Source organism: Chenopodium album, chromosome 3 (genome assembly GCF_948465745.1).
Source record: "Chenopodium album chromosome 3, dcCheAlbu1.1, whole genome shotgun sequence".
Lineage (NCBI taxonomy): Eukaryota > Viridiplantae > Streptophyta > Magnoliopsida > Caryophyllales > Amaranthaceae > Chenopodium > Chenopodium album.
In genome coordinates this window covers 62,049,779-62,121,867 of record NC_137836.1, presented here as the reverse complement: position 1 = coordinate 62,121,867, position 72,089 = coordinate 62,049,779, and the positions used below count along the sequence as shown (strand labels likewise).

General features: G+C 34.9%; 3 protein-coding genes, 1 non-coding gene and 1 pseudogene across 5 annotated transcripts; 3 read left to right on the top strand and 2 right to left on the bottom strand.

The window, feature by feature from the left end:
- Positions 1-11,984: 11,984 nt before the first annotated feature.
- Positions 11,985-17,447, bottom strand: LOC145614473 (uncharacterized; annotated as a pseudogene). Its single transcript, XR_014107108.1, has 11 exons — positions 17,173-17,447; positions 16,918-17,026; positions 14,778-14,866; positions 14,585-14,641; positions 14,338-14,446; positions 14,150-14,251; positions 13,533-13,597; positions 13,013-13,116; positions 12,857-12,921; positions 12,538-12,592; positions 11,985-12,340 (listed from the first exon to the last, which is right to left on the bottom strand). The product of XR_014107108.1 is annotated as an uncharacterized LOC145614473 (transcript).
- Positions 17,448-17,471: 24 nt separating this feature from the next.
- On the bottom strand, positions 17,472-17,544 carry TRNAA-UGC (transfer RNA alanine (anticodon UGC)). The gene has a single exon. It is a non-coding gene; the product is annotated as a tRNA-Ala (tRNA).
- Positions 17,545-51,659: 34,115 nt separating this feature from the next.
- Positions 51,660-52,803, top strand: LOC145614462 (histone H2A-like). Its single transcript, XM_081669521.1, has 2 exons — positions 51,660-51,923; positions 52,409-52,803. The coding sequence occupies exons 1-2, from the start codon at positions 51,711-51,713 to the stop codon at positions 52,637-52,639; spliced, it is 444 nt and encodes a 147-aa protein (XP_081525647.1). The 5' UTR covers positions 51,660-51,710; the 3' UTR covers positions 52,640-52,803.
- Positions 52,804-53,173: 370 nt separating this feature from the next.
- Positions 53,174-54,627, top strand: LOC145614452 (histone H2A-like). Its single transcript, XM_081669510.1, has 2 exons — positions 53,174-53,830; positions 54,342-54,627. The coding sequence occupies exons 1-2, from the start codon at positions 53,615-53,617 to the stop codon at positions 54,546-54,548; spliced, it is 423 nt and encodes a 140-aa protein (XP_081525636.1). The 5' UTR covers positions 53,174-53,614; the 3' UTR covers positions 54,549-54,627.
- A 2,532-nt stretch (positions 54,628-57,159) lies between these two features.
- Positions 57,160-62,555, top strand: LOC145625176 (sugar transporter ERD6-like 16). The gene is made up of 17 exons (XM_081678252.1): positions 57,160-57,357; positions 57,445-57,507; positions 59,284-59,373; positions 59,500-59,559; positions 59,669-59,734; positions 59,925-59,990; positions 60,078-60,153; positions 60,283-60,347; positions 60,424-60,516; positions 60,627-60,707; positions 60,915-60,999; positions 61,115-61,161; positions 61,250-61,312; positions 61,382-61,441; positions 61,548-61,601; positions 61,681-61,740; positions 62,275-62,555. Exons 1-17 carry the CDS (start codon positions 57,160-57,162, stop codon positions 62,458-62,460), a joined length of 1,413 nt encoding a protein of 470 aa, XP_081534378.1. The 3' UTR covers positions 62,461-62,555.
- Positions 62,556-72,089: the final 9,534 nt, after the last annotated feature.

Below are 72,089 nucleotides of genomic sequence, written 5' to 3'. Positions count from 1 at the left end.
ATTTTTGGTACAATTTCTTCCCTTTTAATTTCAGCTATTTTAATTGTTTTCTTGATTATGCTTTTATTTATTTACTTGATTGGCTTAGTTATGATGATTAGTGAGTAGTTCCATTCTAGGGTTTATGGGGATCCATAATTAATATGAAGGGATAGTTTGTTATTATTGATATTTGATATTGCATTATAATTTCCTATTGAATTGTTTTAATTCTTTGCAATTAGATTATGAATCGAGCAGATGTAATTTGATTGTGAATGTTTAGCAATATTGAATTGATGAATCGAGCAGATGTTAATTTAATATTAAAGGTTATTTTTAATAGGAACTTAGGTCTAGTAAATTGCGAGAGTCTGTTAGATCTATGTTGATTAATAAATTGCGAGAGCCTGTTAATCATGTTATCTGTGCATTGTTAATTATTAATTACTTCGTTTGTTCCCGGAATATTAATTATTGGTGAACCTGTGACCCTAGGCTTCCTTATTATTGTTTCTTTTCTCCCTAAACTTATTCTTCGTAGTATAGAATTCATACCTAAAATTATTGGTTACTTAGATAATTTAGATTATAATAATTAATTAGATTTAAAAAGACCTGTTTCCCTGTGGAGTTCGACCCTACTTCCCTATCTACTTTAGTTAGAGGATTTAGGTATTTACTTTTGATTAGGGGATACGACTTTACCCTGTCACCCACTTTTATTAAATACTGTAAAAAAGTGGGTTACAAATATAAAGAAACGAGAAAGCATTTTTTTTTTATTTTAGCAATATGTTGTATTGTTGTTACATACTTTGTATGTTATAAAATTTAAATGGATTATTACCTAATATCAACATATAACTAAAAAAATGCAAGGTATTTCAGATTAAAATGTTGGATATTTTTTCCATACAATAGCATAGGGACCCCAAAAAGTTTACGACAGTTTTAGTTTAAGGGTTTGTTCTCATTTACTGAGTTGAGCTGAACTAACTGAACTGATTGGAGCTGAACTGAGCTGAAATGAACTGAACTGATTGGAGCTGAACTGAGCTGAAATGAATATTTTATGAGAGAGGAACATTAGAAGCTGAAATGAACTAATTGGAGCTGAACTGAACTGAACTGAAATTAAGTAAATGTGAATAGACCCTTACTCTCTCTTCTTTTCTCAATGTGGGACATTTACTGATTTACATGTGCTGTTTGGGAAACCTATATCAACACTCCTCACATGTAAAACCCCTTTAATTCTGTCACATGTGAATATGAAATATTTTATGAGGCTAGAGTGCAATTTTATTTTTTTTTTAGCATTTGTGATCCTCACGCTCCACCTTGAGGGGATGTTAAAAATCGGGGGTTGTTATTCGTCGCTCCTATTTTATCGGGTAACGCTCCCATTTTGACTTGAAGTTCCAATTTTACCCCTAACATTTAAATACGATTTTTTTCACTATACGACTCACATTTCTCACTCTCTTACCTCATTCACTATCTATCTAACTCTCTAAATAAACTCTAAATCTGAAAAAAAAAATTGTTCCAAAAAAAAAACAACAATCATCAAAAACACAAAAAAGGATGGGTGATTCAAGGCGAATAAGGCTTACATTCGGAGGGAGGAATTTGGGCGGCAGTAGAGGCGGCGGAGGCGGCTTTGACGGCGAGCAGGTGAATTTTTTTTTTTTAAAACGGAACCTCCAGCTTCCGCCCAAAATTTCCGGAAGTTCCAAGGAGGTTCCGCCTGGAATTTCCGGATCCTCCTTGGAACTTCCGGAAATTTTGTAGTGTTATTAGTAGTACTATTATTATTTTTTAAAATATGATTAGTATTATTATTATTATTGTTGATATTAGGGTTTTTATTATTATTGTTATTATGGTTATTGTTGTTGTTGTTAATTTTGTAGTGTTATCTTTTTTTTTTTGAAGCATATTTTGTAGTGTTATTAGTAGTACTATTATTATTTTTTAAAATATGATTAGTATTATTATTATTATTGTTGATATTAGGGTTTTTATTATTATTGTTATTATGGTTATTGTTGTTATTAAATTTATTTTTTGTTGTTGTCGTTGTTATAATAATATTATTATTATTGTTATTAGTAGTACTATTATTATTATTTTTAATTATGATTAGTATTATTGTTGTTATTATTAGTGTTATTATTGTTGTTATTATTAGTGTTATTATTATTGTTATTATGGTTATTGTTTTTGTTGTTAATTTTATTTGTTGTTGTTGTTGTTATTATTATTGTTATTATGGTCATTGTTGTTGTTGTTAACTTTATTTTTTGTTGTTGTTGTTATTATTATTGTTATTATGGTTATTGTTGTTGTTGTTAATTTTAATTTTTTTTGTTATTGTTATTACGATTATGATTGTTGGTGTTGTTGTTTTGATTATTATTATTATTATTATTATTATTATTATTATTATTATTATTATTATTATTATTATTATTATTATTATTATTATTATTACTACTACTACTAAAATCGGATTTTGTACTTATTTTATGTAGATCGAGGGTTGTGGTGCTCGACACTACTACAAAAATAACCAAAGAAACCTACTAAAAGAGACCTGTTATGTGGGACAACGGGTTTCTTACATTAATAAGACCTGATATTACAAGTAGCAGGTCTCTTATGTCATAATTGATGGCAGGAAAAAAATAAAGAGACCTGCTGTTATCGTCAACAGGTCTCTTTTATATTTTATATTTTTTAATTTAAATATACTAGAATCCAGCCACCTTATTAAGGATAGAAAAATCGACCCACATCTGTCAAAAAAAAAAACAACTCATTCTCACCAGAGCACCTTTCACCCTCAACTCATTGTCCCCTCCGTCGTCGCCCACACCGCCGCCCACATACACTTAACACTACCCTCTGGTTCTCCTCTCTACTGCCGGTACGGTTCTCCCGTCACTTGAAGTTGCTTTCCGGCGTAACCTCGAAGATTAAACTCCAGCGAGTTCCACATCCACGCGACTTTAATCTCCGGAAACTTCCCCATTTATCGCGACCCTAACCTCCGGCGACTGCTGACTCCACCCTTCCCTTCCTACACTCGGAGCTCCCCTCACCCTAAGGTACCATCAATATCCTTTTTCTCCATATTAATTTTTTTTCTAGGGTTTATCGGCTTGACATTTGCACTCCTCTTACAATGTCTGGGCTTCGTTAATTTACAATTAAGGATAAGAAGCAAAATTTTATGTTAAAGATAGCAATCATACACTCAGATTTTGGTATTAGTAATTTTTCAATTTTTATAATCAATTGTTTGTTGTTATTAAATTTTGATTTCTATACAAGTATGTCATTTTAATTTATCTACTACTAAATTTTTTGAATGATCATATTTTTGTGATTTTGTATATGATTTGAAGTTGGGTGCGTGAAATTATAATGGAATGAAGTCTAATTTATGTTGTATTTATGAAAAATTGCCAAATTGAGTGAAAAAGTGAGTAGTTTTATGAATTAGATCTTCAAAGATTAAGACACTTGAGCATTGGCAATCTGACTTGCATTTTTCTAGCTGCAGTTGCTGTTACATTAGTCTTATAATCATATTCATAGGTCAAAGGAACATTGTGTAATGGAATTTGATGAATGACTTCAAATAACAATATCATGTTTTTGAAATTTGGACCTTGTATTTGCATATTATGTGTAGAGAGATTAAAGAGGTTGTGATGAAATCCGAATGAGGTACAAGCAATGAAGACAATTTAATATTTTATCATTGCAAATCCCTATCTCTAATGAGAAGGATGAAGTTAAACTAACCTCCCCTGCTACACCTGTTTGATTGTTGGTCTTTTCGTCTTTTCGAATATCTAACTTGACTAATACATGGAGTAATATGTCCATTTAATGTGTAAGTTTTGCTAACCTTCTTTGCTTATTATAATCACGTCAGTAATTTTCTGTCATGGTTTTGTTATGCTCACTGCCTATATTTCCTTATTTAGGCTGTATACACTCAATTTTATAAACAAAAATGCATATGTGCCATGCTTTTGGGATTAAAAAACAAATCTCATTGATTTTTATAAGTTATAAGTTGAACTTTGTCTTGTTTAAATCTTTATGTTATATTGTTGTGTGTCTAAGTCATCTCTATATTTCTATTTTTTATTTGTTTATCTTTGTCTTATGCCTTCCTTTGTTGTGTTTATATATATCTGATCAGCTCATATTTTGTCTACTAGTTAGGTAAACTTGCTAAGTTATAAGTGGAATTAGATTTTTAGTAATTTACTCATCTAGATAATCATCAATTTAAAGAGGTTTGTAAAAAAAGATTAGAATTTTCTCATTACTCTCTCGTATTGAAATTTAGGCATCTAGAACATTAGAATGAGTCATAATAATACTCCGTATAATATAAGAGCTTATTTATTTGGTAAAATTAAAGTCCTAAAACCCTTAATAGTATAGCATGTCTAAAGCATTAATGTTTTCATCTCTAATTGAAAATCCAACGTCCATGTTGAATCAAACCTTCCACTACTAAGCATTTATTTTTCAAGGTTAGCATAGAGGATAGAAATATGATATAGCTTAGTGAAAGAGCTTGTTTCTACTCTATGTATATCCATTTCTGTCAAATTAAAATGATTAAGATAAATATAATTAATATAACAAAGTTAGTTAAAGAGCATGTTCTCACTCTACTATGCATTAAGTTATTAAATTGTTTGCCTACGACTCAACAAGTATGATAATTGCTAAATTTGTCAACAATAGTTTCATATTTGCTAACTGAATTTTAAACTAATAATGAAAGCTCATTTGATGTCCCAATTTAAAGTATTTATAGGGAACTGAGTCTCTAGTGTCTCCTTGTTCTTACTAACCAAATATTGCTTTGATGTTGAACATACATTGCATAATAATTGGGTTATGCAGTTTCTTCCTTCCTTTGTGTTGCTGCTTAAACTACTGTTACATTAGGCCACATGTCATACTGCATTGAATTAAGCATAGTTTAGATGCAATTGTGGAGCTGCAAAGCTGGTGGAAATACATTTTGGAGTACGAAAGGAGAAAGAAGCAGCAGTTATTCATCATCATATCCATGGATTTATCTGTCGCCAAATAGCAAATAGCAATTAAAGAGAGATAGGATGCCATTACTGTTCAAGTAAGATTAAATCCTTCACGGGTCATCTGTTGCTCTACGAAGAAGCTTTTAACTACTTATAATAGTTTAACGAGTTTAGTTTATATATTTTGGGGGAAATTAGAGTATTTTTAGATATTTTTGTATAGTATTTCTGAAGGTTACATTTGAATTATTATTAATGAATGTTTGTAAAAGTTTTTATCAACTTTTGTTTAATAATATAATTTCATGAACATTATATGATTATGGAGTAAATATTTAGAGTATATAGCATTGCAAATACAAGTACAGAAAACAATACTGTATAGGTACCCTACATAAACAAATACCGTAGGGTATCAAATTTAGGTATTTTTTTAAAAAAAATAAAGAGATAAGAGACCTGGTATCTCTCTTAACAGGTGTCTTAGATGTACTTAAGAAACCTGTTGGAAAAGATAACAGGTCTCTTAGACTTCATCAATTTAAAAACTATTATGGCCAAAGAGACCTGTTATCTCACTTATGAGGTCTCTTAAAAAATGCAAAGAAACCTGATCTGTAGAACAGGTCTCTTTGGCAAAGAGACCTGTGAGCTAGAGACCTCAGCTAATAAGGTCTCTTAGGCCTATTATAACAGGTCTCTTTGGGCTTTTTTGTAGTAGTGCGACATGCAATATCACGACGTCTAAATGCGTCTGTTAGGAGACATTCATCTCGTTCAGCACCTCTTCAGCCCGAGCAGCAATACGGGTCTACTAGTGGTTGGTGGGGAGACCCACAGTCTGGTAGTAGTCGGCCCTTGTACTCTGCAAGTGGAGCACCCATATCTGACGAGGAAGACGAATGCTCGGCTAGTCATGTTGATGGCCGTGATGAAGAACCAGACCCTCGGGATTACCATACGGTATATAGGGGTCAGTTTGGGAGATTTGTTGGTAGTGGATCGAGTCAGCCTACTACCAGCTCTGCAGAGGCATGGTTAGTGCAGGAACCGATGCCGGGTGGTCCTGAGGATGGGATTGTTATCCCTAGTTTTGGCGGTCATGTGGCATGGTATATCTGGATCGAGCAGGACCGTAGTGTTTTGCGCTGTTTGAGTAGGACAATGTTATGTTCTGACTTGTTCACTTGGCAAGGTCGTCAATCTGTGGAGGACCTCGGGGCGATTGATGCTAGTTGGTTGTCTCACTTGCCCGACCTGATGTTTAAAAGACTTGATTGGCCGTTGATTTCTGCTTTTGTTGAGAGATGACAGCCAGATACGAACACCTTTCATATGCCATTTGGGGAGATTACGATCTTGTTGCACGACGTGTACAACATACTTGGGTTACGTGTCGAAGGCAATATGGTCACCACTACTCCTAGCACGGACGTGTTACGGGACGCGTGCTCGATCACCATGGATATGACTCCAGATGATATGTCTGAGATTTGCGGCACAAAGACCATTTGGCAGGGTAGTGGGGTGTTGACTGATAAGATTTTTGAGTCGACATTGGCGATTGACCGGGAGTTTAGTGATCAGCTTAATGGATACTTGTGGTTAGTGCTTGGAGGTACACTGTTTGTAGACAAGAGTGGTAACCGTACGCATCCTTTTTTCCTCCACAAGCTATGTTATATGGATGTCCCTATTAACGAGTATGCTTGGGGAACAGCTGCACTGGCTTACTTGTATCGGCAACTGGGCACGGCAACATCTCCATCCTAAAGTCATTCCGGCAATTGTAAATGTGTCGGATGTTTGGATGATCATCAGGAAATTGCTCGACAATAGTGGACATGATGTTACGGGGCGCAACCTTGGACTTTGTCATGTCCCGCACAACCTGTTTTGCACCCGGACTCAATCCGCTCACTTTACGGTGACCCTCTTGGTACACAATCATTGGGTGGTTATGTGTCCCGGTGTGATCGTTTTTCGCAATGATCTTCCAACTGTCGGTGCTGACTTCATAAAATATCTTAATGTAGAATGGACAACCATTAGCTTTGGTTTTGGTGTCCTTCTGTATCGCGTTCTTCAAATCTCTCGGCTTGCTCCTTCGTGACCGATCACATCGCAAATACCGATACTAGGGGTGAGCGTAGCAGGGTACCCTGTAAAAATATCAGGACCCGGAACTGGAACCTGTTGCAACAGGTTCCTAAAAATAGGAACCGGAACCTGTTGCAACAGGTTCCTAAGAATTGAGAACCGGAACCGGAACCTGCAGGTTCCGGTTCCTAAACAGGGTACCCTGTCTGTCAAAGTAAGTTTAATAGTTACTTGATAAATTGTGACAAATTTATTTTTTTTTTTTTAAATAGATGATCACAATAAAAGCTTACAACTTTAGTATAGTACTTCAAATATAACAAACCAACACTAATTGTCTAGAATTTTTAATACCATATAGGTTTCGGTTTCATGTACCCTATAGGGAACTTGTACTAACAGGGTACCCTACAGGTTCTAGATCCAAAATTTTATTACCCGGAATCGGAACCTGTTGCAACAGGTTCCTAATTTTATTACCCGGAACCGGAACCTGATCAACATGTTCCGGGTTTAGAACCTGCGGTTTCGAACAGGTTCCGATTCCATATCAGGGTACCCTGAATTTTTGCTCACCCCTAACCAATACGGCCGACCATCTCTGGTTTTGTTATAAGACGATTTCACCAAAATAAATCTCAATTTTATGGAAACACCATCAGCCCATGTAACTGCATCGTCAAATGTTGGAAAAAACGTATCCGTGACAAAATTCCCACTATAATTCACACCGTCACCGCCTTCCTCAGATTCCATATCCTATACAAATTAAACAAAACATGGTTTATGTCATAATAATAATAATAATAATAATAATAATAATAATAATAATAATAATAATAATAATAATAATAATAATAATAATAATAAAATAATAATAATAATAATAATAATAACAACAATAATAATAACAATACTAATAATAATAATAATAATAATAATAATAATAATAATAATAATAATAATAATAATAATAATAAAATAATAATAATAATAATAATAATAACAATAATAATAATAACAATACTAATAATAATAATAATAATAATAATAATAATAATAATAATAATAATAATAATAATAATAATAATAATAATAATAATAATAATAACAACAACAACAAATACAAAACAATAACAATATTAATAATAATTATAAAAATAATAATATTAATATTAATAATAATATTAAAAATAATAATAAACAATTATAACAACAAATACAAAACAATGATACCATAACATTAATTACTAAATAATATAATAATAATAATAATATTTATAAAATTATATTTCTACTAATTAATAATAAGAATATTAACAACAACAATAATAACAATAATAATAACAACTACAACAACAACAATAATAATAACAACAACAACAACAACAACTATGATAATAATAATAAAAATAATAATAATAATAATAATAATAATAATATAAATAATAATAATAATAATAATAATAATAATAATAATAATATAAATAATAATAATAATGTTACAAAAAATAATCATATTACTAATAATCATATTAATACAAAACAATAATAATTACATTAATTATCAAATACTTAATCACAACAACAATCACAAGACCACGAAAAAACAAACAAAAAAAAAACTTAATTAACAAAGCCAAAAATAAATTAACGTACTTAACATTTTTTTTTTAAAAAAGAAAAAATTAAAAGGGACATCCGCCTAAAATTACCGGATGTCCTAGGTAGATCCGCCTAAAATTTCCGGATCTACCATGGAACATCCGGATTTTTCAGGCGGAACCCTACTTCCGCTTGAAATTTCCGGATGTTCCATGGTAGATCCGGAAATTTTAGGCGAATCTACCTAGGACATCCGGAAATTTTAGGCGGATGTCCTATTTCCAGAAAAAAAAAAAAAAAAAAAACAGAAAACTTACAGAATGCTCCGATGCATTCTCCGGCGTTCGAATGTTCCACTCGTCGTCCATGACCCAAGACCCGTCGGAAAATTTTACGATTAATTTTTTTTTTAAATAAAAGAAATTAAGGTGGTCGTGGGGACCGATTTGGTTTTAAGGTCGTGGGGACCGATTTAGTGGACTCGGGATAGCAAGGTCGTAATGTTAGGGGACCGTTTCATGTAATGTGTCCAAATGGGGAACAATGTCCTTTTTATAACACAAATTGCATAAAGGGCATATTTTTCCATTCAAGTCAAAATGGGAGCGTTATCCGGTAAAATGGGAGCGACGGATAGCAGTTAAGTAAAAGTCTCAAGATAGAGTTTAGGAAACTTTACGGTCCGGTTTAATTTCAATATTTTCCATAACATTATTTTTAAAAACTTTTTTTTTGAATAATTTTTAAATAACTTTATTGTGATACGTGACTACTTCCAAGTCTAATTATAGATTTATGCGCACTCATTACATACATATCTATAGTAATATAAAGAGAAAGGGCATTTTGGGTGATAATTTCACTATTCCCAAATTACCCCTTTCAATTATAGTAAAATTAAATATTAATTTTTTTAAAAATAAAATAAAAGTTTTTTTTTTTTTGAGGAAAAAATAAAAGAGTAGTTATGATAGAGCAGTTTTTTTATTAAAATAAAATTTAAGTTTTAATATTTAATAGGAGATGTAATTTTTAATATTGAGAAGGGCATTTTGGAAAAACTCAAATTTATCACCCAAGATGCCCTTTCTCTATATATATTACAATATATACAATAGATACAAACTAAGCGGATCACACTACACATATACAGTATAATAATTTTATATTGTACACGCGTGGCGTGTACCTCTTAGCTTGTAAGAATAAAGAGGAGAATATAGCTTAACTAGATGAAGCCCGTGCGATGCATAGTTTGTTTGAATTTTTAAAAATATTTTTTTGTATGTATGTGATAAAATTTGTTATATATTTAGATAAAATTCATAATATCAACGAAAAATTGAAAATAATAATCCCACCTTTCGCTCATGTGCTCAAAATAATCCCACCTTTTCGAATTCCATAAATAATCCCACCTTAACACCCCATCTGCTTAAAATGAACCTTTTTACTTACAACCGTTTAAACAGGTAAATTTTTTGTTTTTTTTTTTTTTTTTAAATAAATAAAAGGAAAAAGACTATTCAAAAAAAAAAAAGGAAAAAGAAAAAATCCCAAACACCCTAACCCAGTCCACTCCACCATTGGCACCGCCCCCACGACCACCCCCTTTATCGCCACCATCACCACCATCACAACCCCCTGCCGCCACCCCTTTATCACCACCATCACAACCCCCTGACGCCGGAAAAGCTAGACCAACCGCCGGTAGAACAGCTGGACCAGCCACCCTCCTTGATTCCATCCTTTTCTCCGATTCCCTCCCCTTCTCCGTTCCCCCTTCCACTTCCCCTTCTCCGATTCCCTCCCCTTCTCCGATTCCCTCCCCTTCTACCTTCCCCTTCCTCGATTCCCTCCTCTTGGTGTGTGAAGTGATTCTTCGTCGGCCCCAGAAACTTCGATTCGAGTTTCGGTCGGACAAATGCCCAGAATCTCCGATCGAGTTTTGGCCGGACAAAAGCCTGAACCCATTCGTCGTCGGGCCCATACACCACACCTGGACGAAGTCTTCCCCGAAAATTTGGGGTGGGGATTTTGGGTCGAAACCTCGGAGCTTGACAAAACGGAATCAATGGCGGTTGAAATCTCGGGTTAGGTGGGCTTGGCTAAGGTGGCGGGGTGAGCGGGGCTGCATTTCAGGTGGGCGTGGCTCAGGTGGATGGGTTGGGCTTGCATCTTAGGTGTCCAGGTTGGTGGTGATGGTGGGAACTGGGAAGGTGGCGGCAGGGGGTTGTGATGGTGGCGATGAAGGGGGTGGTCGTGGGGCTGGGAGTTTTTTTTTTTTTTTAATTGTTTTTTTTTTTTTGAATTATTTAAAATTAGGACCAATTAGAAGGTGACAAGTGTCAAGTCACCTTCTAAAACAGGTTACTAATTTCATAAACCGATAAAAGGTTCATTTTGGGAAGATGGGGTTAAAAGGTGGGATTATTTCTGGAATTCGACGAGGTGGGATTATTTTGAGCAGATGGGTGAAAGGTGGGATTATTCTTTTCAATTTTTCCTAATATCAAAAGACTATATTTTATATTTAATTAATTTAAAGTTAAAAATCTCATTCGCCAATTTTGCTTACATGACATTTAAATTATTTTATTGGCTACAATTAAAATTTATAATCCTACGTGTTTTATATATATATATATATATATATATATATATATATATATATATATATATATATATATATAATATGGTAGATTAGTTTCATATATACTATGTATATATCTATAGTAATACATAAAGTGAAAGGGTTTTTGGGTGATAAAATTTTCTTTCCCAAATTACCCCTCTCATCTTTTATTCTATTTATAAAAATAAAAAAAAAATTAAAAAAAAAAAAACTACCTTCATTTTTTTTTAAAATAACTACCATAAAAAAAATTTAAAAAAAAAAAAAACCTACTATCCTTTATTAAAAAAATTAAAAGCTACCTAATTTTTATGTACTACCTCCGTTAAAATTTACTTGCAACTTAAGAATATTCTATGTTTCTCAAAAGTTGGAAGTAAATGTTAACAGAGGTAATATTTTTTTTAAAAAAATAAGGATATAGTACTTTTTTTTTTAGGGAATTCATATCATTCTATTACCTCCATGATTTCATCAAATTTTAATCTGACTACGATTCGTATAGATTTTTTATAATGCACACACGCTCATAACTTGTATTTTTTAAAACCAAGTTTCTTTATATAGTACACACACGCATTGTGTGTGTGTTTTTTACTTTGTACGAATAATATGACCAGTTACAATTCAAAATATTTTGCCAAACTGAAACAAAACGGCTAGCTTCATGGTTTATCCTATTACAAGTCTTATAAGTTACAAGCAAAGCCATAATTTTAAAGGCCAAAAATAAATAAATTTAAATACAAAAGAAAATTATCTCACACTACCAATCCTAGAGACATGGATTTGGAAATCTTGAATGAACTTTGTTTATCTCAGCAACTACTTCAGCTGATAACTCAATGCGACATGCATTAACAATCTCCTGAAGCTGCCATATCTTGGTTGCTCCAAAAACAGCACTTGCTACAAGGGGGTGCTTCAAAAACAAAAGCTGCCAAACAGAAGTCAATAATCAAAGAGATTAGTACTTCGTAATTGCCAAAAGTAGATAAATCTTAGAACTAAGAATTAAAGTGATGGACTGACTAAAGTTAGTGCATGGCCTGCATGCAATACAAATGCAGACAAATCATATTTTACTAGCACCATAAACGAAAGGAGAGGGTGAAAATGGGAGATATGGCATACCAATTGCCAAAGAAACTGGATGAAGGCCATACTTTTCTGCTATTAGAAGGTACTCCTGCAGTAAGAGTGAATACTTTAACAATTCTAGTTGTCGGCACAAAAATGCCAAGGCTCGATAGCATATCCAAAAAAAATATTAAACATTTGACTGCTTTGTTATCAGCGGAGAGGTAGCTATAGGTTCCAAGAACCACGTCATAATTCACGATCAAACTAGTTGTTGTTGCATGTTGAGTTTAGAAATTTGTGAACAACATAGAGCAAGAACAGGTTATCAACAGGAGTAAGTCCTTCTGAAGCTGGAAAAAAAAATATGTACCCTAGTGGCTAATTCTGTAGCAGCATTGGACAGGCTATATCTGGATTCCCCTTCTGAATATCTTCCTGCTTGCCAAAAGTGCAAAAAACAATATACATATTACAGCGTATAAATCAAGTCGTGTGATGTCACATTTTTAAATTAGAATATGAAAACCTCTGAAAAGATTCAATCGAGCATCTGCAGGACCTCTATCATCTCCAAAGTATTTACCAGACAGTATGCCCATAGCCAAAGGACTGTAAGCTAACAAGAAGATGCTGCAAAGGGTTGAACAGGAATATCACGGTGAATTTCAAGAGAAGCTTTTAAACAGAAAGAACGAAAGGCCACATAGAAGTAGCAAGTTAGCAACCTAATTATATATAACTGACAGATACAGCTTAGTAGCAAAAGTTGAGAGAAATTTTGCAGCAAGACAACATGAAGCAAAGCTTACAAAAGATATTCTAAAAGCAAAAAAGGGGTTTGATGAATAATGCTTGCTTAGATTTTATGACATTACAGAAAAAGAGGCAAACACCTTAATGCTAATAGTAACGATAAGTATTTTAGTACATTATTTCTTACCACAAAATAAATCTATCAAAATTTTATCAGAATATTATCCATCTCGGCATTAACCAACAAGCATCCGTCTACTTCACATGCATAGAATTGATTCAAGATAGCATACCTCTCATGATGACAGCACTCAGCCAATGCAGAATCAAAAGTGCGGCAGAGCAAGCTGTATGAGTTCTGGTAGACCAAGATTCACTGTTAGGACACATCTTCCACAGTTTTAGAGCAGCAGGATAGATTCAAAATATCAACTTTCTTTAGTTTCCTACTTTTTTAGTTTTGTGTATTACAGAGTTTATACTTTATATAAGTAGGAGGAAGGGGAGGGAGGACCACTTGGATATCTTAATTCAAATGACTGTTCGCGGTTGGCTATTGGCTGGTTCACTTGGCTTGTTTGACCAGCTGGAATGTGGTTGTTTATAATGACTTTGAAATTGGATGTTTATAAAAGTGTTTGGTAAATTAATTGTTGGTTGTTGGTTGTTGGTTGTTTATTAGATAATTCGTGGGCCAACAAGCCAAAAGCCAACAAAAAAAGCTACTCAAAAAAGCTTTTTCATTTTGGCTTAAAAGCCAACTTTTTCGCTGACTAAAAAGCCAATCACCAAACACATTTTTTGGCTGTTTCACCACATAAAAAAGCCAAAAGCTAACCAAAAAGCCATTTATCAAACATGGCCATAGTCAAACAAGGATCAAGCCTTCTTTGAGGTAGTAGAATGGAACCTGCAAGGAGACAATTTTTGGACAGCCATCAATTCTATCCGCGACTTGAACGAACTTCATCACACCATATGGTGTTTCATTACTAAGTCCAATATGTCTGACCTACAACAATTAAATACCCCTAACATGTAAGAAGAGCATGCAATGCTGTTAGAAGTTTGACAAATAGCTTAATCTACAATCTCTACCTTGCCAGCATCAACAGCTCTGGTAAGTGCCTGAAGCTGCTCCTCAATAGGGGTTGAAAAGTATTGTCTGCTTGAATCATACTCCGTTTCTCCAAACATGGGGACATACCTATAAAAGGACAACACAAATGTAACTATAACATGCAACCATAATTTGTTTATTATGAAAGCGAATTTCTGCAAGACACCTAGAAAGAGATTATGCCACCAGTTATAACTGAGAGGACAAAGAAGACAACATACAAACCGATCAGGCCAGTGAATTTGATACAGATCAATGTAATCAGTTTGTAGACGCAATAGACTGTGCAATGTTAATAAGAACATTTGTTAGAGCAGATTAGATAAAACAAAAGAAGAAATGAAACACAAGCAGTCACAAACGACCACTGTGGTAGGAAAAAACAAGAAAGGGAAAGTACAAGAGCATGGAAACAAACCTGTTATCTATGGCTTCTGTGATGTTCTTTGCATCTAAACACTCTGGCCCACCTCGAATCCATGTCATCTGCCCAGACGGCCCAGCAACCTGCAGATTAAACAGAGAAGGGGAAAAAAAAAACAAAAAAAAACAAAACAAAATCCATTCAAAAATATGCGACAAAGCTACAAACAGGGTGAAAAGAAAATTCTATCACATTAATAAAATCTCTCTAGGCGGAAGGTGGATTTCAGGATCAATAAATTTGTCAACAATTAAAGTTTTTGGAAGGTGTGTAATGATGGCGTTCTAATGAAGGATTATACAAGTTAAGAAATGCGAAGGAAAACTTTGAAGAACAGTATCTATCAGAAGGCTTAGTCTTTTTTTATAAGAGTTTTGCTTTGAAAAAAAATGATCACCCTTATAAAGACCACTAATAAAGGTTGGTTGTTATAAAGGATTTAGATAAAGACAAACCTTCTCATGTCAATAAAGGTCCTAAGTCAATAACATGCGATTCTTTGATTTAAAGAAAAAAAAAAGTCCGGCAATTAAATTCTTGAAATATATTTACTACTAAAGGGCATTATTAAGAAAATTAGCGCTATAAGCAAAGCTTGTCTTTGGCATGGCAGTGTTGACATTTTTGGAGCAGGTTATCTTAATTAGGAGACCCTCTGTTACCCCAAAAAAGTTAAAGGGCTAAGTTTCAGGCATGAATGGAGGAATGAAGCTGCAGTATGAAAGATTTGAATGTAGCCAGGAAACAGGATTCACTTCAGGTTAGATGTGTCCTTTGTGTGTACAGCAAGGACCAAGTTGGGTGGGCCTGGGGGTATGAGCCTCCAGCAGAAAATGCCAGCTGGGCAAGAAAATGTGTATGCAGGATCAAGAATGTGTTCAAAGATGTGAATCATACGAATAAATAGGCCTGATAACTGGAAATATTCAATGAAAAAAACGCTTATCAGATATTTCTTGGTTCTCACACGACTTGGACCTATCATGTACAGGAAGGCTCCAAACAAAAGGGAAACTCTGTAAGTTTGGAATTTGAGCAGACGATTGATGTTTGATTTGTAATGACTGTTCTGGGACACAAGCATCTACTCTGTGATTGTATTTTCAGTACCATGTGCATAACTAGCGTGTTATCATGACTGCACCTAAGAATAACCAAAGATCCATCGCTCACCTTCTTATCTGTATGAGAAGATCATATAAGTGGTCTACATTTAAGGGGAAACTAGCTGCTGCAGCATTAGTTGCTATAGCTTATACTATACAGCAAGTCAGAAATAAGTACTAACGGGATTCAAAAGATTTTGAACATTAGCACAGCAAAATGTATAAAAGCATAATTGTACAAAAACAACAAATTTTAGAGAGTCAAGTCAGTAATGTGGACAGAGCTTGGCTGGACTGCAAGTAGATGAAGTATAAGTACATGTTTTGGCCCATGAGCTGGAAACACCAGAGAATTTCCTAGAAAGTGCGTCCCTCGCTCCTCCACTACACGATTGATAGGTTGTAATTGAATTTTATGTGGTAATTACGGGGCAAAATATTTACTCACCAAAAGAACAAAAATCTACATTTTAGCATCTCTCTAAGCTTAATTAATGGAGGCAGAAAAAGTGATATTGGTAGCTTCAAAATAACTGGAGGAAGCAACATTAATGGTTTAAACAGTAGCTCTTAGCTAGTGTTTACAAAATAAAAAATTAGCTTAGTGAAGGGGATAATGTGTGAATCATATAACCTAATAAGTAAATTTCACAGCTCCCTTGAGAAACTGCAAACATCATCTTTCATACAGTGATTGATGCAGCGGAGAAAATAAAAAGTCCATCGATTTCAACCATTGCAGCAAGAAACGAAAAAGGCAATAGACTTCCAGAGTTCCAGCTAATGTTTCTTTGCTATCAACCAAAGGATGCTTTACATTGACCTTATCTTTGAGCTAACCTAGCCTTACTTTCCTAATCATGCTACTCCCTTCTTCCCAAAACAAGGCCGCGTTTCTATCCAAGCGTGTCCCGAATTAATTCATAATTCAATTTGTGCAATCGAGCACAAAATCAGACAATTAAGCAAAGACAATCACAATTATGCATAGACAATTCACAGAAATGCCAGAAGCTTAATATATTAACCTTAGTAGCCAAAACAATACGGTCCCTCGGAATGTTTCGGTCTTTAATCCATCGTCCCAAATACTCTTCACTCCTTCCCTGGGTCTCAGCACGCTGCGGCACCGGATACCTAATCAACAGACATTCACACACACCAAATTGAAACACAAACAAAATCACACAGAAAATCTCAAAAACATATACATAAATAACTATAACAATTAGCAATTGAACTATAACTTTCATAAAAATGATGAAAATTCAGAAGATAATTACATTTCAGCAGAATCGAAGAAATTGATGCCGGAATCAAAGGCAGTATCAAGAAGACGAAAGGATTGTTGAAGCGAGTTTTGTTCGCCGAAAGTCATGGTTCCGAAGCATAGCTTAGAGACGGTGAGATTTGGAGCTAGATTGAAGAGAGGAACTGCCATTGTTGGGGGAAATTGGAAACCCTAATTGAAGCAGGCAGCTATGGCGGGAAGTTTAATTGGGAATTTGCATTATCCGTTTTGGTGGTTAGGGAGAAACTGGAAAAAGTGGTTTTACCCAAAAAAAAAACAAAATAAGTAAAATGGAGATGCAGGGTATCGAACCCTGTACCTCCCGCATGCAAAGCGGGCGCTCTACCATTTGAGCTACATCCCCATTTGTGAAGTTTAGTACGTATATGCTGTACATTAATCAATTCCTCTGAAAAAGGTTATACTGCGATTTTTTTTTATTTTTTTTTTTTTGGGTTTTTCTCATCTGTACCCATGTGGTTTGACGTTTTCTCACCTGTATCCAAGTTTTTTGATATTTATCATTCGTACCCATGAGGTTTTTTTTTTTGAGAAGCGCTGGTAGTACCATGTATTAAGTAATAGAGAGTTTATCCATGAGTACATAAGGGGCGATAGTAGGGGGACAAACATTTACCCACACTTGCTCCCTATCAGACGGTACTAACCTAGATAGATGATGGGCCACAGCATTGCCATCTCTACGAATATGAGACCAATTGACAAATTTAAGGTCTTTACAAATGAACATCACATCATCTAAAATCGAATCTAAATCAGAAAAGAAAGAGCAAGCCTTCGAGAGTCTATTGATGACAATCTGACTATCAGACTCAACCATGATCTTGGTGAAGCCAAACCTGCGGGCAAGATTAATTCCGAAGACAATCGCTTTACATTCTGCAATCTCGACAGGCCAGCATCCCCTAGTGCGACGAGTACCTGCACAAAGCACTTCACCCTCTCCATTACGCACCACAGCACCAAGGCCAACCCAATTTTCAACTCGTAGGCACGCATCGCAATTCACTTTGACAAACTCAGCAGGGGGGGAGACCAGATCTTAGGACTCTTTCTCTTCTTCAACCCAATAGACCCATAGATCTTGACAGAGTATTTGCAGCAATCCTCCACCAATTTCAGCACCCTTTCTCGAACCACCAAATGAGGAACATCTTTCCCATTGAAAACTTTGTCGTTTCGCCTGCTCCAAATATACCAGAGTAATGCAACCCCTATGAGGCACTTTTTCGAGTGAGTATCATGCCAGCTCACAAGAATTTCTTTTAAGTCGGAGTTAATATCAGAGGGAATTAAATCCTCACAGTCAAGCTCTCGCCACAAGTCACGAACAGCACTGCAAGAGAAGAACACATGCCCCAAGGATTCGCATTCTGAGGTACACCACGGGCAAGAGTCAAACTCATTCATGTGTCTATAATGTAAAAGCTTCCGAGTAGGGAGAGAGGACGTGCAAGCACGCCAAAGAAATTGCTTAACCTTAGGAATCGTGTCAAGGCTCCAAATTACCACCCACACTTTGTGAAAGTCATCAAGATTGCAACCTTTTCCTAGCATATAAGCAGTTTTGACCGAGTAAACCCCATCATTCGAAAAGGCCCATGTAATCTGATCTTTTGGGGAACGGCAGCTAAGGGGGATCTTCAAGATGCAAGCAACATCACGCTCAACAAAATTCTCAGCAATTAGATCATAATTCCAGTCTTTAGTATCTTCATCAATTAGATCACGCACCAAATTAATTCCATCTTTCCTGTCCGAAACAATAAATCTGCCATCAGCATCAGCCACCCAAGGATCACCATACACATCAATTTTGCACCCATCCCCGACCCTCCAAATTAGCCCCTCTTTGACCAATGCTCGAGCACTCCAGATACTCCTCCAGCAATAGCTACCATTAAGCCCCAAGGAGGCGTTCAAGGCATCAGAATGGGGGTAATATTTACCCTTCATAACTCGTCTAAGCAAGGAATCAGGGGAGGTAATGAGTCTCCAAATCTGCTTACCCAGGAGTGCCTCATTAAAAATTGACATGTCTCGAAAACCAAGCCCACCAAGACATTTAGGATGGCACATTCGGTCCCAACTAAGCCAATGAACCTTCCTTTTCAAATCAGTGTGGCCCCACCAAAACCTGGCCGTCATCGATTTAATCTCATCAATAACACTACTAGGAATTTTGTACACTCCCATGAGATACGAGGGGATTTCTTGAATGACTGACTTTACAAGGACTTCCTTGGCCGCTCTCGATAGTAGCTTCTCTTTCCAACCATTAAGCTTCTTCCAAATTCTGTCCTTAAGTGCTGCAAACACCATTCTCTTCGATCTCCCCAGTATGGAAGGGACTCCCAAATACTTATTGATGAGTCTATTTTATATATATATTTATTCCCCGTCCCACGGTCATATTTGTGCTTATTTGGGCTCTACGGAGCTATTTTTATTACTAATATACGTTTTCTAGCGTTTTTGTAGAGTTGGTATTATTTTGTAGAAATTTGAAGAATTATGACAATTCCCGAGCTTATTGAGCCACTATGAAAATATTAGAGATGATCGTACCTTATGACGAGTTTTTGAAGCCCAAGGTCGAGCTAATTAAATTTGGTTCGGTGATTAAGGGCTCGGTTTGTTTGGAGTATTAATTTTGTTGCAAGTCCAAGATAAATTAAGATAAGAAAAATTCAGCCCAAGTGAAAAAGGCCTGTCGAAGTTATGCCCAGATTATGAAGTCGAGGAAAAAGGCGCGCCCGATCGGGCGGCCCTTTGCCCGATCGGGCGCGTGTTTCCGGAAGTCGGTTTAAGCGTTCGTTTTATTTGCTTTAGCTTAGGTTTCGTAGATTAGTATAAATACTCTTTTGTGGAGCTAGTTTGGGTTGTCTTGGATCATTGTGTGAGACAATTTTCCTTAGATCATCTCTTTTCTCTCTTACTCTCTCTCTACTTTTCTCTCTCTCTCTATTTTCTCTCTCTCTACAACTCTTGGTTTATTCCATACTCTATCTCCTTTACTCTGGTAACTATTCCTCTCTCTTACTTAAATCTCTTTCTATTATGCTTTATTTAATTGCTTTGTTTAGTTTAGTTTTATTATGTTTGAGTAATTTAATTCTAGGGTTTATGGGGATCCATAATTAATATGAAGGGATAATTTGTTATTGTTGATTATTGATATTGCATGATAATTTCTTATTGAATTGTTTTAATTCTTTGCAATTAGATTATGAATCGAGCAGATGTAATTTGATTGTGAATGTTTAGCAATATTGAATTGATGAATCGAGCAGATGTTAATTTAATATTAAAGGCTATTTTCAATAGGAACTTAGATCTAGTAAATTGCGAGAGCCTGTTAGATCTATGTTGGTTAATAAATTGCGAGAGCCTGTTAATCATGTTATTTATGCAATGTCAATGATTGATTACCCTATTTTACCCCGGAGTATTATTTATTGGTGAACCTATGCCCTAGATCCTTTATATATTATTTTCTCCTTTTTCCTACTCTTTTTAGTTTAGTTTCATATTCAACTTTTAATATTGGTTACTTAAATAATTTAGATTATAATATTTAATTAGGAGTAAAAAGACTTGTTTCCCTGTGGAGATCGACCCTACTTCCCTATCTACTTTAGTTAGTGAATTAGGTAATTATTTTTGATTAGGGGATACGACTTTACCCTGTCACTTATCATGCTCGTCAACCAAGCGCATTCCCATTATCCGAATAAGCTCTTCTTCCTTCGACACACACACACCTTTGCTAAAAGAGACCTCCGACTTATCGTAGTTAATTTTCTGTCCGGAAGCTGCTTCATAAATGTTGAGTATATCAACTATCTTAGAGCATTCCACTCGGTTGGCTCTTGCAAAAAGTAAACTGTCGTCAGCAAAGAAAAGATGAGAAATCTTGGGGCCACTCCTGCTAGCCCCAGCCCCAGCCCCATGAACGAGCCTATGGTTCGAGGCCTTTTTAACCAAAGCCGAGAAAGCATCATCAATAATGATAAAGAGGTAAGGAGAGAGAGGGTCCCCTTGCCTAAGTCCCCGGGAAGGGATCACATTGCCACACACGTTCCTGTTAATGATGAAAGAGTAAGAGACGGAGGTTACACAATTCATGACCACCTTCACCCACTGCTCAGCAAAACCCATCTTCTTCAGTAACTTATCAAGGAATGTCCACTCAACTCTATCATATGCCTTGCTCATATCTAACTTCATAGCAATGGTCCCCTTGCGGCCCTTACTTCTCTTCTTCATAGTGTGAAACAATTCCATCGCAATAAGAGCATTATCCGTTATCAACCTGCCCGAAACAAACGCGCTCTGATTTTCGGAGATAATATTTGGCAAAATTGTTTTTAATCTCATCACCATAGCCTTCGAAACAATTTTGTAAAGAACATTACAGAGTGCAATGGGGCGAAATTCGGCAATAGAAGTAGGATTTTTAATCTTCGGAATTAGAGCAATATTTGTGTTGTTAATGGATTCCGGAGATAAAATTCCACTCAAAATGCTATTCACCTTTTCGAAAAATGCATTACCCACCACATGCCAATATTTTTGATAGAAAATGGCATGTAACCCGTCCGGACCCGGAGCCTTACAAGGGTGCATAGCACAAATTGCCGAATAAATTTCCTTTTTGTCAAAAGGACGAAGGAGCAGCTCATTATCTTCAGCAGAAATGCAGGGAACAATAGCCTCAAGAACCTGATTACAGTCAGCAGTAGAAGGACCCGAGGATGAAAAAAGATTGGAGTAGAACTTCTGGACAATGTCTTCAACCACGTCCTCATCAGAGTGCCATACCCCCACTTCATCGAAAAGACCCTTGATCTCATTCCGACGTCTTCTTTGCGATGCTTTATGGTGGAAATATTTCGTATTAAGATCATCGTCCTTAATCTCAGAGGCTCGAGATCTTAAGTACCAATAGGCTTCTTGCTTCTCAAACAAATCATCCAGTTTCTTCTCCAAGGTTGCGCAAAGATCAAAATTGTGAGCTGTTCTAGCGCCAGCTTGGGCTTCATGGAGAGATTTCTCAGTTTCCTTAATCTGCTTATCTAGATCACAAAACCTCTTCCCACCCCACTTTTTTAGCGCTTCCAAAGTGAGGCTAAGTCTGCCTTCAGTGGAGAAACCAGCAGCACTCGACCACGCTTCCTTAACAGCAGCTTCACACGAGGGATCCAACAACCAGGCTGTCTCAAATTTTAAAGTCTTCACACCCTTTCTTTTTTTCTTTTTTTCACGCTCCAATTTTAATAAAATCGGAGAGTGATCGGACTTAAATCTGACCAGATTTTCAACAACAGCTTCAGGATATAAATTGCGCCACACTTCATTGGAACAAAATCGATCCAGTCTTTCCCTCACAAGAGTTTGTTCTGTCAGGCCCCGTTCCCACGTGAACCATTGCCCTTCACAGCCAAGATCATGCAAATTACACTCACTCAACACATTGCGGAAATCATACATAGCTCGTCTCTCATAACTCGCACCCCCTTCCTTCTCATCATAACATAATATCTCATTGAAAACTCCTCCAAAAAGAATCGGACCATCATGGGAATTACAAAGACCTCTCAATAGATCCCAAGTTTTAGCTTTGTTTGTCGTTTCCGGCCAGCCATAAATACCAACTGTAGACACCCATTTGTGTCTCCCCAAAACCAAACCCGGTGATGAGTGCCTTTCACGTCGAATCATAATCGAATGAAACGAAAGTGTGGAAAGGTCTAGTGTTGCGGAAAATTTTATTTCTTTTCTCTTCTCCCTGTTTTTGAAAACTTTATTTTAAGAAAACAGCCAATACAGTTTGGTTGGTCCATGATATGTGTCCAATAGTGGTGTAGTTGGATGGGGCTTGCAAAGACCTTTCCAACAATATATTTGTAGACACCCATTTGTGTCTCCCCAAAACCAAACCCAGTGATGAGTGCCTTTCACGTCGAATCATAATCGAATGAAACGAAAGTGTGGAAAGGTCTAGTGTTGCGGAAAGTTTTATTTCTTTTCTCTTCTTCCTGTTTTTGAAAACTTTATTTTAAGAAAACAGCCAATCCAGTTTGGTTGGTCCATGATATGGGTCCAATAGTGGTGTAGTTGGATGGGGCTTGTAAAGACCTTTCCAACGATATATTATAAGCCCAATTCCGATGAATATTGAGGAAGTTATGGCCAATTTACTAAACTGGGCCCGGTTTGAGCTTTAAGTACGGCCCTATGATCTAGGGGAGGGCCTAATATAATTTATCATTCCTAATGCAATTAGGAATGGTTTTAGTCTTCTAGAACATTCTAGAAGGTCTTGTCATTCTTAATTCAATTAGGACTCTTCAGAGTTTTAATCAAGATCAAATAGCATTTTCGATGAAATTATATTATTTTATCTTCCAGTACGGGAAATTTATCGGATTTTCGAAAACACGTTGAAAACCGCTTTGGCGTCCAACCCCAGGCCTTGGCGCCTGGAATCAGGCTTGGCGCCAGACGCTAACCATTGGCGCCTGGCGCTAGCCACTGGTGCTGGCGCCAACTAGCCAGGGCTGGCGCCAATGTGTTTTTGTGGTCTTCAGACTCTGTTTTGTTAAATTATCTTTTTTGGATGATTTTCTCTATAAATATCCTATCAAAAACTCCGTTTTCATACACGAATTCTCATCAATAATTAGTTTTAATTAGCATTCACCAATTCTCTTCATTCATCAAGCTTTCATCATTCTTTAGCATTCTTTTCTTTTCTTTCTTTTACTTTTTCATACAAAATTCCGCATTCACAAGATCTAGAAACACCTAGCCATATTCGAAGTTGCCTTCGCCCTAGACGTGAAAGGTTTTAATTTCTGAGGGTTTGGTCCCAAATCTCTATTTAAATTATTTAATTTGATTGTTTGTTTTATTATTTTCCTTGAAGTTACTGACGTGTGTATTTTGTTATTAGAAAGAGGTACGAGGCATCCAAGTAAGTGCTTTAATGGTTTAATTGATATTATGATGTAGAAATCATGTTTATATTGTTATTATGATATTCCTAGTATCACGTCTAGGGTAAATTTAATATCAAGTATGATTAAAAGTACGATGCTTCTTATGTTCTTCCTAATATTAATTCATGTTAGTATCATGTTAGGGTTAAAGATTTGATTTTTATTCCTTAGTGACATGCTAGGGTTTGTTATTAATCTTGTTAGGTATCATGCCTAGGATCTTGCTATTTTTATTATGCTTTAATATTAACATGAACATGATTATGATTATAATTCTTGATTATTATTTATTATGTTGCTTGATGCTTATTATTTATTGCTTGATCACCTTTTATTGTATGTTAAAGGGAATTTGTATTTGCAATCACGCTTAATAAGATAATTAATAATCTTGTTAGGGTTAATTGTGATTATAATTCAAGTGATCGCCAATAATAGATTTGTTTGTGCATTAATATTCAACCAACATAGATTAAACAGGTTTAGGGTTAATCCTATTGATTGTATGTTAATCAGAAAGCGCACATGAATACGAGCAGAATAAAGTAGAGGCCTATTATTAGGGCAGGTTCAATCTCTTTTAGGTTGGATTTGTACCATCATCCCCGAACCCTTATTTGGTTCATGACCTTATGGAGTTGACGATCTCTTGGATCGTTAAGGGGTGTAACCTTCACCTCGTGATGGTTTACAAGTTCCTTAAAAACTTGTTGGCGACTCTTTTGCTCTATCTTCTTCCCTTTTGGACGCCACCGTACTTTAGTGTATGATCACAGTGGGGTTCAAGCTAGTGGGATTTAAAGGCTTGAAACTATTCCTTACAGTTTTTGGCGACTCCACTGGGGAGGATTTCTATTTTAATTCCTGAATTTGTTTCGGCAATGATTTAGAATGAGTGGATGAGACTCGAAAAGTTCTAAGTATTTCATGTGCGTAATTTTGATTAACATTATTGTCATATGCATAAAAAGGTTCTCATTGGAAAGACCATCCGTAATGAGTCAAAAACATAGGATTTTACACGTAGGAAATTTGAGAAATGTCTTTCACAACTAGGACTGAAATAACACCGCGCGAAACTGGATGATTTTATTGAGCACAGAAAGCTGCTGAGGCATGTGGGAAGTAGCGTCAGGGGCCAGAGCTTGGCGCCAAACTTTTAGCCGTAGCGCCAGACGCCAGTATTGGCGCCAAGCGCTACAGTTAAAAGTTGGCGCCAGTCTCTGTTTGCTGGCGCCAATTTCCCCCAATACCGAGCCAGAAATATGCGTTCTAATTTCGACCGGTTTTTGTATTGTTTGCTCGATCCTACTTCCTGATTGAATTTTTTCTCATTTTTCTGAAACCCATATGTGTTCTTCATATGGACATAACCCTCTGGGAATTCATGCTCTATCTACCCGATTGAACGCTCCTGGCAACAAAGGGTACATCTGAGAGGTTGAATTCACCAAACCATGGAAGTGAGTTTTTTCTGAAAAAAAACTCGCGGTGTCCTATCCACACGCGTTAACCCTTCACGGTTAGGCTTCTACGCGGTGCATCTGGACAATTAACCATGGACCCTATTTGACTAAACCATATCCCGAACTTTAGAGAACTAGAGCCATGGTTAGGTTGCGAACTCATTGCATCATATTGTGCTTACTTGACTACTTGTGCATTATTTGTTGTGCATATATATTCTATGGTCCTCTTAACCGTTTGTTGATTTGTGTTGAGATTAAAATTAATGACTTAAAGAACTTTGCTTGATTAATTAATTAATTAATTTGAATCAACAAAATTTTTTCTTTTAATCGGAATTGACCTAGTACGACTTTAGGCATACCCCAGTTGACTAATAATACCGAAAACAGTCCCAGACCGAGGCTCCAATATTGGTGCCAAAATCTGAGCTGTAGCGCCACTGTATGGTGTGTAGCGCCAGACATTTACTAAAAAGTCTGGCGCCAACCACCATATTGTGACGCCAGTCCTGTCGCTTGGCCGACAGTTCGGATTATTTGTCGAGTCATCACCTAATGTCTAATTAATCAGTTTCCTGTTTAATTCGGTTAATTTCTCTGACAATAACACCTTGTCAAGTCATTAATCGAGTCTTGGTCACATAGTCTAGCCACATGGTCATGACACGAGTCTTAACGCACCATCTACACTCACTAGTCTTAGCACACACTTTGAGTATACATCACCATGGCCATGTCTTAGGTTCATGCATGAGTCGGTCTTTTCCGTCATTTGAGTTGGGGGGGGTACATTCTATCCCTAATTCTTCATATCCCTCCACCTCCATCATTTTTTTCTTTTTTCACTTTCTATTCCATCTTTATTCACTCCTTCCATCCATGTGTGTTGAATCGAGTTTGAGTCATATGATTGACAAACAAAAAAATGAAGGTAATGATGAAACAACACAAGACAAGAGGCGAGCTTCAACGAAAAGATTTCATGACCTCTTTTTCTATTTCTTTTTCATTTTTTCCTTTCCCCAATAAGTCTAGCATAGACACCTTTTCTTTTCCTTTAGATTATGTTTGTAATTTTTCTTTTCTTTTCCCTTTTTAATAAAATGAGCATTTATTTCCTTGCATATGATCATTTCATTACATTGCATTTAAAAAAAAAAAAAAAAAAAAAAAAAAAAAAAAAAATATTAAGCACAAGGTATACTAATGATTTGAGGCACCCCTTGTAGCCACATCATATCTCCTTTCGCCCTTCAATTATACAATCCTTTCTTCATAAACCACTTTGAGCCTCGTCTAACGATAGACCCTTCTTTTTTCAACCTACATCTACCTAACCTTGGGATGGGATGGCGTGCAACTTATGCAATTCTAAAGAAAGCTTGAGCAAATTCAAAAGATAGCAAAAGCAAAAAATAAATAAAAGTGTACAAAAGGGTAAGTGTTCCAATGTCTTTGATATGAAAATATCTTTGATATGAGCACGTCTCAGATTGCGTCTTTTATCGAGTGCTCGGTACCGTGCCTGAGAAACATGAATGCCAAGTGAGTGATAGACCGCATGATCGAGATTGCTCACACTTATAAAAATAAAATAAATGCTAAAGCAAAAAGAGCTAAAAAGAGTAGAAACTCAAGCATAAAATTATAAAGATTCAAAAGCGAGGTTGCACACCTTGGGGGCTTATCTAGGGACTTGAGCCTTTATCCCCTTCTTCTTCAGCCTTTAGCCTAACCACGTTACAACCCTTAAAAAAGACCTTTTTGAGGTATACACACACTTGTGCGAGGTTTGGCTAGAGCTACGTTCGGCCTGATTCCTAACAGATACGTAGGTAACCTCACATCGAGGTGCGGCCGTAATAAAAATGCATTCATATTCACATTCACACACTTACACCATGATCATATCAAGGGATCTCCAATGCTCATCCCTATTCACTTAGAGCTAGACTTGGGGGCTTGATCCCTACATCATTAGCTTACCTGGCCTAAGAGTCACCATTACTTGACTCTTTTAACAAGTAATATATTTTTCCACACACTTAGCTCTTGCGACCTAACTTTAGTGTCACTATCACACACATCACGCATACATGACCAAATATATTTCCCTTAGGAACCCTTTGTCATGAAATCTTAACGCTAAAGCATGCTTCGTCAAAATCACTCATAATTGTCATTGCATCACGAAGCATGAAGTGCTTAGCCTCCGTGCCTAAGTTACCCAAATACTTTCATCATGGAGTCAACAGTTGAGATAGCTTAGGATGAATTAATCCTTGAACCTTGAGAGATAGTATCAAACAACATTTGACTAAGCTCATTCAACATGCATCTTCAGACTTTTGATTTTCTTTTTCGCGTCTTTCTTTTTCGGGAGAAAGTCGGTACCCTCCACAAAAATGACGGAAATTTTTGCTTTTTGCATTTTTCGAGTCGCACGATCACATTACAATGCACACACGAGTCATGTACACATTGAGTCATGTCGTGCCATATCACTTTGATTTGAGTCTAACACATGTGTCATTACACTTTGAGTCGAGTCAACCTCGAGTCAATCACAGCAAGTCAAGTTTATGCCTTGAGTCGTGTCAAGTCGATGAGTCAAGCAATGTTAAACATTAGGTCAACCCTAAGATAATTAAAGAAATTTCCAAAGTTCTATAGTAAAAAATAAATACAGGTGCAGTAGAACAGGGAAGACCCTATCACAGCGTTCGGCGACAGAATCAATTCTTGGCGCCAGAAATATCTCAGCAACGACAGAGCTCGAAGCCTCTCAGAAAGGTGATTTCGACTTCATACAACAATTTTGGGTTCCTTGGTACGCCAGTTAGCCCCTATAAGCAATTTGACATGATTAAGTAGTCAGTTTGATTACAACTGCAATAAGTGATCGACCTGATGAAAGATCGTCTCACTTAGCTTAAAGCGCCTAATTACGGAAACACCGACATACTGGTTTTAGCGAAAGCAAAGTTCAGGCGAGCTTTAGAGATCGACAAACGTTGGTCTTCGGAAATTTTTCTTCAGAACATTATCGCAATAAACATCCTATCATCAAAGCTCTTTTGTTCAGAGACGCGTGGACATTTCATTCAAGCTCTTTTGCTCCAGAGACGCGTGGTCATTTCATTCAAGCTCTTTTGTTCAGAGATGCGTGGACATTTCCTAGAAGCTCTTTTGCTCAGAGACGCGTGGGCATCCTATTATCAAGCTCTCCGTTCAGAGACGCGTGGACATTTCATTTAAGCTCTTTTGTTCAGAGACGCGTGGACAATCCTTTTCAAGCTCTTTTGTTCAGAGACGCGTGGACATTTCCTATTTTCAAGATCTTTTGCTCAGAGACGCGTTGGCATCCTATTATCAAGCTCTTCGTTCAGAGACGCGTGAACATATAAAAAAGAAGCTCTTTGTTCAGAGACGAGTGAACATCGAAACAACAAGGTGGCGTTCCCTAGATTGTGGAGAGTTGTCACAAACAACTGAGGATTGTTTCAAGTGAAGCAATCTTCGATGATGTTCCCTTGGACGTGGAATATTATCATGGCGGAGAGGATAGTTTCAGGAGAAGCAATCTTCTAATTTGGAAGCAGTTACAGGCGTAGCGGTTTTCAAGCGGGATGGCATTCTCTAGCTTGTAGAAGGTCATCAAAACAACAGCAACATCAAAACAATCGGTTACTTTCAGAGACGTGTGCTCGATGGTGCAAGATACGCGTTTCTTAACTCTTTTATCTGTTTAACTAATGCTAGTTTTGCAGGTATCGGCGTTACAAGAGTGATTTAGGATCGCAGAACGTTCTGAATCATTCTCCGTCCCTATCGATACTTTGACTTTGGTTTTCGAAACTTGCGTTTCTCCAAACTCAGTCAAAGTGGGGGCTTCTGTAGACACCCATTTGTGTCTCCCCAAAACCAAACCCGGTGATGAGTGCCTTTCACGTCGAATCATAATCGAATGAAACGAAAGTGTGGAAAGGTCTAGTGTTGCGGAAAGTTTTATTTCTTTTCTCTTCTCCCTGTTTTTGAAAACTTTATTTTAAGAAAAAAGCCAATACAGTTTGGTTGGTCCATGATATGGGTCCAATAGTGGTATAGTTGGATGGGGCTTGCAAATACCTTTCCAACAATATATTATAAGCCCAATTCCGATGAATATTGAGGAAGTTATGGCCAATTTACTAAACTGGGCCCGGTTTGAGCTTTAAGTACGGCCTAATGATCTAGGGGAGGGCCTAATATAATTTATCATTCCTAATGCAATTAGGAATAGTTTTAGTCTTCTAGAACATTCTAGAAGGTCTTATCATTCTTAATTCAATTAGGACTCTTCAGAGTTTTAATCAAGATTAAATAGCATTTTCGATTGGAATTATATTATTTTATCTTTTAGTACAGGAAATTTATCAGATTTTCGAAAACGCGTTGAAAACCGCTTTGGCGTCCAACCCCAGGCCTTGGCGCCTGGAACCAGGATTGGATTCACCAAATTTCCTGATTTTTCATCAACTCTCTTTATTCACCAACTCTTATCAAGATTTTCTTGATTATTCTCTCTTTCTCTCTCTTTTCTAAACTTTGTTTTCACATACAAAATTCCGCATTCGCAAGATCTAGAAACACTTAGCCATATTCGAAGTTGCCTTCGTCCTAGACGTGAAAGGTTTTAATTTCTGAGGGTTTGGTCCCAAATCTCTCTTTCAATTATTTAATTTAATTGTTTGATTATTGTTTTCCTTGAAGTTACTAACGTGTGTATTTTGTTATTAGAAAGAGGTATGAGGCATCCAAGTAAGTGCTTTAATTGATTAATTGATTTTATGATGTAGATATCATGCTTAGATTGTTATTTTGATTCCTAGTATCATGTCTAGGGTAACTTTAATATCAAGTATGATTAAAAGTACGATGCTTCCTATTTTCTTCCTAATATTTATGATTGTTAGTATCATGTTAGGGTTAAAGATTTGATTTTTATTGCTTAGTGACATGCTAGGGTTTGTTATTAATCTTGTTAGTATCATGCCTAGGATCTTGCTATTTTTATTATGCTTTAATATTAACATGAACATGATTATGATTATAATTGTTATAATTTATGATGATTGTGAATATTATTGTTATTATTATTTTGATGATGATTATTTTATTTATAATTATTATTCATGATTATTATTTATTATGTTGCTTGATATACAGATTATTTTATTTGTTATTGCTTGATCATCTTTATTGCATGTTAAAGGGAATTGGTACTTGTAACCATGCTTAATAAGATAATTAATAATCTTGTTAGGGTTAATATGATTATAATTTCAAGTGGTCACCAATAATAGATTTGTTTGTGCATTAATGTTCAACCAACATAGATTAAACAGGTTTAGGGTTAATCCTATTGATTGCATGTTAATCAGAAAGCGCACATGAATACGAGCAGAATAAAGTAGAGGCCTATTATTAGGGCGGGTTCAATCTCTTTTAGGTTGGATTTGTACCATCATCCCCGAACCCTTATTTGGTTCATGACCTTATGGAGTTGACGATCTCTTGGATCGTTAAGGGGTGTAACCTTCACCTCGTGATGGTTTACAAGTTCCTTAAAAACTTGTTGTCGACTATTTTGCTCTATCTTCTTCCCTTTTGGACGCCACCGTACTTTAGTGTATGATCACAGTGGGGTTCAAGCTAGTGGGATTTTAAAGGCTTGAAATTATTCCCTACACCAACAAACCTCCAACTAAGCCCGTTTCTATCAATAAAGTCCCCACAAATATGATTCTGAGAAAAGGAGATCAGAGAGAAGCAAACAACATTCTTATTCCAGTAAATGCACAAACCACCCGATAAGCCAATACTACTCACACCAATAGCACTATCAAAGCCAAAACGAAGTTTCAAATTTTCGGACTCACCTTTATTGATTTTAGTCTTCGAGATGAAGAGTAAGTCCGGGGCATACTTAAAGCACCACCTACGTAGTGCATTAACTGCTCGAGGGTTGCCCGCACCTCGACAGTTCCAACACAAGAGTTTCATTGCTCTTCACGGGGTTGGACAAGACCAACACCCGCTACTTGGAGTTTAGAGTACTCCTCACTCTCACTACTTGGAATTTCCATCATTGAAGCTACCTCCTTCTCCACTAAAGCACCTTCCACACGCCCACCCTTTCCTCCTGGCATTTTAACTCCCCCATCACTCATTAACTTCACCCTTTTTTTCAACTTGGGTAAATTGTTCAAAAACAGAGGAATTTAGCTCTCCCGAATCTCTCTTCCTCCCTTTACCTGCCCCTGTGCTCTCAGACGTATCCATGATATCCCTATCTCTCACCCCTTTTTTGAAAACCCCCACCCTCTTCTTTGCTCCCTTGCCATCACTCACCTCTTTTGCCATTTTTTCCAACTCATTGCCTTCCTTCCCCTTATCATTTGGTTCCATCACAGCCTCCTCACTCTCTACTCTTTTGTCAGGAGCATTCATATTAAAAGAATCTAAAGGACCAGCCCTTAACACCAGTTTGTTACTCCCCTCTTCAATAACAGCTCTCAGCTTTGCTTCTCTTGCTCTTGGGGCTATTGGACTATCCAGGCTTATTGGAGAAAAGTGGAGTTTCCTAGCAGCACTAGGTGGTCCCAGCCTGATTGCACTAGGATTGTTGTAGGATATTCTTGAAACTCGTTTCTTACTGGTCAAATTCTCCATCCATGTTCTCTCCTTATCTCTTTCGGCATTAGTCACTCGGGCACGTTGGTGAGGGGATGCCACCAGAAACGGCCCATACTGGAACACCAAAGCGTTCTCACCCTCTTCCTTGGCTTGGTCTAGGCAGTCTTTGTCGGTATGTCCCAGCCTACCACAAAAATAGCAAAAGTCTCCCAGTCTCTCATACTTGAAGCCAATCCACTTGGTAGTGGTTGCGTTTATAGCGATTTTAATACCACGACGCAGAGGTTTAGTAATGTCAAGCATCACTTTCACTCGCATAAACTGCTCCCACCCTATAGGATCATCATCATCAAATTCCAAGAAGCCCCCAATTACATTGCCTACTTCCTTTGCAAAGGCTATGTTGCGACGTCCAAACGGAACGTCCAGCAGTCTAATCCAGAACGGGGTTTTGTCAAAAGAAACATCCGACGGTGGTTCATCTTCATCAATTGTTTTCATTAGTAAGATCTGGTTATCAAAAGTCCAAGGTCTCCCATCCAAAACCCTAGTCTTATCTTCTTCATTGAAAAATTGGAATACAAAGAGGTTTGTTTCGATTGCTCGAATAGCCATGTTACCTTGGAGTTTCCACAGACCGTGGAGAACCCTCTTCATTGCTCCCACATTGTAGGGTTTGCTTGTGAGCATTCTCCCTACAAGCAAAAGATCAATTCTTGCCTTCGCCTTGTTATCGCAGTTAGTCTCCACACCACCACCAATTATCAAGTTCTCATCCTCCGTTAATTTTAGCTTCTCCCAATCTCTAACCAAATCATCCGCCATCATCGCCAAGGGAAATTCAGAGGAATTCAGAGGAAAATTGATCGAAAAGGGATAAAAATTTGCAAGGAAAACTAACTTCACCAGACCCTAGCACAGAGTCTCTAGAACCCTACGCGAGGGACTATGCAAAAAGATGTGTTTCGTACCCATGAGGTTACAACAATTTATCACACATAACCAATTTCATTAACTAAAATGATAATCCTCTATTAAGTGATCAATTAAAAATAAAATATAACTAACTATGGTTAATTACCATGGTTAATATAATAAAAAATAATAAAATTAATAAAAAAAAAACAAAATAAAATAAAAAAAAGTTGCAACTGGTAGGGGTGGGGATCGGGTTGGGCGGGGAGGGCTGGGGATTGGTCACTAGGGGACGGGGAGTGGCCGGGAAGGGGCAGGGGTTGTCGGATTTGGGTGGAAGGGGGCTAATTTGGGTCGGGTTTAGGGTGGGGAGGGGTGGAAACGGGTCGGGGAGGGTCAGGGGTTGTCGGTTTTGTGGTCAGCGGGCGGTGGGGAGGTTCGGGGAGGGGTTGGGTTGGTTTGGTTTGGGAAGGTCGAATAGAGTGTGTTGGTGTGGTGATTAAGGTTAGGGTTTAGATTCGTAGGGGGTTTTGATGGTTGGGGAGGTTGCGTGTAACACCCCCGATTTACTAACTGAAAATAAATAAGAATTAAAGGAAAAATAAACAACCTTTAAATAAAATTGCGGAAGCATACACCTAAATCGGAGGTATTACCGCCACACTCAACAACCTGTCAAGTGTTAAGGCTTACAAAAATCCCAATAATTACAAACCAAAAATAATACTCTGCATTAACAACCCTAAAACCTCGATAAAACAATACTCCCTATAACAACAACAATAAAAACCCTAGAAATAACACAATCAATCAATGTGACAATTAAATCATATAATACCACACACTAATCATATACATATAAATCATGATCATATATAATTCACAAATTATAAAATTTACACATAACAATACGGAGTACAATTAATACTAACAATTTATAATCAAACAAATCAAAAAAATTAATTAAGATCGTGTGATTACCTTAGGCAAAAATTAGGCAAGGCACTCCACCTTCACAATTCACGCACATTAATTGCAAGTTGGGAGAAAGTAATTATTGATTGCTCAAATTTTGTCATGGAGATTAAAAAAGGAAAGAAACTTTTAAGAAGAATCAAATTGGGGTTTGATTATGAAAGTCACACACAATTGCACAAACCAAATTGTACGGCAAGCCTTTTTTTTAAAAAAATAAAATATCTTTTGAGAGTTAAGAATATTTTTAGGGTTTAAAATAGTTTATATACGTTTTGAATTGTACAGTGCTATTTAAACAAGATAGGGTTTTAAAACTTTACGAACTCTAAAATAAAAAAAAATAAAAAAAATATGAGATTAGGAAGGTTATTTAATAAATAAAAATAACAATTTTTTTTTATAAAATATAATATATAAAATCATAAAATATTCGGGTATTACAATCTACCCTCCTTAAAACAAGTTTCGTCCCTGAAACTAGGGTATTACAATCTACCCTCTTTAAAACAAGTTTCGTCCCGAAACTTAAAGTAGAAAATTTTATAGGGTATTACATTGCGGCAAGGGGTGGGGGGGTAGGGGGAGATCGCCGGAAGCCGACGACCCCGATGGTGGGGCTGGTTGGGGGTGGGGGGAAGGGGTGGTGCGGGGGCTGGCCTGGGGGAGGTGGCTGGTGGTGGGGTTTTTTTTTCTGTTTTATTTTTTATATCCATTAAAACAATGATTTTATTTTTATTTGATCACTTAATTAAGGATTATAATTTTAGTTAATGAAATTGGTTATGTGTGATAAATTGTTGTAACCTCATGGGTACAAATGAGAAATTTCAAAAAACTTGGGTACAGGTGAGAAAACGTAAAACCACATGGGATAAATGAGAAAAACCCTTTTTTTCCGAATTTCTCATTGGTAGTCATGTAAAATTGCACATTCTCAATGGAAACAAAATTGGTAGAGGTCACCGGCGCGAGGTGGAGGTGGGGAGCAAGGTGGCTGATTTTTTTATGGAAAATTTGTAAATTACCACCCAAAAAGGGGTGCTGTTTTGAAATTACCACCCAATAAAAAATTTAACCCAAGAAACCCGCTATTTTTACTTTTGTTTTCGGGATAAATTGAAATGGAAGAATTCCATATTTTAAATTACCACCCATTAAAAATAAAATTCTTTCAGATTACCACCTTTTTTTGTTTTCCGGTGAAAAATCTGTTTGAGGGCCCCACATAACGGCTATAAACGGCTACTTTGACTCTCTCTCCCCGATTTCTGTTGTTTATAAATTGTCAAACTTCAATTTAAAAAATTTTGCCCCAAATTTCATTCAAAATTCCTCAAATTTCAACTTCTACTGTTAGAAGAAGATATCTACTAAATTTCATACTCTGACTTTGCAGCTAATTAAGGTATGATTCCAGTACTTTGTAATTTAGGAGGTTTTTTTCCCTAATTTAGGAATTAGGGTTCCTGAGGCAATAAAATTTGGGGCTTTTTGCAATTAGGGTATTTGTTTGCAATTAATTGTGCGATTTAGTTAGAATTCTGCTAATTGAAGTTGATGTTGTCCAAATTTGTTCTTCAATTGTTTATTATTTATGCTGAATAATTGTATCTTATGTGTTTTGTTTTGCGATTGAATGATTCATTGATGCATGAAGTTGTAAGCTAGTTGTTTTTGTTTGTTTTTGGATTATGTCTTGCAGAAATGGAGGAGATCAGAATAAGTACATTTTCAGATTTAAGTATATGAGTGTTGTTGTTGACCTTGAATATGAAGTAGGCAAAAGTAACCTATAGGATACATCCATAGCTTTTGAAGATCAACTTCGTGACATGGAAGATCTAATAGAAGGATCAATTGACCTTCTGTACCCCATATTTCAGTATATCTATAAAGGAAAGTATAGGACTTTAGAAGATGATGGTGATGTGTTCAAGATGATTAGGAGGTTGGGAAAAAAGGATATGTACATCATACATGTTGGGAGCACAGATGACCCTGGTTTCTTGGTTGATTGCATCATTGAGTACAGGATGAAACAGAATGGGACTTGGCCACCCCTGGTTATCCTCATTATGGTGGCCAACCACCACAGTGACTAGGTGTGCTTGACTTAGAAGTGTATAATTGCTTGTGTTGCATAGACTGACTTGTTGTTTTGTAATTGCGGGTTGGAATATGTCTTGGAATAACACATCTCCCACAGACCAGAAGAAATGCAATTGTGGATTGCCTTTTGCTAGGTTGACATCTTGGACCAGAGAGAACCCAGGGAGGAAATTCAAGGCTTGCAAATTCTATGACCCTAACACTGAAACTAGGGGTGCAAGTGCTTTGAATGGATTGACACTGAAGATGGAACTAAGTGGCAGAGAGATGTGATCAATCAACTTTTGCTTGACAAAAAGTTGATGAAATCTAAAGTGAACTCTCTCAAAAGGGATGTTGATGACTTAACAGGGCAGAGAAGAAGTCTTCTTAATGAGGTGGATACATTGAAAATGAAATGCAAGGCTTTGAGTGGGGACAGGAAGAAGATGATTAATGGCAGTGGCAATCTTGATAGCAAGCTGATGATTGTTGTAGTTTTTGTTTGGTCCTTCATTTTAGTTTTAGGTTGTGTTGTAGATAAAAAAATGGTTTAAGGGAGGTGTACTTATTGTAGTAGTAGTTTATTGTAATGTTAAACTTGGTGTTTTGGTTTGTTAAAGCAATGAACAAGTAGTTGTGGTTTATATATTGTGTGTTTGTTATTGCTTTATGTGGTTTGTATTTGTATCATGGCAATGAACATAAGTGCAAATTAATGAAACTAGGATTGAAGCAAACTTTCTTTCAACTAACTGTCTATGGCATTGAAATGAAATCCAAGTTTTTACAAGTCACAAAATACAAGCCACCACTAAATATAGTTAAGTACATGACAGTTGGTGTTCTGAAAATTAAGCTTGTTAGTGTTCACAAAATACAACCTAACACTACCACCTTCTAATTGCATAGTGTCCAAAATATGACAACCTAACAATACCACCTTCTAATTTCTACCACCTTGGATCTTGTAATTCATAGAAGTTGGAACAAGGTTAGCATAAATAGTTGTTGAGGCTTGGCTTGGTTGACTTAAAGGTTGCTACTGCTGATTCTGCTGACTTTGCTGCTCCTGCTGTTGCTGTTGTTGCTGTTGGTTCTGCTGCTGGTCCTTCCTGTACTGCTCTTGAGGGAATGTCCTGTTTCCAATGTTGTTAGGTCTAGCAGTAGCACCAATTGCACTCTCCTGTATTTGACACAGAACATCCCAATCAAAATTCAAATTATCCCACTCAGAACAGAACATAACATAACAAGAAAAAAAAAACCTTCTGCAATCCCCTTTGTTGTTTCTTCTTTCTTTGCTCTTTCACCCATTCAGTGTCCGAGGGGGGTCTGCCTCCATCTTTCTTTGGTGAAGGCACATCAATAGGAGTTACTGTAGGGTTCTTGCAAGTTTTTGCATAGTGACCTTGCTGCCCACAATTTTTGCAGATGCTTCTTCTCTTCACAGGCTTCTGCACTTGTTGGCTTTGGGAACCCTCTTCTCCCTATTCTAGCTTTCTTTTCATTGATTCAGGTCTTCCAGGCTGGACTCTAATGGCTGGTGGCATAGGTGCTCTGAGCTTCACCTTCTCCCAATGGTGTGGGCGAGGCATAGGTTGCACTTCATACCTATAAGCCAACATATAGGTGTCCACAGAGTATGCACTGTCGACATAGTCTTCAGGATCTGCCCTTTTGTCCATGATGCATGCATATGCATGGACACAAGGGACACTTGTAAGCTCCCAGTGATAGCAGGTGCATGTTTGTTTGCTAAGGTCAACTGTAACTATATCAAAATTCAGTTCAACCTCATATGCATCATCCCTAGATACTTGCACAATACGTACAATGCCTTGCAACAGGCTCAATTCTCTTGAATGTTTTCTTCACATAAGGAGTTACTTTGCCTTACATTTTTTTATAACACTCCCACTTGTCATGGTTCCTTTTCATCATATACCTCCTAATAAGCCACTCCATTTGAGTCAAAATAGGCTTATCCCTAACTTCTTTTATAACAGCATTAAAGGTCTCAAACATTATTAAGAAGCATGTTTGACTTAGGGAAAGAACTAAAGGCATGCCTAGACTAGTGCTCTGGTGGGATGTCAGCAAGGTACTCATATGCCTCCTCAGAAAGAAACTTAATTGACTCCATGGCCACTTCAAAATCAAACTATAAAAGACAAAAAATAACTAGTAAATACCTAACATATAACCTAGATTATGGACAGTACAACCAAAACAAGATTTTAACACATTCTAAGTATAATAAACTGGTGTCTTTTGTAACTTACCAAGGTAGTTGCTCTGGCAGCTGACCAAAATAACTCCTTAAATGTTGAGCCACTGAATTGTAGCTTAAAGTTATCCCAAATGTGCCTGACACAGTACCTTGTGTCTGCATTTGGCACAACTTGACTCAAAGCTTCCAGTAGGCCCTTTTCACAAACCACAATTGAGCAACAGCAATCATTTCATTTCATTAACCCAAGTTAAGACTGGAAATGAAAGTAACATATACTTCAACAAAATAGGCTTACCTTTTGTCTATCAGACATGAAATTATAACCAAGGCCTCCATCTTAATCTTTTAGTGTATCCATCAGCCTCTCAAGAAAGAAAATCCATGTTTCTTTGTTCTCAATCTCAACTGTAGCCCAAGCAATAGGGTAAATGTTGTTATTACCATCCTTACCAACTGCTACTAGGATCTGTCATGGGTAGGGACCCTTCAGATGAGTGCCATCAAGCCCTATCAAAGGTCTGCAGCCAGATAGAAACCCTTTGGCTAAAGGTGCAAGACACATGTACATTCTTAAGAATAATGGAGGTTCAGGCTTCTCTACTCCATCAACTACTACTACACAACCAGATCCAGGGCTATGCTTAATAATAGCCTTACCATAGTCTCAAACTATAGCATACTATTCTGATGCTGAGCCATAAATCATCAGTTTAGCCCTTGCCCTTGCCACCCAAGCCTTAATGTATGTTATTTCTATCCCAAGGTCCCCTAAAACTTTCCTTCTGAAAGCTTTAATCTTCAACCCAGGATCTGATTTGAAATCCTCAATGTACTTCTCAGCTAAGTACTCAACAGTTAAGTTATGATTGCTTCTAACCCTAAGACAGTTTCTCTTAATTTGCCAAAAATCTTGGTTCACAGACCTTCTAACCACCACCCTAAAGTGACATCTTCTACCCCCAACACATGTACAAGTAGGAAGTCTACATTTTTTAGCATTCTATTTACACTGACACCTCTTCCTACATTGTATAGTAATCTTACTACTATCATTGTGAAAATACCAATATTCATACCTGTTTTCAATGGCATAAACCCTAAGAGCTTTCCTCACCAATGTGTTGTTAATGAACTTCTGATATTTCACCAATTGGATTGGTTTCTTGAAGTCAGTTGAAGCATGGAACCATGGACTAGGATCATGCTCATCATCAGAAGCTCTTGGACTGTCCAAATCTTCAGAATCTGAAGTATACTCTTTCTGAAGAGTTACCTCTTTCTGTAGTAGTTCACTTTCCAAAAAGACTTGCTCTTCATGTTTGTCTTCCACATCCTTCAAACTGGCATTCACCTCTTGTAGAATTTTCCACCCATTGTCCTCCAATTGTTTGGCCTATTCTGGTCCCTCATCTTCACCCTCCTCTTCCCCAATATCCCAATCTATGTCAGTATCAACAGACCCACCAGAATCAGATCCAGAATCTGATTCAAGCACAAGCTTTCTCTTGGTCTTGTTCTTGGAGTTCCCCTTATTTTTCCCTTTTCCTTGAGCTTTTCCCTGAGCTTTTCCCTTCACTGTCTTCCCCCTAGAAGTACCTTCCTGCTCACCTTGCTTCCCCTTCCCTTTTACACTCTTTGTAGGAACCCTATCCCCAACATTATCTACTTCTTTATCACCCTCTGTCACACCCTTGTCTTTTTGTTGTTTTAACCTAGAGCTTCTTCTAATCTCGGTGGGCTTGGCAACAGTGTTTTGGCTATTTTGGGTAAGCTGAACAGAAATGGGTTCTTCACTAACAGCCCTAAACTGTTCTTGGCTAGTACAGTAAAGTGCAACAAAGCCATCCTTACTTTTTGTCTCCAAAAAGCCCTTGACTTCCTCATCATTCACAATTTCCCTTTTCCCATTTGACCAAAGCTTTCCCTTTTTTTTATACCAAATACTCCACACACTAGGCACATGCAAATCCAACTTAACAAACCCCCAAATGCAACTCTCTCTAAGCAACTGCACTGACATGTCACTCACTTTACAACCATGCCTCCAAAACTCCCATCCTCCTTCATACACAACCAAATTCCTTCCCTTTATCGTTTTTTTTAACAAACCCACCACCTAATCTAACCTTAACATCCACAAATTCCTCATTATCAGGGTCATGTTCATAGTATTAAGGCAGTAATCAATCATTAAGTTTGGCAGTCAATAATTTACCAACCCAACACAATTGTTTATTCAATTCAACATAAGTGGCTTAATTAAACAATTCCCCCAATTACACAACAATTACAGTTCCAATTGCAATAATAAACAAATGTGAAGATAATCCATTACAAAATGAACCCTAATTTTACACATAATTGCAATTATACCATCAACAACAAACAAATACGAAATTCAACTGTATAAGACCAAAATTGCTTACCTCAGAAGTCGCCATTGACATCAGCAAGTGACAGGAGCTTCAACTACACGCTTCAGGTCCCCACAGAACACTTCGAGATGGCGCAATCAACAGTACATGCAAGTACAACCAAAGCATTTAATTTCCAGAAAAAGTAGACTTGGGGTTTTGATTAAATCCTATATGGGTAGTTGAGAACTTGACAGATTTTCAGAAGGAATTGAGGAGAGATGAAGAGTATGGAGTTTAATGCAACAGACAGAACGTTAGGTCGAAGAAAAGAAGAAAAAAAAAGGAGGGAAGTTAATAAGGTGGGACCCACAGTCGGATTTTCAACCGGAAAACATAAAAAGGTGGTAATTTGAAAGAATTTTATTTTTAATGGGTGGTAATTTAAAATAAATTTTTTATTGGGTGGTAATTTCAAATTAGGACCCTTTTTGGGTGGTAATTTACAAATTTTCCTTTTTTTTAGGTTAATTTATTGTTTAATTAAGCTAATTAGTTACTAATTGTAAAATTAATGTTATATTTGGGAAACTTGTAAAAATTAATTATTATTATGCTATATTAAAAGGCGTTTCTGAGCAAATCCTACACTACTACAAAAAAAGGCCTTAGAGAACTGTTAGAATAGGCTTTATAGATCGTCTTAGGGGCGATCTTCTGCTAAGCGATGTATAAAGTATAGAGAACGGGTCGTTTAGGCGTTTTATATAATAACAAATAGAGAACGGTTGTTAGTCACAACCGTTCTCTTTTCCCTTCTTAAATTTGTACACTAAGGAAGGAATAAAGAATGGTATAGGACACTTAACAGTTCTATATTGCATTACAATAGAGAACGGTTAAGTTAGATAACAGTTCTTTATTTTATTTTATTTTTTTTTAAATCCAGCCATAATAATTCGAATTACTTTTGTACGTATTTTATATTGTATTATTCCTGTAGCTACATGCCACGTGGCGCCTATGTGTTGTACAAGATTTGAACCCACGATCTTAAGGTTAAAAACTATGGTGTCAACCACTAAGCTATTACCATATTACTCCGTACAGGTTATTCTGCCAAAATTAAATATAAATAAAGATTTCAATATGCATGGAATTAATGCAGTAATTCGGGGCATCACCCGAGTCTAACAACTAGATTTTTCCTTAATAACCGCGTAAAATCATCAACGTAACTTACAGAGAGAGTAAATAAATTAGGAACAAAAGAAATTCAAGTACCTTTAATCTACAAAAAAAATGAAAAAAAAATATATACTCCCTCTGTCCCATAATATAGTTCTTGTTTGTGTTTTTTTCACGGTATTAAAGAAATAGGAGGAGAAACTAGATGAAGTACATTAATAAAAGTGAAAAGTATAATCATAGATAAAAGTTAGAGCGAGAAAGTGGAAAAAAGTACAAGACATGTGCAAAATTCAAGGATAAATTAGATAGTATAATGATCAAAGTTAAAAAAAGTGATAGTATAATAGTCTTTACATACTGTCCAAAAATAGAAACAAGAACAATATTTTGGATCTTCAAAATAAGAAAATAGGAACTGTATTATGGGACGGAGGGAGTAATACCTCGATTTTTTAAATTTCGACATTTTTACTATATGCGATAATAAGAAGAAAAAAAAACTTTGACCACATTTCATGTATGCATTAGAAATCAATTAGCATGTGGAATTCCCCTTATTATAAATTTTCCATATAAACTTATTCATGGTCAAATATGTTTATTGGAGATCAAGCAATGCAAATACAAAGTGAGTCGAACTTTCAGGAATGGAACGGGTATATAAGGTCTGAATGTTCAAAAAATTCTATGCTTGTAATAACTTTTGTATTGAATTAACACTGTAGAGATAAAAATCAATTGCACTCATTTAATACAATAGTAATAAAACAAAGGAAAGATGGTATGACAATAACGAGGCGTTTGATTTGAGGGATAAGGATAAGACTCGTAAGAGGAATAATAAGGGATGGGGATTTAGTGATGGGGATTTTATAAATGTTATCTATGTCCTTTGTTTGGCATGGAAATGAGACTTCATAAACATTTCCTTGTCACATGTTTGGTATGGTAGACTAAAATATGGGGATAAATAATATTATTACATTTTCACGAGAAAAGACAAATTTCCCAACATACAATACATGATGTGTATCTTAATGGGTCAAAATTTTCATTTATAGTGAATAACTTATGTTATTTTTATAATTATGTTTAAAAAAATATTTGTGTTTTCGAGCTATAACAGAAGGCTTCAATGGAGGAGGGAGCACTAAAAAACTTCAATGTAGAAATGGAAGAGTTTATAATAGGGCCGTCTTAAGCAAATTAGAGGCCCAGTTCTAATTTTAAAAATTGGGCCCTAATAATAAAATTTTGATTTCAAATCATATTCCAATAATCTTCTAATCCGTGTAAAGTATTGTAGACACCCATCTGTGTCTCCCCAAAACCAAACCCGGTGATGAGTACCTTTCACGTCGAATCGTAATCAAATGAAGTGAAAGTGTGGAAGGTTTAGTGTTGCGGATAGTTTTAATTTCTTTTCTTTTCTTTTCTTTTCTCTCTGTTTTTTGAAAACCTATTTTAAGAACACAGTCAATCCAGTTTGGATGGTCCATGATATGGGTCCAATAGTAGTGTAGTTGGGTAGGGCTTGAAAAGAGCTTTCCAACGATATATTATAAGCCCAATTCCGATGAATATTGAGGAAGTTATGGCCAAATTACTAAAATGGACCCGGTTTGAGCCTTATATGCGGTCCAATGATCTAGATGAGGGCCTAATATGGATTTATCATTTCTAATGCAATTAGGAATGGTTTTAGTCTTCTAGATTCTTCTAGAAAGTTCTTTTCATTCCTAATTCAATTAGCATTGATTAATTGACTTTTGTTGACCTTTTAGAGTTTTAATCAGAATAAAAGAATGTTTTTGAGGAAAATACGATTTTATCCTCCTGTACGGTCAATTTCTATCTGATTTTAGAAAATGCGTCAATAATTTAGTCAGGGTCAGACGCCAGCATTAGCGCCTGACGCTAAGCTTGGCGCCTGGCGCTAATGTCAGCGTCTGGCGGTAACCTCGTTTTTGCGCGTCAGAACTCTGTTTCGATTTTCTATATTTTTAGCTTATTTTCTCTATAAATAGTCTTCTAAAACTCCGTTTTCATTCACCAATTCTCACGAATATTTTCATCAACTCTCATCAAGAATCTCTTGATATTTTCTCTCTCTCTCTTTTCTAAACTAGCCTTTTCTCAAAATACAAAATTCCGCACTCACAAGACCTAGATACACCTAGCCATATTCGAAGTTGCCTTCGCCCTAGACGTGAAAGGTTTTAATTTCTGAGGGTTTGGTCCCAAATCTTTATTTCAATCATTTAATTTAATTGTTATTTTATTATTTTCCTTGAAGTTACTAACGCGTGTATTTTGTTATTAGAAAGAGGTACGAGGCATCCAAGTAAGTACTTTAATGGTTTTTATTGATGTTATTATGTAGAAATCATGCTTAGATTGTTATTATGATTCCTAATGTTATGTTAGGGCGTTTTGATCTTCCTAGTATCATGTCTAGGGTAACTTTAATATCAAGTATGATTAAAAGTGTGATGCTTCCTATTCTCTTCCTAATATTTATGTTAGTATCATGTTAGGGCTAGAACTTTGATTTTTATTGCTTAGTGACATGTTAGGGTTTGTTATTAATCTTGTTAGTATCATGCCTAGGATCTTGCTATTATTATTATGCTTTAACATTATTATGATTATTATAATTGTTATTATTATGATTATGTTGCTTGATTATTTTTATTGTTATTGCTTGATCACACCTTTTATGCATGTTTAAAGGGAATTTGTACTTGTAATCACGCTTAATGAGATAATAATTAATAATCTTGTTAGGGTTAATTTGATTATAATTCAAGTGATCGCCAATAATAGTTTTATTTGTGCATCATATTCAACCAACATAGATTAAACAGGTTTAGGGTTAAACCTACTGATTGCATGTTAGTCAGAAAGCGCACATGAATACGATCAGAATAAAGTAGAGGCCTATTATTAGGGCAGGTTCAATCTCTTTTAGGTTGGATTTGTACCTTCATCCCCGAACTACCAGTCATGGTTCCAGACCTATTGGAGTTGACGGTCTCTTAGATCGTTAAGGGGTGTAACCTTCACCTCGTGAACGGTTTACAAGTTCCTAAAACTTGTTGGCGACTCTTTTGCTCTATCTTCTTTCCCTTTGGACGCCACCGTACTTTAGTATATGATCACAGTGGGGTTCAAGCTAGGGGTAACGCTTGAAATATTCCCTACAAGTACCAAAAACCCAAATTGCTTTACATAATAGAGTCACAAGGTAACTTTGACTCTAAAACTCCAAACTAATATTGTAAGTGAAACTAATTAATGAAAAAAAGGACCAAATAAAAAAACATTTAACTTTGATCAGTCTAATATGACTAGACTTTTTTTTTTTTTTTTTTTTTTTGAGGAAAATATGTCCCATATTTTAGTAATCTTTTTTAATATGTAGCTAAAAAAAATATAATAATAATAAACAATTACCTAGCTCATAGCCCACTGCCCCACTACCAAAAATTGAAGAAAAGAAGTCAAACATAAACTCAATGAGAAGAAACTAACTGTGTTCTTCCATGGATTATGGTTTAAGGACCAAGAATTGAATATTATCAATATTCCATTGTTGATTTATACGAAAAATGTTTAGAGGAGAAGATGAGTGCTTGATGGATTTTTTATTTTAAACAACCCAGTTAATGATAAATGGATGAATTGAATATGGAAGGTTTAACATTAATGCCTTTGGGAATTGCAATATTAATGGGGAGAGAGATTAGGGAATAGGTCTTGATATAGTACTGGTATAATGGAGGTGAGAAAGATTAGAGTAATCAGCGTTCTTTCAAAAAAAAAAAATTAATAAAAATTGGGCTCATAATTTGGGCCCTAACAAATTGGACGCCCTGTACGGAGGGGCTATTTGCACAACCTCTTAGCCGACCTTGGCTTATATGGAGGACGGCCTAATCCTTCCCACAAGGGTTAACCTTGTCCTTTTTTCTCCCTTAGTTTTACATATAGAATTAGGGTTTTTGTTTAATCTTATGCTAGTGATAGTGGTTGTTCACGACTCTCTTCTATGGAGGAGGAGGAAGCATGAAGAAGATGGGGCATGACGAAGAATGAAGCATAAAGAAAATAATATAGAATTTTTTTTTAAAAGATTCATATAATTCCTTTTTTTTTAGAAATACTCATGTATCTCATGTTGAGCTCCTGGAACTAAGATGGGGGCTGGGCTTTAGTATAAAAAGAAAAATAGTACTTCCTCATATTAAATATTTTCATTATTACAAATAAATAAAAATATAACAACATATTAGTTACGCTACAAATGTTTTTCTCTACTCTACTAACAAAACTCTCAAATATTGGTTTTCTTAGAATTTTTTTATTTTATACCTCATTTCCAAGTAATTTTTTTTATTTTATTAGATAATAATATATAGAAGATAATTACTTGGGTATATTGTTATTTTTTTTGGGAAAATTCAAGTTTCTATTCGTGAGAAACTTTATTTATCTCAGAGCAAAAATGTATTTTTAAATTATAAAACAAGGGTCTTTTGGGTAATTTATGCCTATTTACTTTGTCAGTGATGGATTGAAAATGGAAAAGCTCCAAAACAGCTTCCATGGAGGTTGGGCAACTAGTGTTTTTCACGAGCTTTATCAATGGCAAACTCTTATAGAGAAGAGAAGGGATATATATTGCACAACCGTACCCAACAATAATCACCTTCCTTTAGGATTAATCATTACCTAAATTCTATATTTTTTTCTTAGGGTTTTCGTTAGATTTGGCGACAAAGCCGTCGAAAATGGTGATGTCGAAGTTTGTTGGTCTTCATTGAAGTAGATTTAAATTAAGAAGAAAACGAAGAAGATGAAGATACATGATTAGCTGGATAGGAAATGAACAAAGGTGGAAAAAACCATAGATGGACCATGGAGGAGGGTAGTGACTAAGAAGATGAAGGTACTAATTTTCCTTTTTCTTATTATTCAAAATAAAAATGTAATTACAATTTTGCCACCGAGATAAACAAATGTGTGGGCTCCCTCATTATTTTGTACCTTAATTAGTAAATTTCCCTCTTGAAACCCTCTTGTCGCGTATTTCTCTCAACATAATAGTGTATTTAAACATATGCAAGAGGCTAAAAGACATAAAAAGTGCATCTGATGTGTTCCCCAATCTCGATATAGTAATATATTTTATAGAAAGATATTACAAAGATCTAATAACAAAAATATATTTTAATTACGTGAAGTTCATTGTGATATAGTAACTTACTCTTTTATGTGGCTGGATACTCCGTGTAGCTAGCTATTATGGAAGTTACTTTGTCAATGTTATAGGGTTACTCTGTCAATGTTATAGGGGTTACCCGTTCAGCGTTATAGTTGTTATCGCCATTGTTATAAGGGTCATGTGTTTTGTGTTATAGGGGGTTACTCCGTCAATATTAATATATTATAGACATTACTTCACTCACACTACTTGTCACAAAAAAAAAAAATGTTGTCGGATAAAAAAATTATGTTTATATTTTATGTTTCGATTATTATTGAATTAATAAGGTAGTTAACTGATTTTAAAAATAATAAATAAACAATTGGAAGAATTTTTAAAAGGGAAAATAGTGGAACTTATGGTGGTGATATTATTAAAAAAAAAAAAAAGAAGGTGCAATTATTGTAATATTGGTGTTTCTAAAATGAAACTGGGTAATATAACAAAATACTATGTAGGTAATTTTTTGGGGTAGTGTGTGTTATTAGGAAACATAATAGTGGAAGTTTTTTTGGAGGGTTTTTTTTATTATTATTTTTTGTTTTAGAAAAAAGACAGGTGGAAGTTATTTGGAGGGCAAAAAAAAAAGGGAAAATAAAAAGGGTACTGTTAGGAGGGTGATCCCATCGTAAGGGGGTCCTTCCTTAGATGCCCATGACCATTTAAAAGCCTAGGACTTTACACTTGTTAGGGCATATTAGGATTTGAATTCCTGGCTGTTTGGGAGACCTTGAATTAGAAATGATACTCTCATCACGCTTTTTTTTGTAAGAAACAAGTAGGAGTCGCCAATGAGTTTTAGGAAAACTCATAAACCTCGTTCATGCCTTTCTCCCAAGTAGAGTTCAGGGGATAATTAGCACGAATCGTAGCTTACCCATGCCCAAATTGGTCTACATAAACCAGAAATGAGTTCGGGAGCGAGGGTACTAAGATAACGTTCTCTTTAGAGGGGAATCACTATCTTAGCCCTAGTACGACCTCTACTAGCTCTTCCTTTTTCACAATTTCATTACCAAACAACATGTGCAACATGATACCTAAAGACTAAGTTAGTTGATTTATTTACAAGCATTAATCACGTAGGAATTACATTGCAAAAGTCGTTATTCTTTGTTTAATCAATATTCGTGAAAAGAACAAAATAAACAATATTCGCCTTTGTCTTAAGTGATAAAACAACAATTAATTAACAAATTCTATTCTTGATTAACAAAATTAAAGAATACTATGTGAATTAATTAATTAAAAGTTTGTTTAAAGTGATCAAACAACACTATTTATTCAATTAAAGTTATTTAAATAAAGGAAAAGTGATTTAACTAAGTGCTCAGGAAACTAATCGTTCTTCTTTTATGTTAAATCTCCGTATAATATGTTTATGGACTTTCTTTCTTCTTTATGCCTTCAAGGACTTCAATGGATTCAATTAGGGTTTGAAAGTATTTGGGAAGAGAGAAGAAAAAGTAGTACGAGGTTTAGGGTTTTAGAGTCGCGCCTTCAGGTGGCGCGCGCAACTCTCTGAATCGCGCTGGGTGCCGCGCGCATCTCAATGAGTCGCGCGCACCAGACGCGCGCAACTGATTGAGTTGCGATGGTTTGCGGTTTGCCTTATACGAAATCGCGTTTTTAAAACTTTCATAACTTTTTATTGCGAAGTCGGATTAAGGCGTGTGAGATATCATTGGAAAGCTCTGAATGTCTACTTTCCAATGCCGTAAGAATTAGGTTAAAATATATTATGGATCAAAAGTTATGGCCGTTGGAGTGCAAGGGTGTCATATTTAGGGCCCGGTTTAGTGTTTTGATCATAACCTCTTCGTTTTGGCTCGGAATTGGGCTTATAATATACCGTTGGAAAGATCTTTGAAAGGTCTATCCATCTGTATAGGCCTTGCATGGTAATTTTATGGTTGGTTTATCTGTTTGACTCGGTTTTCAACAATATAGGTTCCATTGGATCCAATCATTGCATTTGACGCATTTGGGTCCGTTATTAATCAAGTTTAAACATGTATGAACATGTTTTAGGCCTAATTAGTAATAGGACAAGGCTCTAAGATAACTTGGTCTCAAATATGGGTTTTAACTTACTTCATAATGCTTTTCGTAGTCCATAAACACTTCAACTTTGATCTAATATGAAGAATGGATTTTTGTAACATCATCGTACTTCCTTTTGGGACAAGAGGCCAAAAGTAGGTGTCTACAGGTACATATTCTTTTGTGGATCCTAATCTATCTAAAATAGTTGGACCCTTCCTAAAACACGACCTTATATGAATGAAACACAACTATATTATCTTCTTCTTCCTGCCATCTTTACTTCTATTTCTTTGATTTATTTTTGTTAATTTTTTTTCCTTTTTTGTCTCTTTCTTTTTGTAATCTAATATTTTTTTATTTCTTTCTTGATTTTACTTCTTTTTTTTTTTTTTTTTTTTTTTCAAATTCTTATTTCTTTCTCCTATGTTCTTTGATTCTTTTTCCCATTAATTTTCTGCATTTAACGTGATGGAACTAGTTCAAATTCCCAAAGATATCAATTTCAGGTTTGCTATTATGAATTTATTGTGATCAATATTAATTTATTTTTTTATTTTGAGATGAATTTGTGGGTGAAATCATTGTTTTAATATCAATTGAATTTGTAGAAACTAATTTGATTGATTTCAATTCGTAATCAATCACCTGATTATGTTTATTGTTCTTATTAATTTGATTGATTAATATGTTGTTCTCATTAATTTGTGTTCATTGATTTTGTGATGAATTTGTGGATGAAATCACTGTTCTAATATCAATTGAATTGTTGAAGTAAATTCGATCAATTTCAATTCATAATCTATTATGATCGTTTACTTGATTGTTTTGATTGTTCTCATTAATTTGTATGTTCAATTTGCTGAATACCACACCTATACTTTTGAACATTTAGTAAAAAAATCAGAACGATTGTAAATTTTGAACATTTAGTAAAAATAAATAAATCCGAACATCGCAAATTTTAAACATTTAGTAAAAATATTTGAACTATCGCAATGTACCACGCCTATACTTTTGAACATTTAAAAAAAAAAATCCGAACAATTGCAAATTTTGAATATTTATTTAAAAAAATCCGAACATCGCAAATTTTGAACATTTGGTAAAAATATATGAACAATCGCAGTGTACCACGCCTATACTTTTGAACATCGGCAAAATAAATCTGAATCGCAAAATTTGAACATTTAGTAAAAATATCCGAACAATCGCAATGTACACACCTATACTTTTGAACATTTAGTAAAATTATATGAACAATTGCAAAATTTGAACGTTTAGTAAAAAACAAAAAGTCTGAACACTGCACCACGCCTATACATTAGAATATTTAGTAAAAAAATATGAACAATCGTATGTGGTTCAGCTATTCTAAATGGACAAGGGTGCACAATAGACTTATTGATAAAAAGGAGAGTGGATGAGAATTGAGAGATTGGGTTTTGGAGTGATGTGGTGAGAAGTTGAGAAGACATTTTAAAATTATATAAAAACATTAGAAAATTTGTTAAAAATAATCCCAACTTTTGTTGATGCGCTCAAAATAACCCCAACTTTGTATTATTTTTAAATAATCCAAAAAAAATTATTAAGACATTTTTAATTTAATTTCTTAAGTTTTTTATCCCCAATCAATTACATGGTGACACATGTCACCTTAACCTGTTATAATAGATTTGGCGACCGGTTGGGACCATTTTGAGCGAAAGACCCCTAAAGTTCAGATTATTTAAAAATAATCCAAAGTTGGGATTATTTTCAGTGACGAGTGAAAGTTGAGATTATTTTTATCAATTTTTTCTTTTTAATTTTATTTTTTTGTATTTTTTTCAAGAGATACCAATAACCACCAACATTTAACTTTAGGTAGTTTTCTTTTGCGTATAATGGATATGCTCTAGTAATCCGAATAAAAGAGAAACTCAATGTTGTCAAAAAAAAAAAAAGAAAAAAAAAAGGGGGTCAAAGCCTCAAAGGAACTCAAAACAACATTAGTTTCCAAGTATGCCAACGAAACGCTCAAATGCCAAACATTTCAATTTTAAAAAATAAAAACCAAAACACTTAGCGGGCAATTCAAAATTTCGCACATACCACCCTCCACGCTGGCAATCCGTGTAAACCAAAACCAACCAATAGAATCAATCTCACACTCCCCTATAAATACCAAACACTCTTCATTCATCTACTTACTCATTCACAACCTCTTCATCTTCCTCCAATCCTTCACTCTTCAACTTTCTCTCTCCTTAAATTCTCTCTGCAAATTCAACCTACTAAAATGGCCGGCAAAGATGGCGCAACAGTCAAGAGCACTGCCGGAAGAGGCCAGCGAAAGAGCGGCGTCAAGTCTGTTTCTCGCTCTTCCAAGGCTGGGCTTCAGTTTCCGGTGGGTCGCATTGCGAGATTCTTGAAGAAGGGTCGTTATGCTCAGAGAGTTGGGTCTGGATCCCCTGTATACCTTTCTGCTGTCCTTGAGTATCTCGCTGCTGAGGTACCATTTCTCTCTCTTTCAATTTTTTGTTTTTTGGTTTTTTTTTCTTCTGGATTTTATTTGAGTACAAGTGTAGATTTCTGGATCTATGTTTGAATATCTGAAGCTTTGAATATTTTGATTTTAATTGAATGTGAAACTTCTGGTTGAGTATGAATTTTGATTTCTAGGTTTTTTTTTTGTTCTAATTTATTTGCTTCAACAATTTTGGTATTCTGAGGTTTTGTTATGATATTTTTCACATTTATTACTCATATTCGATTGAAGTTATATGATGGTTTGATTTTATAATTTTCATCTTTTGATTGTCCAGACTGAGTTTAAATCGAAACTTCTGATTTTGGGTTTGATTTTCTGATTACATTTACTACGTTATACATTGATTTAAGGTGATTTAATTGTGATAAGATTATATTTGAGTTGAATTGTTACATGAACCTTTAGTTTTCATTCTTCTGTTAATTGGTGAAATGGTGAATGAACAGGTTCTGGAATTGGCGGGAAACGCAGCAAGAGACAACAAGAAGTCAAGAATCATACCAAGACACATTCAATTGGCAGTCAGAAATGATGAAGAATTGGGCAAACTTTTAGGGGGTGTGACAATTGCAAGTGGAGGTGTTCTGCCTAAAATCCACTCTGTTTTGCTTCCCAAGAACACTGGCAAATCTAAGAGCGACAAGCCTGAAAAGTTATCTGAATCTCAGGAATTTTAGGGTTACAGGGTTTTCAGCTATTTGGGATGATTTTGTTAATGGTTGGAAAAATATTAGTAAAAGTTAGAAAGTATATGAAATTAGGGTTTAGTTGATTGATTTACTGGTGTAGTCTCTGCTCATTGAACAGTTTGTTCACTTTTATAAAAAATGGCTATTTGGTTCCTCCTTTATATTTCTGCAATTGTTCCTTTTGTTCTGGTTTGTTTCAATTTATGAGCTTAAGTTTTAATTGAGAGCAAGACATTGTTGATAATATAAATAGTGGTTCTTTTATTTAATCCATTGAAAATGAAATATATATCAACATATATAGTGCAAAACTAAGCTAAAATACAGAATATAATCCAATGATGATCAATTTATCACTAATTACTGTAAATATATTTGCTTAGTTGAGAGTAATATGATTATATGAAATGTTCTGTAAATTTTTTAGTATTTAGAACATCTGGTTATTTTTGAGTCCGACCATGCTCGCGTTTTAAAATTAACATGAAAGTGTCAAATTAATCCTAATTCAAATGGAATCCTAATTCAAATGGAGAAGTAGCAAATTCGGGAGGGAAAATGAAATCAGGGAGCTGAGAAAAGGGGGATGGATAGGATAAAGGAGGTCAAGGAAATTGATGAGTTAGAAGATGCGGATTTCCAATAATGCTTGTTGGATAAATATAAAGTCTACTCCGGTATCATTTAAGCAACTTCCTAATAATTGTGCGCGATTTAAAACGTTAAACTTTATCCGTTTCACTAGACAGTCTAGATTAAAAAGAAAAATGGTCATAAAATAGGACGATGATGTCCAATGAAACACCAAACATATTTTTAAAATTCGAATACAATCAATCCTATAACCCCTATAAATATCATATACTCCTATCATCTTCTCATACATTCAAAGTCTCTTCGTAATCCTCTTCAAATTTCTGTCTTCAACTTTTCTCGACAAATTTTTTTTTTGAACCAACAAAAATGGCTGGCAAATATGGCGCCAAAATAGTCAAGGGCACTGGTGGTAGAGGCAAGCATAAGAGTGGAATCAAGAAGGTTTCTCGGTCTACCAAGGCTGGTCTTCAGTTTCCGGTAGGTCGCATCGGTCGCTTCTTGAAACAGGGTCGTTATGCTCAGAGAGTTGGAACTTATTCTCCTGTATACCTTTCTGCTGTCCTTGAGTATCTTGCTGCCGAGGTAACATTTTCTTTCTCTTCTTTCCACATTTTCCTTCATTTTTTTTGTAATTCATTTGAATTATTTCTGGTGGTTTGATTAAATTTATTTTTAAAAGTTTTGATTTGAAGTTAAGGTGAAAATTCTGATTTTGAATACTTATGATTTTTATTTCTATTTTTACTACAATTGTACTTCAATAATTTGTTGATTCCGAGTTTTGATTATGATATTTTTAAGATACTTGATTGTTTAATTGAGATGAAACAATGATCAACTTCTGATTGTTATGTTTAAATTCAAAGTCAAAACCTCTGTTTCAAATTTTCATTTTTTATTTTTTTACTTCAGATTTTTGTTCAACTTCTGATTATTTTGCTTTTATTCCTCTGTATTAATTATTTTATATCTCAAATTCTGATAATTTGATTGTGACGAATGAATGAACGATTGAATTTATAATGTGGACTAATTATTCATGAATATTGTATGTTCAAATTGATGTAAAAATTGGTGAATGCTGAATGAACAGGTTCTGGAATTGGCTGGAAACGCGGCGAGAGACAACAAGAAAAAGAGAATCAAACCAAGGCATATTCAATTAGCTGTTAGGAGTGATGAAGAATTGAACAAACTTTTTGGCTCAGTCACAATTGCAAGTGGAGGTGTTATGCCTTATATTCACCGAGTTTTGCTTCCCATGAACACCAGCAAATCTGACAGCAACAACGGCGAATAGCTGTCTAAATCTAAGTAGTTTACGGGTTTTTGATTTGGGGTTTTCGAGAATTTGTGGATGATTTGGTATGTTTATGGTTGGTAAAATATATTAGTAAAAGTTAGGAGTAAATGAAATTAGAGGGTTTTAGTTGATGTAATGTGTGATGTTTTTGCTTATTCAACAACATGTTTACTAAAAAAAGCCTGCTTGGTACTTCCTAATTACTGCAATTTGTTCCTTCTGTTTTGGATTGTTTTAGATTACGAGCTTACGTGTTAATTGACAGTAAACCATAAAAAATACTGGTATTTGCTTTCACTTATTCAAATTTTGTTATAAAAATCTGTTTTTGATACATTTATGGCTATCTTAGTAAGATTTACGGAGTATGTATCTACGTTTTTACTAGTTATTTCTTGAACATACTCGGCCTTTTACATAATTATAAGAGAATTTAATGATGATAATTAATCCTAATTCAAATGGAGTAATAAGTTCTTTTGGTTGGAAGGGAAAATGAAGTGAGACAGTTGAAAAAATTGAAAAAGGTAGTAGTTCAACGGAGGGATAGATTGAAGAAGATGGGTGGTTTTCCATTGCTATTATGTCTATCAATACTATAAATAAAGAAGTGACGAGTGATGAACTGAGGAGAAGAAAAAGAAGCCAGTAGAATTAACATACTCTATAGCTTAATTCTTTTGAACTCGATTGAGCAAAATTGAAGTGAAATGAAGTTAAAATAAAGCTATGAACTTAACTGAGTTGAAAGTAAGTCCAAAGAATAGGGCCTTATCATGTTAAAATTACAATATATGTAAGAGTATGATTTATCAACTAAAATACTACGTAATACATGTCTTTCTATTAATGGTGTTGGGTGCTTCAGTTCAAGCATTGAATCAAGCATGAGTAGTAGCAAGTGATCGACCTCGAGGAGAAGGTAACTGCACAAAGAAATGGCTAGGGAAGTGGAATATATGGTTGTGTCTGTAGTCCTTAACTCGTTGAAATATGTGTGCAGTTCTATGCAATATTTAGCCATTGTGGTTGTCCTTGCGTATTAATGTTCCGAACACTATTTGGAGAAGCGTTGCATCTATCAGAAATCTGAGACTCAACTCGTCATTATCTAGTTCTAATTGCAGGTAATAAACTTTATCTTTACCTGTTGTTTTTTCATGTAGCACAAAAGGTCTAAATGGCAAATGTTTTATGTAGCACGGAAATGGCAGGGTTTGAAAACAGCTTATGGGGAAACCTTTTTTTGAAACTCAGGTCTTTGAAGTTAAGGTTCCATGCTCCCTAGCTTCTTGTTACATAACCATTCATTCCTTGATTAATGATGTAATGAAGTAATTACCAGTTTCCCTGCTATCAGAAAACTTGCATAAAGTAATGTCTTAGAAGTTTTGTCGATTGAAATCGTTAAAACTTTTACAGTATCAATGAAAAAAATGAAAAAGCATATTAAGGTGAATTGGAGAGTTTTTCAATTGCAAGGGAGTTATTTTCATAGAAGCTTTTATGATGTATTGGGGATTCATTTGTGTATAAATTTTTGAAGAAAATCTAATGTCATTTTGCATAGTAATGTGTGTCCATCTCTATTGCTGCATTTTCATCATAAACTTTACTTATAAGCCGCATTTTCTTCATCCGGATTGTTTGACAAAAAAAGCGCAATGTGGGATAGCTCACATGTGAGTTTTTGGTAAGTACATACATGTCTTAAGTTCATTAAAATTTACTTATAAAATATAATTAGGGTCAATAGTCAGAAATTACGTGTCTAGATTAGGATCATTAGTTATCTACCAGTGTGAGAAGGATTGCAAGTACATACGTGTCTGAGATTTGGATTAGTCAAATTTAATGAATGGTTAAGATTTGATCTAATAATGACTACAATTTTAACGTAGCCATTTGAAAAGTATCCTCTATATTAAGGTAATTAGTAATTTACATACGTGTCTTATGACCATTGGTAGGTACATACGTGTATTAAGACCACCGGTATGAGGTACATACGTGTATTAAGACCACCGGTATGTACACATGTGTCTTAGGACAATTGGTTTTTATCAATGAAAGAAATCAAGAAGTATATGTAATAATGTTTTTATCAATGAAAGAAATCAAGAAGTATATGTAATAATGTTTTATCATTGAAAGAAATCAAGAAGTATATGTAATAAAGATTTTTTCCAATGAAAGAAATCAGAAAATATATGTAATAATATAATTACATATCTCAAGATAGGGTAGATTATATTATATATTGCCCAGAACAATATTCATTTATTTCTGGTACCTACAAGAGGTTTAGCAAAAGAATCTTTGGTTAGTAAGTGAAGTTCACAAACAAAGGCTACAAAGTTATAATATACATTTGATGTCCTTATCTTCTGATTAGATCTCCTTCAATTTTGTTTTGTTAATATTCTTAATCTTTGACAGCTTATCTATCCACATTAAGACAAATTCTACACATTATTGACTAATTGTTTACTATCAATTTGTTATTAATACAAACTAGCATTTGCATGGTATATAACTCTTTGCAGGAGTCACTTGTTAGTTCACTCTGCTTATCGTCTAAAGCCGGTTGTAATAGTTATTTCGCAAAATGACTATTGAACATGACGAAGAAATTGGTGCAAGAGAGGCTGTGCAAGATGTTAAGAAGCCATTAATCGAGCATCGAAAGATCAATGGCCTCGAAAACAAGTCTTCTTCTCAAGGCAATGGTGATAAAGGGTCAAATTTAGTTGTTTTTATTAGTACTATGGTTGCTGTCATGGGCTCCTTTGAGTTTGGTTCTTGTGTAAGTTCATTTAGTTCTTATGATTTAATCATTTACTGTTAATTAAATCTGTGTTTGAAAGTAAAAAATGCTTGTTATTTTTTATAGGTTGGATATACAGCACCTACTCAAACATCTATAATTAAGGACCTCAACTTATCAGTGGCAGAGGTGAGTGCAGTTTAATAATCTTAAGCTAATTATACTTTCGCATTCATAAATTATTTTGTGGCATGATCTGATATGAGACGGTTTCATAATAACTTACCATTAGACGACACATGATAAATTTCCCCTTTTTTTTAATATAAAAATCAGTTCATCTTGTATGACCGTGGGCTCACAATAATTTGTCGTGAGATCAAAACAATTTTGTTCACTCTAGGATGAATTGATTTTTTGATTATTTTTTATTATTTCGTGATAAAATATTACAGTAAGACTTGCTTAGGAATACCTTTTAATATTTCCGGATAATTATTATGACTCAGCTCCACCTAAATTTGATATGAATTTTGATGGATATAACCTTCAATCGCAGTTGAAAGGTTTGGAATCTTGAGTCTCGGTCAAGAAACGCTAAGCAACACGAGCTTAAAACCTAAACTAGGCCAAGAATACACAAGCACAAGCTTACGTAAAACTTTATAAATTTCAAATCAATCAATCATACTTTTCGTTAAACACCATCACGTATTTATAAGCTAAATAATTAGCCTAAAAATCGGTAAAACAAATTCTAATCTAACTAGGAAACTAACTCAAACTTGTAAAGATAATATTTTGCAAATATGATCTTTAAAGTTAAGCTTATCTTATACTAACCGAATTAAACTAACAAAAATATCCTAATAAATTCGGTCATCTAATAATAAACTAAAAATAACAATAAAAATAATTATAATAACAATATTGATGCCTTGGAACCGCATCACTAAGACTTTATATATCTTGTTGGACAGTGATCAGCGAACACAGATTAGAGAGCCTAATGTAAAAGCCTGAGAGCCAAAAATCTACACGTATCTTTTATATGAAGAAAATAATCATGCATTTAATTTAGTCCAAGAAGATAAATTTCTGATTTGATGTAAATGTAAAATATGCATTGTACTAATGATCTCTTTCCAGCTGGGGTAGTTACATTTTCTTGATTCTTTTCACATAACCTTTTGATTCTGATTTATTTCAATAATAACACCAAATTCACCACTCACCAAGCCACCATCATCAACCAGATAGATTGTAGTGGTGGTGTTTTGGAGAATCGCAATTTCCATTATACATCTGGGTGTACCTAGCTCTAGGGACACCCAAGGTCAGATTTTGATCATACGTAGTATGTAAATTTGGAGCTAGCTAAACAAGAGAGCTACGAGCAAAAAATAGCCTTGGTTGTACCTAGATCGGTGTATAATGATCACTTTCGAAAGAATTTAAGTCATTCATAACAATGTACCACATAAAGGCTAGTTCAAAATGCACATATAGTACCAAACTACCAACAGAAGCTTTTCCAATGTCTAATGTCATTGTAGCCATTGCAATAAAAAGATGTACAACACTGATGAATGATAGATATATTGAATTTAAGGATTTAGACCTCTCACTGTAATACTACCTCCGTTACACATTATTTGCAACGATTTGACATAAAGTGTGAGAAGAAAATGTCTAATCGTTGCAAATATTATGTAACGGAGGAGGTACTATAAAGCTAATGCCTTTGTAAAATATGTCACCAAATGTTTGGAGTGAAAATTAGGAGCAAACCAAGTTGGTTCAACAAATTTGGAGTCATGGAAATAGTGCCATAAGTTTTATGAGTAAAGTCATGTACTTGACTTTGAACAAGCCTTAGAAGTCTTATCAGTTACTACATGGACTGAGACTGAGAATAGACTTTCATGTGTCATTCATGAAATTTTCCTCTGCTGCACCTTTCAGTTTTCGTTGTTTGGTTCTATTTTGAGCATTGGGGCTGTGCTTGGTGCAACCACCAGTGGACGTATTGCTGATCACTTTGGCCGAAAAGGGGTAACAAACATTCTGATGCCTACAATTGAAATGACATTCTGCATCATGTTTGACTATCAAATACTGGATGATTTTGATACTCGTATCACCTGCATCGAATGATTTGTTGTGTTTTAATAAAAACAGGCTTTAGCTATGTCAACTGTTTCATGCATTATAGGATGGGTTGCAATTTACTTCTCTCAGGTAATTGCACTCTTTATCATTTTATCTCCAATAATATTAGCTACTTTGCAATGAGATCAATTTTGCAGACTGATCACACAGCATTCTACTCATTTTTTTTATATCTTAGGAGGCAATTTCACTTGACATTGGAAGGTTTCTCACTGGCTATGGTATTGGAGTTTCCTCTTATGTGGTATGTTTTCGGCTTTTGCAAAATTGTACTCCCTCCATCTCTTTATTAATTTACACTTTCTCTTTATTATGTGAGTAATAAATGATAAAAAGTGGACATTAATAAAGAGACGGAGGGAGTATTGCTTTGTATAATCCCCTGTCAATATAGAGTTATATCAGCGTAGTATTGATGTTATTTATATTATTAGGTACCTATATACATAGGTGAAATCGCACCCAAAAATCTCCGTGGAGGTTTAGGCACACTGAATCAGGTATGTTAACATGGCCTAATCACTATTTAAGCTGCATTATGTAAAAAAAAGAATGCAGGAATAGATTCATAGTGCTTATTTTTGCAGCTTATGATTGTGACTGGAGCTTCAACTGCTTGTTTTGTTGGAACAATTGTTAATTGGCGAGTGCTAGCACTAACAGGTTATATTTCCTCTATAACATACTCATTGAAGTGTATGAAATTATGAATAGTACTGATTTTGACAAATTGAAAAGCCTCACTGATATATTAGCTTTTTCTTTTGCTTCCCTATTTTTGGCACTCTGAAGGAATCACACCGTGTATCATTCTTTTGGCCGGTCTCATTTACATACCAGAATCACCTAGATGGCTGGTAAGATGTGACTGTGACGACTGTCATTGGCTCTTACCATATGCGCATCTGTACTGAAAAATAAAGTAAAATGCAGGCAAAAGCAGGGCAAATGAAGAGGTTCGAAACTGCACTGAGAATGCTTCGAGGGAAAGATGCTGATATTTCCACTGAAGCATATGAAATTCAGGTGAAATTCTTAATCATAATCACATTATAAGAGCACATTGATGTAAAGTGATTGTGATGAAGTCCTCCAAATAGCTAAATAAGTGATTGATCAACTTTCTTTCTTGACAGGAAAACATAGAAACTATAGAACACTTGCCAAAAGTCAGGATGCTGGATCTTTTCCAACAAAGATATAAGCGTTCAGTCACAGTGAGATTCTTAACACCTCGATTTTTCTAATTATGAAAGAAAACCAAAAAGATCTTACTTTGAAGCTTCAACCTGAAGCATATTTTTGACTGCACACAACAGCTTTTCAAGAGATATTTTGTTGATAATCAAGAAAAATAGTCTTTGCTATTTATGTACTTCGTATAATGCAGTGTCATTTGCATAAAAACATCTTTTGGTTTGTAGATTGGGGTTGGACTTATGCTTTTGCAACAACTTGGTGGTGCTAACGGCATGGGATTCTATGCAAGCGAAATGTTTGTTGCTGCAGGTAAGAGAGTGGACTTACAATGTGTAAAAATGTTTCTGTTCAATAAGCTCACCAGAGTTTTTCTATTTAGTTATTATTGTTGATTAATTATTCCAATCACATTATGCAACATCAGGTTTTCCTTCAGGCAAATTCGGAATCATAATGTATGCAAGTATACAGGTATTTTAGATCATTGTATGACTTAGTTTGTGAAAGCTAAGATTGAACACTAGCAAATGAAACTATAAATAAATGGTTTCTTATGCAGATACCTATAACAGCAATTGGTGCAGTGCTGATGGACAGAAGCGGACGTAAACCTCTCTTGTTGGTAAGTTCAATCTTTGCAAGTTGCAACATTCTTCATACCGGAGCACTCAGATTATAACTCGAATTGCAGGTTTCATCTGCAGGAACATTTTTTGGATGCTTTTTGGTAGGATCAGCATTTTTAGCTAAGGTATTTCATACATCCATAAAACATCTACACATTTTCTCCTACATTACATGATTGTATTATAGAGTGTTATTGATTCTAATCATTCTGAGGTATTATTGTGATACAGCGCTTTGGATTTTTTGTGACAGAGGCTCCGTATCTAGTCCTAGGAGGAGCATTGGTAAGCCATCTAATCTAACATGATATGTCATGTTGCTGCTGTTTCTCTGATACTTTTTAATAATCTGCAATTCTCTCAGCTGTACATCGGCTCATTCTCTATTGGAGCTGGAGCGATTCCATGGGTTATGATGGCAGAGGTACGACTATAATTCAAAACTTAACTGTTAAAGGATCAACTCAACCAAAAGCTTAAGCTGATGGTTGAAGCCTAGGAACATGTTTTATATTCTATCACACACCCACTCTGCTAATATTATGTTAAATGATCAACTCAACCAAAAGCTTAAGCGGATGGTTAGCCCAAGAATATGTTTTATACTATCATTAACATCCTTTGATGCCTTTACTTAACGACTGTACATGAAGGCGCCTTTCTGCAACTTTCGAGCTGCATTTTTATCACCTTGTGTAAATGTCTCAAAACCGAGATTAGAAAATGTATAACTGATTAACATGTGGCTTAACATCCAAAAACTCTTAAGTTAGATTATACATATAACAAAGGTTTGCAAGCAAAATAATACTCAAAATGGTTTATGTATCTACCCTTTTGCTACAAACTTTGCTTTGAGTTGGATGTTTAGCCACTTATGAATAACTTTGTGGATTCATCATTCGAGCCCTAATCTAAATGATTTCGGTTAAGCTAATGCTTATGCTAATCCTTGCAGATTTTCCCAATAAATGTGAAGGGGGTAGCAGGAGGTCTGGTCAATTTGGTGCACTGGTTTTGTGCATGGGCAGTTTCCTACACTTTTAATTTCTTCTTTAATTACAGTGCTGCAGGTATTTTTATTTTTTATTTTCTTTTATGCTTAAAATTAATTATGGACTATACATTAGGTGGGAAAATATAAGTTTATTTATTTATTTTTTCATTTCAGGCACCTTTTATTTCTATGCAGCAGCTTGTGCCCTTAATGTCCTCTTTGTGGCTAAATTAGTGCCAGAAACAAAGGGAAAGACTCTAGAAGACATTCAAGTCACAATCAACCAAATAAAATAATAATTCATGTTTACTTTTTATTTTACATGTTCTTTAAATTTGAAACTTTTTTTTTAATGGTTGAGATGTTTTAGAAATTTAATAAAGGATGAAAGATTTTGCAATTTTTTTTCGTACATATGACAAATTTTGAGATAAATAGAGAAGCTTTAAATCTGGAGAGTGTAGAAGCAACAATAAGGCCCCCAATTTCAACTTTATTGAAATAAAATGTTGCCAATTAAAATATTTTTTAGAACAAGTAATTTTCTTTGGTGTTATTGATTTTTTTTCAGTAAATTTATTTTTATCGAATAAAATTTAGGGCATGTTCTCATACGTTTATTCAGTTCAGTTCAGTTCAGCTCGTAATTTCCTTCTCTTATAAAATATTCATTTCAGTTCAGCTCAATCAATGAGAACATGTCTGTATATTTACTTAACCTACTAATTAAACCTTAATTTGCTAGTAAGCACAATTATAGCTAGGGTTTTCTTTTCTTTTCTTTTCTTTTGTGTTCTACCCGATTCACCCTTTTTGGGGCTAATCCATATTCGGGGATCAATTCCCCCCACCCCCCCAAGTGTAGTCCCAATTACCATTCAGTGCGTTTCTGGTGCGGCTGGCCGCACCATGCGACATGGTGCCAAATCAATAAATGACAAAGTAACCCCCAGACAAAGTAACCCCAAGACAAAAGTAACCCCTGACTGACTTAGTAATCCTTGACCAAGTAACCCCTAACCGACCTAGTAACCCCTAACCGACCTAGTAACCTCCGACCTAGTAACCCCAAGTAACCCTTAGTAACCCCTGGCCGCCGACCTAGTAACCCGAAGTAACCCCTAACCGACCTAGTAACCCCAAGTAACCCCTAATCGCCGACCTAGTAACCCCTGACAGCCGACTTAGTAACCCCTGACCGGACCACCTAGTAACCCCTGACAGGATCTAGTAACCCCTTACCCACCACTAACAAAAAACTACCACCAACAACCACCACCAACGAACCACTACCAACCTAAACGCCTTGCCACTAGCCCCTAACCCACAAACTAACCTCGATCCAACCAAACCATTAAAAAAAAAAAATCAAATCGAACAAATACCTTAAAATGTTAACAATGGTTTCGAATATCACTTCAAATATGGCTAAAAAGGCCAAATTCGACCATGAAAATTCTAGATATAGAGTTTTCATGGCTGAATTTGGCCTTAAAAACCGTTTTCTGGCGACGGAGTCACCAAACCACCACTACCCTCCCAGCGAAACCTCTACCTCCGACGAACGAACCACCGATGAACGAACCATGAAGACGACAGTTGCGAAATTTGTGTTACGTTCTCTGAGAAAATGAGATGAAACTTCGGGCTTGAAGAAGAAGAAAAGAGGAGAGAGAAGGGAGAGAAAAAGAATTTGAAAAAAAAAAAAAATTTGTGACTGGTCACACGGTGTGGCCAGCCACATATGAAACTCTGTGATTACCATTACACCTAGCTAGTTTTAAGTTGATGACAAACAAGCTTATTAAGACACAAGAATTAGACAGAATTTGTGTTAGATGCAATCAAGCTTCCAATTTAAAATTATTTCCTAATACGCTGTATTTTGTGCAATACATCGCATATCTCTAAAAATATAAAAATTACTCCATATTCAAAGCTTTTTTTTTTTTCAAAGTATTTCTTTTAGAACTGGTAATCTGTAGTAAATTTTTACACTTATGAAAAGTTTAATGTAGTACTTTTATGTTACTCAATTTTTTTTCATCAACGATAGACATGCATTATGCATATTCATTCATATTTTGCAAATGCATGTTCTTCTCATTTCTTAACAATATGACATATAATTTGATTAATTTCATTAACATTATCGTCAATATGTCATCTACTATTGTCCATCTACTATTGCCTACCAAATGGACTTGTACTTAACATAAGATTGAGACGTTGATGATCAGAAGTCCCGACCATATGATATTACCACCTTTTGACTAGTTATAGCTAGTGGGTTGGGCCATGTTTAGTTTTCTTAGGAAGCCCATTTAAATGTGTTGGGTTAAGGTGGCCTAAATTCTATACGCCCAATAAATCATACGAAGTATCTATAAGCCCAAGAAATTGATGGAGAATTGTGAAAAAATGTAGAATTGGTAAATATTCATGAAAATTCTTGATTTATGTGACAATTTAAATAGCAACTGTGTAAAAATTTTCACACACTTCTTCTACCTCCTTACTTCAATTATAAATAGTGGCGTTAGGCGTCATTTAGGAGCAAGTATCCATCTACATAATCCTCAAAATATTCCACCGTTATATATTCTATGAGTGTCCCTCCATACATATCACATTATACACATGTCCACTTCAAATATCTAAAATATCCTTCTTTGAATTCTACCTTATAATTTAATGCTTTCAATGCTTATTTAATACAATTTGTTGTATATGTTTTAAAATGCATATACATGTACATAGACTTAGGCCTTGTTTGGCAAATGGCTGTTGGCGGTTGGCTGTTGGCTGGTTCACTTGGCTTGTTTGACCAGATGGAATGTTTGACTGTTTATAATGGCTTTTGAAATTGGCTGTTTAAGTTGCCTGTTTATAAAAGTGTTTGGTAAATTAATTGTTGGTTGTTGGCTGTTTATTAGATAATATGTGTGCCAACAAGCCAAAAGCCAACAAAAAAGCTACTCAAAGCAGCTTTTTCATTTTGGCTTAAAAGCCAGCTTTTTCGCTGACTAAAAAGCCAATTACCAAACACATTTTTTGGCTGTTTGACCACCTAAAAAAGCCAAAAGCCAAAAGCTAACCAAAAAGCCATTAAAAAGCCAATTACCAAACATGCATGACCTTAGTTTTAATATAGACAACAACTAATATTATGCTTAGTTCTCCTTATTTTTTGTTTATTTGATCTGTTCATAACATATATTTTTTGATCTAATCTGATTGTATAATTAACTAAATGATGTCCTTTTATGTGCGCTAATTCATAAGGATACAAATATTATAGATGAGTTTTTTTTTCTTTTTTCTTTTTAAAGAAAAAATGGGTCATATTAAATTTTTATTGATGTTTGTTTTTTAAGTATGTAAATTTCATATTTTAATTTTCATTTACAAAATTAGTGATTGAAAACTGCAAATAAACGATAAAATTTAATATGACTTATTTTATTTGCAATGGATATGATATGACTTCAATTTTTTTTTTTTTTTTTTTTTTTTTTTTTTTTTTTTTTTCTAATCTAATCCGAAATAAGTAATAAAATACTTAGATAAGGCATGTTATACATAACTTAAGACAGTACAAAAATTTAACTGTCCATTAATAATAATCTTCTTGAAAGCTTGACTTTATATATAATACTAGTTCATTGAATTAGAAGTCACAACTATTATTATTATTTTTTTTACAGATTATTTATGTTGGTTAAAAATTTGATGATACATAAAATATCATATTATTATCAAACTACTCCAATATGCTATGCAATTTTATTTCAATATCAAAATACATAGAAATAGTATTATTATTATTATTATTATTATTATTATTATTATTATTATTATTATTATTATTATTATTATTATTATTATATTTTTATATTTTTATATTATTATTATTTATTATTTTATTGTTATTTTACTGTTATTTATATTATTTATATTATTATGATATTTTATTTATTTTATTTTATTTTACCAAACTTGTTAAAAATTTTACTCTTAAAATGACTAGGAACATTGCCAAGCATATAATCAATAGTCCAAAGTTACTTAAATTACAAGATTTTTATTGTAATTATTATGTCAAACAAAGAACCATTAAAATGCACCCGTACCAATGCACCAATTGGTTGATGATAATTTTAGTTTTTATCTTGCTTAATCAATGTGTTACCAAAAGTGTAAAAATTTAATTGATTGTCTTTTATGTGCTACGATGTGGCGACTGCTGACCTGGCCCTCTAAGAGGAGAGTATTTAAGATTTGTCGCCTCTTGTTAAACTATACTCCCTCCATATTTTATGAGTTGTGCAAGTTAATTCCCTATTTGTTTATCTGGGGGTATAATTGTCTTTTTAAGTACCAATGGACATTTTTTCATATACTAGTTGAGGGGTACATGTGTAATTTCTTCACCAAACACTAAATGCAAATTGCAAACAGTAATTAATTGGATAGCTCACCAAAAGTACAAGGACCACACTTTTTTTAATATATTTACATAAATGCCGCCATATTAACAAAATTTCGTTTATCTAGCAGATAAACTTGTATTTGCCGCTAGTTTATTAATTGCTCTAAATTCCTATGCGCGGAGTTTCAAGAAAATACTTAAAAAAAAAAAAAAAAGAAGTGGAGTTGGTGAAAAAATAAAATATGATAGTTGAAGGAAAGAAAATCTGAAAATATTAAAGTATGATAATTGAGGGGTCTACTAGAAGGAAAGAAATTATTAAAATTGTGTGAAAGTTTCCATAGAAGGAAATGGAGCAAATAATAAAATACGGCTGCGAAAGAAAAGTGGAGCAAGTAATAAAATACAGAGGAAATACTATTTTTTAGTAATATTCATGTTTAGAAATTAGTATTTGGGTTTTGAAGGCCTTTTGTTTTTTTAATCGCAATGTTTGGAATTTACATTGTTCACACATATTCCTTCAATCGTCTTTTGTAATTTGTATGCTGAAAAAAAAGGTAAGTCTTATTAAATTCGTCTCGAAATACACTTTATTAATCAACTTTTTATAGGGTTGAACACAGTGCGGTTTAGACCGCACCAAACTGCAAACCAAACCGTAGGTGCGGTTTGAAAATTGTGGTGCAGTTTTTGAAAATGACCAAACTGCAGTTTTTGGTTTGGTTTGATTTCCAAAAATATATAGACCAAACCGTACTTTAATGCGATTTTCTATTTTTATAATATATTTTTATTAAAAAAATATTAAAAAAAAACTAAAATATATGGAGTATGAGCTAATCTTTGACTATTAGTTAATTAATGGTTAAAAAAAGAGTTTAATATTTAAAATATAAATTAATAATTACAAAATAAAATAAAAGTTTTGTTTTAAAAAGAATAATTATAAATTTTAAAAAATATGGTTAAATCGCAAACCGCACCGCACCAAACCGTATTTTGTGGTGTGGAAGTGCGGTTTGGTGCGGTTTAGAATCCAAACCTAACTGAACCGCACCACGAACACTCCTATTCTTTTATACTCCATCTATTTCATATTATGTGCAACAAAAGCCTTAATACGGACTCATGGGACAATTTTGTTTATGAGTGTTATTGGAGAGATAGATAGGGATGCATGTGATGAAGAGAGTGATAGAGAGAAATCTATATCTACATCTATTTATACTTAGTATTTAAAACACCAACCAACACAAACCAACGTGCTACATGTCTATCTTTTCTTATTACCTTAATTTGCTCATTCTTTTTTCCATGAGTCGTTTTATTGGATTTCTTTAGCTTCCACCTTTATTTCTTAACAACTACTACATCCGTTTCATATTATTTGCAACGATTTGACATTCAACAAATTAAATTTATTAATTTTTTCCTCTTCTCCCTTCATCTTTCAATTGAATTTAATCACATTTACATTCAATATGACCCCTTATCTTCCCCCCATCTATCTCATAATATAAATACAAATTTTGAATAAATATTTTTTCACTTAATGTAAGTTCAAAAAAAAAAAAAAAAAAAAAAGAGAGATAAAAAAATAGAGAATTGTTTTTTTTTTTAAATTTTATGTAAATTGAGGCTGTAAGGAAGGAAAAATTGCTTTTTGACAAGTAAAATAAGAGTGCAACTAGGCGCATAGCTCCTATATGTTTAGGATGCATATAGGAGGGTTAATTGGTAAATTCACTTAGTTTTTGAGATTTTTTTTTATTGCTACAGTGGTATTTTTAATGTACCATTATACTAAAAGTGGAATTTTAGTAGTAACAGTAAAAAATTCACCACTCTTTTGTCGTATAGCTGCTATTTACTTGGCATGTAAATAGCAACTATGCGCCAATACTTAACTGTAAAATAAAGAGTATCATTCAAGAAAATTGTGAAAACTATGTTCCATAGGGAAAACTCTTGGCGCATCGGTCCTATGTATTAAGGATGCAAATAGGATGACATTTTTGTAAATAATGGGAACTTAAGGGTGGAAAATATAATGGCAAAAAGTACCAATACATGCATAATAGTATATAAAAAGCACTATTCAAACAACTTATACTTTAATAGTTAGTACATTATGCATGTATAATTGTACACAAAAATGTACCACTGTACCAAAATAAGAGAGGAAATGTATCATCGAACCCCTAATTGCCCTCCTATGTGCATGCCAAATACATATGTCCTATGCGCCTAGATGCACTCGTTCCATAGTATATACTAGTATGACATTCCTTGCATGTCAAAGGCCGTTATTTTTCAAGATATTAAGCACACTCTAATAAAATTGCAAAATAGAAATTTTATAATCTAATGTATATTTGATATAACAATGTAAAATTACGACAAAGATTGGGGATTTAGGTTTTTGATAAAGTAACTATAATGTAATTAGAGAGTTTAATTTTACAATTAAGCCATTTTATTATTAACAATTATTACTTTGCTGATTATTTGTTGAAAGATTAAATCTTGCTATATTTTCCAAGGCTTTTTGAAACTTGCAAATATACAAGAATTTTAAGAGATTACCGACAATTAGTCAACAAATGAACGCACAAGCTATGTCGACTCTTTTGACATTCTTTTTCTATAAATCATACTATGCGGTTTTGTCCAAATTAATTCGTTAGTACTTTTATTTTTCAAACCAAAAAACAATAGAATACAAAAAGGGTTAATTACAATAATAAAACATTTTTTTTAAAACCACAATAATAAAACATTAAAACCTATACAATTTGTAAAATGTTATAAGTGTGAAAGGTCAATGAAATTAAGTTATTATAAATAAATAATAAATTATGCAAAGCTCGTGCGTAGAACGGGTCCAAAAGCTAGTGATAACTTTAAAATGAAAGAGAACATTTGTTGCATATTATGAGTAATTTGTAGCATCCATTTTTAGTAAATGTTGCACATAATAATATTATACAAGTAGTAAATTTTAAAGGAAAATGGAAATAAATAATCCCACTTTTGCGTGGTCTGACAATAACAATCTCACTTTTTGATTATTACGAGACAATCCTATATTTGTATGTCATCTTCTTTTAACAAACCTTTTCACCTACAACCTGTTAAACAGGTTAAAATGTTTTTTTTTTTTTTATTATTATTGTAAAGCCACATGTCGCACAATAATTGATCAAAATAAAAAGTTTAAATAAAAAAAATGTAATTTTTTTTTACAAGAAAAAACCCACCACCACCAACCACCGTGAATACCTAACCCTTACCCTTACCCTAGCTCCACCAAAAATCGGTCGGCCGCCGCCCTAAACCCCCCAAAAATGGCCGTCCGAAACCTCCTAATATCAAAAACCACCCCGTTGAACAAAACCCACCTCCGAAATCACCCCCGAAACCACCATAACCACCACATGTAGGGATGGAAATGGATCGGGTTCGGATTGGGTGGAGCTCCACCCGCATCCGTCACCCGCATCCATCTGTTTCACCCGATCCATCCGTCACCTGCATATACATCACCCGAAATCCATCCATCCACCATCCGCGGGTAAAACGGACGGGCCGGGTGGTAAACGGGTGGGTGAATAAAAATTAATTTTAGATAAAAAAAACTTGAGAAAACTATTTTGATCCTTTAATAATAAAATAATTATTGTAAAATAATTGTGATATGTCAAATATTAACATAAAAAATGAAATATAATCGTACCATACAATTTCTACGGAGTATAAGATATTTATTTTTATTTTTAAAAAATAAGAATATTTATAATATTAAACGGATGGATGGATGTGTGACGGATGGGATTAACCACCACCCAATTCCGACCCGATCCATCACCCGATTCACCCGCCTCTCATCCCTATAAACCGGGTTTTTCACCCGTTTAATAAAACGGATGGAGCGGGTGGTCGGATCATCCATTGGATATTTCCATCCTTAACCACAGGCCAAAGCCACCACCCCGAAATCTTGCCGAAACACCACCCAGACGCCAAAAATCCGCAGGAAACTCCACTTAATAGCCGAAAACCTGCCAAAAACTCCATCCCAGTCGCCGAAAATTGCCGAAAACTCCATCGGTCCATCCTAACCTCCCTAACCACCCCAAAAATCTCCACCCTAGCAACGTTTAAACACCCTATAACCGCATCCTTGTTACTGGCCGGCCATTTTTGGAGGTTGAGGAGGGTGGCCTGCTGGTTTTGGTGGTGGCTGGGGTAGGGAATAGGGTTTCACGGTGGGTTGGTTTTTTTTTTTTTTTTTTTTTTTTTCAGGAATCACGGTGGGGGGTTGGTGGGTGGCATTTTTTTTTTTTTGTGTTTTTTTTATTAAAAAAAAATGAAATAAACCTATTTATAAATTTTGGCACGTGACATATAACCTATAAAAAACGGTCACTAACAAGTCAGAGTCTGTTAAAAGAAGATGACATGCAAAGGTGGAATTGTCTCGTATTAATCAAAAGGTGGGATTATTATTGTCAGACCACGCAGAGGTGGGATTATTTATTTCCATTTTTCCAATTTTAGAAATGAAATGTTACATTTATCTGTAGTTGTAAAATAAAAACTAGAAAATTCTATAGTGTACTTCGTAATAAGTAACCAACGCTTTTATGATGTGGCTATCCACACCGTGCAGTAAGCTAATACACATCAATTCTATGACCAGGTAACCCTTGACTGAGTAACATATGAGCGAATAACTTTTGACGAACTGAGTAACAACTGACCGAATAACTCCGGCCTTACTATATGGCGTGCTGATACATATCAAAACACTGATCGGATAACCCCTGACGATCGAGTAACTTCTGACCGAGTGACTCCGATCACGCCTTTTGATGAGTGACATATGAAAATTTGTGATTAATAACGATAATAAGTTAAATAAAAGAAAAAGAAAGTAGTGAAAAGGACAAAAGAGAGGACAAGGCACTGTTTGGAATTTGTCTTACATATGACGAGGAAATGAACTTGGTATATGATGATGAATTCGAATGGGGTGTTTGCGTTTTAATTAAATGGTCGGTCTTTCTCGCACTTCAAAATTTTCACGGAAAAGGGACTGTGTACCCACCCTTTTACGTATCTTTTATTGCTTTTTTTTTTTTTTTTTTTTTTTTTCTTTTTCTAGGTTTTTTTTTCCTTCCACATCACTCCCCCCTATTAGATTTTCGACAAATTCTACCATATTTTTTTCTAAGTATTTTTAGTATAGTTATTTTTTCTAACTTGTATGTAGCGGACAAAGAATTAGAAATTTTCACACCAAACACAATTGATATCAAGCCAAAGGAGAGAGCTAAAG

Excerpts from the sequence above, each read along its gene's own strand:
- LOC145614462 (XM_081669521.1), top strand. The coding sequence starts at position 51,711 with ATGGCCGGCAAAGATGGCGCAACAGTCAAGAGCACTGCCGGAAGAGGC. Across the intron at positions 51,924-52,408 it reads TTGAGTATCTCGCTGCTGAG|GTTCTGGAATTGGCGGGAAA; the intron begins GTACCATTTCTC and ends GTGAATGAACAG.
- LOC145625176 (XM_081678252.1), top strand. The coding sequence starts at position 57,160 with ATGACTATTGAACATGACGAAGAAATTGGTGCAAGAGAGGCTGTGCAA. Across the intron at positions 60,348-60,423 it reads CAGAATCACCTAGATGGCTG|GCAAAAGCAGGGCAAATGAA; the intron begins GTAAGATGTGAC and ends AGTAAAATGCAG. Across the intron at positions 61,162-61,249 it reads TAATGTATGCAAGTATACAG|ATACCTATAACAGCAATTGG; the intron begins GTATTTTAGATC and ends TTTCTTATGCAG.
- LOC145614452 (XM_081669510.1), top strand. The coding sequence starts at position 53,615 with ATGGCTGGCAAATATGGCGCCAAAATAGTCAAGGGCACTGGTGGTAGA. Across the intron at positions 53,831-54,341 it reads TTGAGTATCTTGCTGCCGAG|GTTCTGGAATTGGCTGGAAA; the intron begins GTAACATTTTCT and ends CTGAATGAACAG.